This window comes from Ipomoea nil, unplaced genomic scaffold (genome assembly GCF_001879475.1).
Source record: "Ipomoea nil cultivar Tokyo-kokei standard unplaced genomic scaffold, Asagao_1.1 scaffold1952, whole genome shotgun sequence".
Taxonomy (NCBI): Eukaryota; Viridiplantae; Streptophyta; class Magnoliopsida; order Solanales; family Convolvulaceae; genus Ipomoea; species Ipomoea nil.
This window is the reverse complement of record NW_017618380.1, coordinates 1,013,371-1,085,459: the sequence shown is the minus strand read 5'-3', so window position 1 is coordinate 1,085,459 and position 72,089 is coordinate 1,013,371. Positions and strand designations below refer to the sequence as shown.

General features: G+C 41.1%; 2 protein-coding genes across 3 annotated transcripts; both read right to left on the bottom strand.

The window, feature by feature from the left end:
* Window positions 1-43,472: 43,472 nt before the first annotated feature.
* On the bottom strand, window positions 43,473-48,316 carry LOC109146910 (probable polygalacturonase At1g80170). Of its 2 annotated transcripts, XM_019294561.1 has the most exons (9): window positions 48,033-48,316; window positions 46,577-46,705; window positions 46,282-46,452; window positions 46,169-46,189; window positions 45,862-46,069; window positions 44,719-44,800; window positions 44,530-44,638; window positions 44,111-44,227; window positions 43,473-43,963 (listed from the first exon to the last, which is right to left on the bottom strand). In XM_019294561.1, exons 1-9 carry the CDS (start codon window positions 48,258-48,260, stop codon window positions 43,685-43,687), a joined length of 1,344 nt encoding a protein of 447 aa, XP_019150106.1. In that variant the 5' UTR covers window positions 48,261-48,316; the 3' UTR covers window positions 43,473-43,684. The 2 variants fall into 2 exon arrangements, with proteins under 2 accessions (XP_019150106.1, XP_019150108.1); XM_019294563.1 differs by lacking the exon at window positions 46,282-46,452.
* A 16,568-nt stretch (window positions 48,317-64,884) lies between these two features.
* On the bottom strand, window positions 64,885-66,174 carry LOC109146933. Its single transcript, XM_019294584.1, has one exon. The coding sequence runs from the start codon at window positions 66,172-66,174 to the stop codon at window positions 64,885-64,887; it is 1,290 nt and encodes a 429-aa protein (XP_019150129.1).
* Window positions 66,175-72,089: the final 5,915 nt, after the last annotated feature.

The window sequence follows — 72,089 nt, the reverse complement described above, 5'->3', positions numbered from 1 at the left end:
AAGGGGAGAGTTAGACCCCACAACTCGGGGTAAAGAATTATACTACCATCATCATTCATAGGTGGAGCTAGGTATATGATTTAGAACTATTAAGATGCAATGGCAATATGCAGGCACATCGGTTATCCACACCTACTCATTGCATTCACCTGCAACCCGAAGTGGCCTGAGATCGAGCGGTATGTTGCCCTCTGTGGCCTTAAAGAAAATGATAGACCCGACATCGTTTGTCGCGTCTTTAAGATGAAACTTGATGCTATGATTGAAGACATCAAAATATAAAAGTTGTTTGGCGACATATGTGGAGGTATTTGAATATCATACATATTTGAATTTGCCATAATCAAATCCAATTTCCATGTATTAACTTCAATTGTTCATTATTTTATTTTCTTTTCAATTATCGACACGATTGAATTTCAAAAAAGATGACTCCCTCACACGCACATATTGCTATTTGCCAAAAAAATAAACATGGCAAATTCTGCAGTCGAAATTGATGCCCTGATTTCTGCTGAAATTCCCGACCTAGATGCTGACACTGAGTACCATGATGCAGTCTGCGAATTCATGTTGCACGGACCATGCAGATAACTCCGGAAGAATTTGATGTGCATGGTAGTAAATAAATGTTCAAAGTATTTTCCAAAAAAAAACATGTTACTCATACAATTGTGGATAAAGATGGTTAGCCGATCTACAGAAGGCGTGAGATTGGGTGCATAATTAGTAGGAAATAGGAATGGGATCGAACTTGATAACCGTTACGTTGTCACACAGAATAAACACATAATCCTAAATTATCGCACACATATTAACGTTGAATGGTGCGGCCAGCCAATATCTATTAAATTTTTATTCAAATACATGAACAAAGGAAATGATCAAGTCATGACAGAGTTCATGAGTAGTTCCACAAATGCACTCAATGGTGATGTGGTCGATGAGATTAACATGTACTACGATTGGCGCTATACATGATACATTATCGGACGCCACTTGTGGGGTGCAGTGGTTAAATTTCCACTTAGAACATCAGCAGAATGTTGTCTATGGTGAAGATCATACCCTCGACGAGAATGTGGAGAACCAAATGGTTAAGCAGAGCTAGTTCAATGCTTGGTTTGAGGCGAACAAAAAAAATGAAGAGGCCCGGTCGTTCACTTATACAGAGTTTTGATGTAAGTTTGCTAGGAGACAAGATCTGCGTGAATGGCATCCAAGGAAGAAAGGATTCTCCATAGGACAATTGTTTCTATGTTCCTCCAGGATGTGGAGAATTATACTATCTAAGATGCCTTTTAAATTTGATATGTGGACCTTCTAGCCACGAGGATATTCGCACTGTTGCGGAGGTCATTCACAAATCATATAGGGATGCGTGTTATGATTATGGATTATTAGATGATGACAAGGAGTACATCGACGACATTACTGACTTGAGTTACTGGCATCCGCGTACGCTTTGCGAATGTTGTTTGCTACACTGTTGACTTCAAGTTCAATCAGTAGGCCAGAGGTGGTGTGGAATGTCGTTTGGGAATTCCTTGCAGAGGATGCACAGTTTCAACGTCGACGTCTCATGCACAATCCAGGTATATCGGCCTCCAATCTATTTATTTGACTTTGTTATTTGCTTATCATTATTTATAAATAAACACATTTGTTGATTTTTATTTTGTTTCTTTTTTAGACTATGAAGAGTTGGTGTTATCAGATACGAAACAATTCGCTCTAGTGGAGTTGGAGAAATTGCTATCTTTGTGGGGGAAGAGCCTGAGGGACTTTCTAGAAATGCCAATTCCAGACGAAAGCAACATCGGTTTGATGGAAAACCTGTTGATAGCCGAAGAGTTGGCGTATGATAAGGAATCGTTGCAGACAGAGCATGAACGTTGGTAACACAATTGACGGACGAGCAAAAGAAAGTTTACGACTCTGTATGCTTACAGAGGAGCAGGAAAGACGTTCGTGTGGAGAACGTTATGCTCAAAGATAAAGAGCCGCGGAGATATTGTTCTCAATGTTCCTTCAAGTCGAATAGCATCTAGGGCTGGGAATTTCGGTTCGGGTTATCTGAGCCGAACCTAACCGGATCGGTTCGGTCTCGATCTTAAATCGAAGTACCAATCGGTACTCGGTTTAAGGAAACCGATCGGTTCGGTTCGGTTAAAACCCGAACCGAACTGATAAATCGATCGGTTTTTTTTAATAATAAATATATAATATAATGTACTAAATGTTCAAGGTGAGGTTTGAACCCTTAACCATTAATAATTTTTACTTTTCAAATATTAACTATGTAGATGGATGATTCTTCATCTTGTCATCAACAAAACACTTCAAGTGGCACTTCAAGTGAGCCAATTAAACAATCGGTTAGGCAAAAAATGAAACGCTCAAATAGTGGACTTCCACTAAAACTGAACCGAATACCGAACTGAAACCGAAACCGAATCGAACCGAACTCTATTGTTAAACCGAATGGTTTAATTTTTTTAAAACAAAAAAAAATCGAAACCGAACGAACCCAAAAAAAAATGAAGCGAAACCTGAAACGCCCACCCCTAATAACATCTTTGCTCTTGCCGGGAGGCAGGACAGTGCATTCTAGATTTGCTATACCACTCTCATTTAATGAAGATTCCACGTGCAATATATCGCAAGGTAATGACCTTATTGAGCTTATAATAAGGAGCAAATTGATAATAGGGACGAAGCACTGATGTGAGTCTAATTGTGCATATTTATAGTATTGGCTTGATTACATTTGTTAGGCTTGAGTTCATGATTTTTGTAATTTATTTGCATAATCCCTTGTTTTATCATTTAGTTATGGTTCTCACTTGTTTTGAATGTTTTACGATGTTTGTTAGTGTTTTGGAATCATTGTAGATCAAGTGCAAAAGCAAGGAATGTTCTAGGACGAATTTGGAGCAAAAACAAAGTCAAGGTGAAGCTAAGTAGGTGGCTAAAATGCTTCAAAGAGAGCCAAAGAGTGGTTCTTTCAATTGATTTGATCACAAGAACCGAACAAGGGAAAAGTGGAGTAAAAGAGCAAAGAGTTGTAATTCTCGCTGAATTCGGTGACAACTTAGTATTTTGATCATATCTCATGCTAGGAATGTCCGATTCAGGTGATTCTTACGCCATGGGAAAGAAGACTCGAAGGGCTACGATCTATGTTTCAGCAAAAAACTCGACGCATCGAAAATTTCCAGTGACGTTTCATCAGTAAAAATTCTCGCAGAGATTTGCGACAGCATGGTTTTTTGGTCATATCTCAGCCTAGGAATATCCAAATGAAGTTATTCTTGCTCCATTGGAAAGAAGACTCAAAGGACTAAAACTCTTATAAAGACATCAAAGTCAATATTAGAAGGGAAAAGGGTCAAAATAACCCTACAAACCGGACCTACGGCCCAGAAGCGATTTCGGCCCAGTTTTGCACGGAAAACTTCCTATTTCTATCGGGATTGGTTCTAGATTTGTACCTACTATAAAATTCCACCTTTTTCAACTCTAATATTCATTCAGAGATCTTTGGAGCCAAGAAAGAGAGAAATCAAGAGCCACAAGTTGTCTTGGGAAGCAAGAAGAAAGCTAAGGAGATTTAGGGGAATCGTCTCGTTCAATCTGGTACTCTTTTGATAATTTGTATTTTCTTTATTATCTTTAGCTATGTATAATTTAGCCATAATTGGCTAACTTCCATTAGAGATTCTTGGGTAAAAAGTGTTTATTAACCTATGTGTCTGTGCTCTTAGATTCTTTAATATATTATTATTTGGGTTTTAAACTTGTGTTGCAATTGTGTTTTATATTGTTGTTGCTAGTAGTTAACGGTCGTAATTACTTGTTTCTTTGCTTTCTTTGTGTCACAACGGGAGTTGGACATAACTTAGGGTACAGACAATTGCACTTAACTATTGCACCTTGGGAGAGGGCATATATGTTAGGGAGTTTGAATTCTTGATTATTGTATAACGGGGGATGGTAGTGGTTATGAATTATTTATGAATGTTTGTTCTTGTTCTTATTGCGTGTTTATATCATGAGAGTGGATATTCACTAGGGCTAGAGATTATAGGAGTAACTCTATACCATCTTTACATTCTCACACTTGTTTGAGCCCAGATTTAATATTACATTAGTTATGGGGAATATACCCTGGGTTCAGGCTCCCCGTACGCTCCGTGCTTCTGTTTGGGTCGGGGTCAAACGGTTCGGGTCAACCTTTGGGCCTATATAAGGGTCATTGACCCTCCTTTTTAGGGGGTCTACACTCTACACTCTACACTCTAGACCGGGACAGACCTGGGCTTACCATTTCAGATGTGCCATCAACTACGCAAGACCGGGACAGACCTGGGCTTACGATTTCAGATGTACCATCAACTACGCAAGACCGGGACAGACCTACACTCTACACTCTAGACCGGGACAGACCTAGGCTTACCATTTCAGATGTGCCATCAACTACGCAAGACCGGGACAGACCTGGGCTTACGATTTCAGATGTGCCATCAACTACGCAAGACCGGGACAGACCTACACTCTACACTCTAGACCGGGACAGACCTGGGCTTACCATTTCAGATGTGCCATCAACTACGCAAGACCGGGACAGACTTGGGCTTACGATTTCAGATGTGCCATCAACTACGCAAAACCGGGACAGACCTGGGCTTACGATTTCAGATCGCCGGTAGCCATTTCAGATGTGCCATCAACTACGCAAGACGTTTATCGCCGGTAGCCATTTCAGATGTGCCATCAACTACGCAAGACCGGGACAGACCTGGGCTTACGATTTCAGATCGCCGGTAGCCATTTCAGATGTGCCTTCAGATGGGCCATCAACTACGGGCTTACGTTTAGCGTCGACGGCCATTTCAAATGTGCCATCAACTACGCACGACCGGGACGGACCCGGGCTTACGTTTAGCACCGACGGCCATTTCAGATGTGCAGAAAACATTTTGGAGTTAGAAGGATTCGAACCCAGGTGCTTTGGCTACCAGTCCGATGCCCTGACCGCGGGACTACTCTGCTTGTTTCACTTTCTGTGTCTATTGCAGATGACTACTATTCAGTGGATCATATAGTTCTACTTAGCAATTTCCCAGATTTACTCCATGCTCATACACTTTTCTAGGCATACTAGAGTTTCATCATCTTCATCACCACTTCAAGAAATCATCTTTTTCCCCAATTTCTCCCAAATCCCTAAAATCCCACATTCTCTTTTCTTCTTCTCTTCTCTACCCGTGAGATCACCTAAACCCCATCCCCAACTCGTAGCTTCACCGCCACCACCACCTGCCCGTCGCCCCACCGTCGCTGAGCCACCGTCGAACCACCGCCGTCGCTGTTCGCCGTGAGCAGCCGCGAGAGAGAGAGAGAGAGAGAGAGAGAGAGAGAGGCAGCGTGAGTGTGAAGAAGAAGTTGTGGGCTTTGTTTGTTGAGCTTTGGTTAATCTTGCCATGCCTAGAAGATCAAGTTTGGCTAGGAAAGCGGAATGGGTGGATGCCCATTACCTCGTTCTTGAAGGTAAAGCTTTTGATTCGGAGTCTTTTCCTAATTCCTTGTTAGATATGCTTAGATTCAAAGGTTTGTTGGATGGGTTTCTCGCCATAAGGGCTGAGACTTACCCAAGTTTGGTTAAGGAATTCTATCGTCACATGGTTGTGACAAAGGAGGGTGATAAGTTTGAGATCACCTCTAAGGTGAGAGGTGTGAAGGTTGTGTTATCTGAAAAGAGGTTGGCTCAGTTATTGAGTTTGTCTGCTACCGGAGTGGCTCAGTACAGTGGTCATTCTTGGATTAGTACGGATACCATGGGGTACCGGGACTATTTGAGCTACCTGTTGGGCAGTACGAGTGGTTTCACTCAAGCCTCAAGGCCAGAGAAAAAGTGGTTGTCTGCGGAGCAAAGGATTTTGGTTATGTTGGTATCGGATTGTTTGTTGCCTAATAACAAACAAAAGCAGTTTGTTGGGAAAGTTGGAGTGCACCTTTGCCTTTTTGTGAGCATATAGCCATTAACGTGCAATCCAACTATCAGCTTAAGCTTTTAGTTGAGATGGAGCATATGCTTCAATTTGGTATCAAAGCCAGACCAAAGGTCATGGGTTCGAATCTCAACGCCACTTGTAAGCGACTACGGTTTACCGGTCCACGTGTTGGTTGGAATCCACCGTACACGTGAGGGGGCGTGTGAGCATATAGCCATTAACGTGCAATCCAACTATCAGCTTAAGCTTTTAGTTGAGATGGAGCACATGTTTCAATTCTTTTGCCTGGAGCACATGTTTCAATTCTTTTGCCTCAAGAACATGGTTAAGTTCAACTTGCCTGCTTTGATGTTACAACACATGGTGTTTTGCCTGGATCATAATCGGAAGAGCTTACCATACGGGATGGTGTTGAGTTGGATCTTGGTTAGGAAGGGTGTTAGTGTGGACGGTTGTCTTCCGAAGGCCGTGGGAAAGATGGTGTTGGATGCCACCAATCTTCAGAGTTGTAATCTGTTCTAGTTGGATGATGGTGAGTACATCACGCTTGAGGAGGTTGCAAGAAAAGCACCTGATGAACGGGCAGAGTTAGCAGCTGAGCTTGGAATCCATGCCGGGAAGTTGAGCCACGCAGTCCAGAGTTTGGGCGGTGACGAAGAAGTTGAGGAGGAAGCAGACCAAGAATAAGAAGTGGGAGCACCGAAGGCCGCTGAAGCTGAAGAAAGTGATTCGGACAGTGAGGAAAATCGGAGGAGGAAAGAAGCTCGCAAGAAGAGGGAGCATGACTTCATGGCGCATGAGGAGCGCGTTGTCACCTTGCTTCGTCAGCAGAACAGCATGATCGCAGAAGGCTTCGCGTTTATGAAGGCGCAGTTCGTCGCAGTGCATCAGAGGCTGGATCAGATTGAAGCCTGTTCGAGCTGCAGAGACGAAGACAAAGAGGAGTCTGAGGAGGCCGAGGAGTCGGAGAGTGAGGAGTTCTAGCTTGTGTTGTGGTAATCCCGTTCGTCTTTTTCCTTGTTGTTTTCTTCTTAGCCGTTGTTAGTTTGGTGGTAGGTTATTGCTTGCTTTGTGTGCTTGCTTGTTTTTGCTTGTTGCCTTGTTGTTTAGCTAGCTTGATAGTTGGTGTTTAGAGTTAGTTGTCTAGTTCTTGGTTGTTGTCTAGAAGTCGGTGGTTGTGTGACACCCCAAAAATCCACACTCCAAACCATGAATTAATTGAGTAATTAATTCTATTTCTTTTGAGGAATTGATTACTAAAATCCTGATTTTTGATACTCAAGGACTAGTATTTGACTAGTCAATCTTTAAGTGGTGTTGTACCTTGTGCTTTGAGAGGAGTTCCCTTGTTCCTTACACTTTCTAAGAGTTAGTAAGGGTATCCTTGTCTTTTCACCAAGAGCTAGTTTTGTAACCTAAACCTAGAAGACTTCTTCATTTCATTCCCTTACATTTCCTAGAAAATATCTCTACCTTCTCCCTAGAAAACAAGAGTAGCTTGTTCTTCAAGCCAAAAGAAGCCTTTGTCAAGATTCCAAATTTTGCTTTCAAGATTCAATCTTTCCTCTATTTTGGCATCTAGAAGGGTAAGATCTAAGCTTGTCTGGTCTTTTTGGTTCCATCTTAGTTGTCTTTTCTTAAAGGTTGGATCTTTATGATCTTTTGGTTTGATCTTGAAGTGGGTTTGGCTAGTGAACTTAGTGGAGAGCTTGTTCTGGTGTAAGAAGAGAGTCTTTTGGTCTTCAAGAGGTAACCCATGCTCTACAAAACCTATTTTGCTTACCTATATATGATTTCTTGGCTTCTATTTGTGTTTTGCTATGAAATGTGAGAGTTTATGCATTTATCTTGTGATATTGCATATCTAGAGCTTGTGTTTAGGTTTCCTTTGTGCCATTGCTTGGCATTTTCCTTGGTTCAAGTCATTTTGTTGTGCTTGGTGAGATTTGGCATGTTTTGGACTTGAATTTGTGCTTGGAGGAGAAAATCCCAGAAGGGATTTGTTGTGGTACAGGGACGTACCCGCGGGCGGAACGGCGGGCGGGGCACCACCCGTCGGCCTTCCCGCGGGAACGTATGCCTTGTGGGTGTTGTACCCGCGGGCGGGACCACGGGTGGGGCACTACCCGTGGGTCCACCCGCGGGGAACACGTTGGAGTTGAGATGGGATTTGTTCCCCGTGTTTTGTTTGTCTCAGTCTTTGATCTTTTGGCCTCCCGTTGTTCTTTTGTGGAACTATTTGAGCATTTTCTTGATGTTTCGTAGGTCTAGAGCTTTATGGTAGGTATCCATGTAGGATCTTTGGTGTTGTGTATCGTGCTAAGTGTTCAACATTGTGTTTCATTGAACCGTGTGGTGTCTTATGTGTTCCTCGGAACTATCTTGAGTTTCCTCGTTGTTGAGCTTGCTAGTTATTATCTTAATGCTAGCGTCGTTGTTCTCGATGGGTGGTGACCTGCCTCTTGATTGAGTATGTTTCATACCTTCTTTTGCAATCCGTTGCTTGTTTCGTGTGAGTGGTGATGCGTGTGTGGCTTTACCTGGATTGCACGATTAGTGGTATGGGACGCTAGTCACCAAGGTATTGCAGCGGTCCTCGTGGTGGCCGTGACGTGATTTCATGGAGTTGTGGCTGAGTCCACGTGTTTGGGGGATAACATTGTGTTATCTGGGCATGTGTTACCGTGAATTGGTGGGTTTTCGTTGGTGGTTATAGGTGGGGGACGACGGTTCCGGAGGAATAAGGTTGGACTTGGCTGTACAGGGGCTTTCTGGAGGTAATGGTTGGCACCGAAGGTACAAGGTTGGGGGTAGCCATAAGGTTGGAACAGGGCATAAGGAAGGCATATCAACTCGTGATGGGTGATGTCACGAAGGCTTGTGAAGCCGTTGTTGTGGTGAGTTCTCTTCTCTCGTGACGTGTGTAGTCACGGAGGCTTGTGGTGTTTTGAAATGTGTTGCCGTTGGGTGAGTCTTTATCCTTGTGTGTGGTTAATCTTTGTGGTTTGGGATGTGTTCCCGGTTTTGTCCTTGTGAGTGGTGAGTCTTGTGTTGTCTTTTGATCTTGGCTTTTGACTTATATATATGTATTCCGTTTCGAAAATGGTTTTCATATTATATATCTACCTAATTATGATACTTAACGGTATTGGTGGGTTACCAGCATCTTTCGCTGACCGGGCGTCGCCCCGATGTTTATCTTTGTACCTTTCAGGTGATGCGTAGTCGAGCGCGATGTCTAGAGCCGGTAGCTTAGCACCTGTGTCTTTAGACAGTGTTGTCGAGGCCTGTGTGCCAATGTCTTTAGATTGTTCTAGTTTGGTTGTTTTTGGGATAGTGTTACACTTGCAGATTGTCGCCGTAGCGTATACCTAGTGTGGTATACGTGGCATAACACCCCGTTTTGGATTCCTTCTATCCAGTTATCTTTTTATCTTCCGCTGTGCTAGTTTTGTGCTTGATCTGCAGGTGTTAAGACTCGTTTTAAGTAGTCTTGTTTTTTTGGGGGGTGTTACAGTTGGTATCAGAGCCTAGGTTTGAACTTTGGTTTAGAGCCTAGGAAGAGTTGAGTCTAGACTTTCTAAGTGTTTAAGTGCGTTTTTAGACCTCTAGGCGACCTTAAGGAGCTAAGTGTTAGGCTTAGGACTCTAGGTTGCGCGGTGAGATGTGTGTTGTTTTCTGCCTTGCTTGCTTGCTTTTTTGTGGTAACCTTGTTGTTATAGCAGAAGTGCGATGCCTCCTCGTCCTCGCGCCCGCTCCCCATAGACCTCGACCAACGAGCAGTTCGCCCAGAATCTCCATCAGTTGACGCAGACGATGTAGTCTCTCAGTGAAGCTCTGTTGAACAACAATCAAGCTGCGCCGCCTTCGCCTCCTGTTGGGCACCGTGATGTGGGTCGCCTTGTGTCTGGGCATCGGCCGCCTTCCTTTGCTGGTGAAGAAAACCCTGTAGTCCTTGAAGAGTGGCTACGGGTGTTTGATAAGATTTTTACCGTGGTGGGTTGTCCCGAAGAGAGGAAAGTAGAACTAGCAACGTTCTACTTCTGCCAAGAAGCTGATCTGTGGTGGGTTCACGAGAGTCCGGCCTTTCTTGAAGAGCCTGGGTTTGATTGGACCGTGCTCAAGGACAGAATGCGCGAAAGGTTCTACCCAGCGCATGTGCGAGCCGCCATGTTTAATGAGTTCCTTCATCTGCAGCAAGGACCCCTATCTGTGGTGGAGTACCACAAGAAGTTCCTAGAGTTGGCGCGCTTCGCGAGGGTGTTGGTGCCTACAGAGCTTGCCAAGGTTCAACGTTTCGTTGCCGGTCTGAATTATGAGGCACGAAAAGCGTTGACGGTGAGTAGACCCAGTTCCCTCAAGGATGCGTATCTCTGTGCCGCGGATCTGTTTCGTGTTCAGCAGCTTCAGAAGAGTTCGCTTGAGTTGGCTAGGAAGAGAGTTGAGAGTGGTGGTTCTTTTGCTTTCAAGAAGCCCCGACCGAGTTTTTCGGCTAGAGTTGTGCCATCTTCTTCTCAAGGACCAGTTAGGATGGAGCCTCCGGTTCAAGCTAAGTCGGTTGGTTGTCGCAAGTGTGGGAAGGTGCATCCGGGCCAAGTTTGTTATGTCCAGGCGTTTAAGTGTTTTCGCTGTGGGGTTGTTGGTCATAGAGTTGCGGAGTGTCCTCAGCTTGTTGGTCAGAGAGTGTTGCCGCCACCCCCGGGAGCCGGAGGAGCATCAGGAGTGAGTTCGAGTCGTGGAGCTGTTGGAGCTAGGCCGCCGGGGAGAGTTTTTGTGATGGCGCGTTCGCAGGCGGAGTCGGAGGGTCTGGTGGAGGAGGAGCTAGCAGGTAACCCTTGTTTTGAGCCTATCCTTGTGTCCCCGAGAGCTTTGTGTTCTTTGTTGCCTTCAGTGCTATCTTGTGTTTCGCAGTGTTATTTGTGTCCTTTGTTGCCTTGGGTGTTATCTTGTGTTTCGCAGTTGTCTTTGTTTGGCAATCCTTGGCTTGTTTCCCTTGCTTGTTTTTCGTTGAGGTGCTTAGTATAGACTCTTTTCTTGCTAAGTGTTCTCTTGTTTCCCTTTCTTGTTTTTTGTTGAGGTGCTTAATATAGACTCTTTTCTTGCTAAGTGTTCTCTTTAGTTGGCATCTTGTTTGTGGTAGCCATCTATCCTTGAGTTATCTTGTGCTTAGCCCAATTCTTTCACCTTTGGATTTGGTTGTTCTTACAACAATTCCTTGAGCTTTTCCCTAAATTTTCCAAGTATTCTTTGATTTGGAAAAATAGCCAATCCCTACCAAAATCTTTCCTTGTGTAGCCTAAAAGTTAAGCCTAATGTTTCTTTGTAACCTTTGAGTTTCAAACCTTAGCCAATTTCTTTTCTACCCAACCTCTAAACCACTTGAGCCAATTATCTTTCTTAAAACCTAACCCATTTTAATTCTTTCTAAACCTTAAATTCCACTTTGTTCAAAATTCCCAAATTTAATCATCTTTTTCCCAATCTCACCCAAATCCCTAATTTCTTTCCCCAAATTCTCTTCATCTTTTTCCTTCTCCCTACCCGTGAGCTACCCGAAGCCACCCCACCCCGTCGCCCAGCGCCACCTGCCCGTCGTCGTTCGCCACCGCCTCGCCGCCGGAGCTTCACCGTCCCGTCGCCGCCGCCGTCTGCTGTGCCGTGTCGCCGAGCAGCCGCGAGAGAGAGAGAGAGAGAGAGAGAGAGTCGCGAGAGAGAGAGAGAGCCGCGAGAGTGTGGTAGAAGAAGAAGAAGTTGTGGGCTTTGTTTGTTGAGCTTTGGATCATCTTTCACCATGCCTAGAAGGTCAAGCTTGGCTAGAAAAGCGGAATGGGTGGATGCCCACTACCTTGTGCTTGAAGGTAAAGCTTTTGATCCGGAATCTTTTTCAAGTTCCTTGTTGGATTTGCTTAAGTTTCAAGGTTTGTTAGATGGTTTTCTCGCCATAAGGGCCGAGACTTACCCGAGTTTGATGAAAGAGTTTTACCGTCACATGGTTGTGACGAAGGATGGTGAAAGGCTTGAGATCACCACTAAGTTGAGAGGTGTGAAGGTTGTGTTGTCTGAGAAGAGGTTAGCCCAGTTGTTGAGTTTGTCTGCTTCTGGAGTGGCTCAGTACAGTGGTCATTCTTGGATTAGTACGGATACCATGGCGTACCGTGACTATTTGAGTTATCTGTTTGGCCGTACGAGTGGTTTCACTCAAGCTTCAAGGCCGGAAAAGAAGTGGTTGTCTGCGGAACAAAGGATCTTGGTTATGTTGGTGTCAGATTGTTTGTTGCCTAACAACAACAAGAGCAGTTTATTGGGTAAGTTGGAATGTACCTTTGCTTTCTGTTTGAAGAATATGGTTAAGTTCAATCTGCCTGCTTTGATGATGCAACACATGGTGTTTTGCCGGGATCACAATCGGAAGAGTTTGCCGTATGGCATGGTGTTAAGTTGGATTTTGGTTAAGAAAGGTGTTAGTGTGGATGGTTGTCTCCCGAAGGCTGTGGGAAAGATGGTGTTGGATACCGCCAATCTCCGGAGTTGTAATCTTTTTCAGTTGGATAGTGGTGAGTACATCACGCTTGAAGAGGTTGCTAGGAAAGCACCTGTTGAGAGAGCAGAGTTAGCTGCTGAGCTTGAGATCCATGCCAGGAAGTTGAGCCTTGCAGTTCAGAGTTTGGGTGGTGACGAAGAAGTTGAGGAGGAAACAGATCAGGAAGAAGAAGAAAGAGCACCAGAGACCGCTGAAGTTGAAGTAAGTGAATTAGACGGTGAGGAACGCCGTAGAAGGGAAGAAGTTCGCACCAAGAGAGGGCAGGATGTCGCCTCTTTGCTTCGTCAGCAGAACAGTTTGATCGCCGAGGGTTTTGCGTTTGTGAGGTCGCAGTTTGCCGCAGTGCATCAGAGGCTTGATCGGTTTGAAGCTAGTTCTAGTCACAGAGTTGAAGCCGAAGAAGAAGAGTCTGAAGAGGTCGAAGAGTCGGAGAGTGAAGAGTTCTACTTGTGTTGTGGTAACCCCGTTCGTTTCTTTCTTTGTTGTTTCTTAGCCTTTGTAGCTTGGTTTTTGGTTGTTGTGTGCTTTGTGTGCTTGCTTGCTTTGTTTGTTGCCTTGTTGTTTAGCTAGTGTGTTAGTTGGTGTTTGGGTTAGTTGTTTAGTTCTTGGTTGTTGTCTAGAAGTTGGTTGTCGTGTTGAGGTTAGAGTTCTTGATGCCAATCTATCCGTTTGTTGACCTCTTGCCTATCCTTGAATTCGTAATGTCTTTCTCTTTTCCTTGGAACCTTGTGAGAACTTTTGGAGTTTTTGACCAAAAGGGATATTCTTGGACTTCTTGTCACAATTTTGTTTCCTTGTTACCTTTCGTTCTTAATTCGTTGTACCCAAGTTTCGGGGACGAAACTTCTTTGAAGGGGGAGAGGATGTGACACCCCAAAAATCCACACTCCAAACCATGAATTAATTGAGTAATTAATTCTATTTCTTTTGAGGAATTGATTCCTAAAATCTTGATTTTTGATACTCAAGGACTAGTATTTGACTAGTCAATCTTTAAGTGGTGTTGTACCTTGTGCTTTGAGAGGAGTTCCCTTGTTCCTTACACTTTCTAAGAGTTAGTAAGGGTATCCTTGTCTTTTCACCAAGAGCTAGTTTTGTAACCTAAACCTAGAAGACTTCTTCATTTCATTCCCTTACATTTCCTAGAAAATATCTCTACCTTCTCTCTAGAAAACAAGAGTAGCTTGTTCTTCAAGCCAAAAGAAGCCTTTGTCAAGATTCCAAGTTTTGCTTCCAAGATTCAATCTTTTCTCTATTTTGGCATCTAGAAGGGTAAGATCTAAGCTTGTCTAGTCTTTTTGGTTCCATCTTAGTTGTCTTTTCTTAAAGGTTGGATCTTTATGATCTTTTGGTTTGATCTTGAAGTGGGTTTGGCTAGTGAGCTTAGTGGAAAGCTTGTTGTGGTGTAAGAAGAGAGTCTTTTGGTCTTCAAGAGGTAACCCGTGCTCTACAAAACCTATTTTGCTTACCTACATATGATTCCTTGGCTTCTATTTGTGTTTTGCTATGAAATGTGAGAGTTTATGCATTTATCTTGTGATATTGCATATCTAGAGCTTGTGTTTAGGTTTCCTTTGTGCCATTGCTTGGCATTTTCCTTGGTTCAAGTCATTTTGTTGTGCTTGGTGAGATTTCGCATGTTTTGGACTTGAATTTGTGCTTGGAGGAGAAAATCCCCGAAGGGATTTGTTGTGGTACAGGGAAGTACCCGCGGGCGGAACAGCGGGCGGGGCACAACCCGCCGGCCTACCCGCGGGAACGTATGCCTTGTGGGTGTTGTACCCGCGGGCGGGACCACGGGTGGGGCACTACCCGTGGGTCCACCCGCGGGGAACACGTTGGAGTTGAGATGGGATTTGTTCCCCGTGTTTTGTTTTTCTCGGTCTTTGATCTTTTGGCCTCTCGTTGTTCTTTTGTGGAACTATTTGAGCGTCTTCTTGATGTTTCGTAGGTCTAGAGCTTTATGGTAGGTATCCATGTAGGATCTTTGGTGTTGTGTATCGTGCTAAGTGTTCAACATTGTGTTTCGTTGAACCGTGTGGTGTCTTGTGTGTTCCTCGGAACTATCTTGAGTTTCCTCGTTGTTGAGCTTGCTAGTTATTATCTTAATGCTAGCGTCGTTGTTGTCGATGGGTGGTGACCTGTCTCTTGATTGAGTATGTTTCATACCTACTTTTGCAATCCGTTGCTTGTTTCGTGTGAGTGGTGGTGCGTGTGTGGCTTTACCTGGATTGCACGATTAGTGGTATGGGACGCTAGTCACCAAGGTATTGCGGCGGTCCTCGTGGTGGCCGTGACGTGATTTCATGGAGTTGTGGCTGAGTCCACGTGTTTGGGGGATAACATTGTGTTATCTGGGCATGTGTTACCGTGAATTGGTGGGTTTTCGTTGGTGGTTATAGGTGGGGGACGACGGTCCCGGAGGAATAAGGTTGGACTTGGCTGTACAGGGGCTTTCTGGAGGTAATGGTTGGCACCGAAGGTACAAGGTTGGGGGTAGCCATAAGGTTGGAACAGGGCATAAGGAAGGCATATCAACTCGTGATGGGTGATGTCACGAGGGCTTGTGAAGCCGTTGTTGTGGTGAGTTCTCTTCTCTCGTGACGTGTGTAGTCACGGAGGCTTGTGGTGTTTTGACATATGTTGCCGTTGGGTGAGTCTTTATCCTTGTGTGTGGTTAATCTTTGTGGTTTGGGATGTGTTCCCGGTTTTGTCCTTGTGAGTGGTGAGTCTTGTGTTGTCTTTTGATCTTGGCTTTTGACTTATATATATGTATTTCGTTTCGAAAATGGTTTTCATATTATATATCTACCTATTTATGATACTTGACGGTATTGGTGGGTTACCAGCATCTTTCGCTGACCGGGCGTCGCCCCGATGTTTATCTTTGTATCTTTCAGGTGATGCGTAGTCGAGCGCGATGTCTAGAGCCGGTAGCTTAGCACCTGTGTCTTTAGACAGTGTTGTCGAGGCCTGTGTACCAATGTCTTTAGATTGTTCTAGTTTGGTTGTTTTTGGGATAGTGTTACACTTGCAGATTGTCGCCGTAGCATATACCTAGTGTGGTATACGTGGCATAACACCCCGTTTTGGATTCCTTCTATCCAGTTATCTTTTTATCTTTCGCTGTGCTTGTTTTGTGCTTGATCTGCAGGTGTTAAGACTCGTTTTAAGTAGTCTTGTTTTTGGGGGGTGTTACAGGTTGTGTTGAGGCTAGAGTTCTTGATGCCCAATCTATCCATTCGTTAAACTCTTGCTAATCCTTGAATTTAAAATGCCTTCTTTTTTGCCTTGGAATACTTCTTTGCTTTGGAATCCTTGTGAGTTCTTTTGGAGTCTTTGACCAAAAGAGTTTGTTCTTGAACCTCATGTCACAATGTTCTTTCTTTTCACCATTTGCTTTTAATTCGTCGTACCCAAGCTTCGGGGACGAAGCTTCTTTGAAGGGGGAGAGGATGTGACACCCCAAAAATCCACATTCAATCCATGGATTGATTGAGTAATTAATCCTGTTTTATTTGAAGAATTAATTCCTAAAATCCTGATTTTTAATACTCGAGGACTAGTATTTGACTAGTCAACTTCAAAGCTATGTTGTACCTTGAGCTTTGAGGGGAGTTCCCTTGTTCCTTACACTTTCTAAAGGTTAGTAAGGGTATCCTTGACTTTTCACCAAGAGTTAATATTGTAACCTAACCTAGAAGACTTCGTCATTTCATTCCTTACATTTCCTTGAAATTAGCTCTACCTTCTCTATAGAAAGGTGAGTAGCTTATTCTCCAAGCTAAGTTGAGACCCATGTCAAGATTCCAAGATTTGCTACCAAGATTTAACCTTTCACCTATTTGGGCATCTAGGAGGGTAAGATCTAAGTCCATCTTGTGTTTTTGGTTTCATCATAGTTGTCTTTAAGGTAGGATCTTTATGATCTTTTGGTTTGATCTTGAAGTGGGTTTGGAAAGTAAGCCTTGTGGGGAGCTTGTTGTGGTTTAAAGTAAAGTCTTTTGGTCTACAAGAGGTAACCCATGCTCTACAAAACCTATTTTGCTTACCTATATGTGATTTCTTGGATTCTACTTGTGTTTTGCTATGAAATGTGAGGGTTTATGCATTTGTCTTGTGATATTGCATATCTAGAGCTTGTGTTTAGGGTTCCTAAGTGCCATTGCTTGGCATTTTCCATGGTTCAAGTCATTTTGTTGTATTGGGTGAGATTTGGCATGTTTTGGACTTGAATTTGTGTTTAGAGAAGAAAATCCCCGAAGGGATTTGTTGTGCTACAAGTGTGTACCCGCGGGCGCAACGGCGGGCGGGGCACCACCCGCTGGCCTACCCGCGGGTACATGGCCTTGTGGGAAGGTGTTCCAGCGGGCGGAACCACGGGTGCGGCACAACCCGTGGGTCCACCCGCGGGTACATGGTTGGTGTTGTGATGGGATTTGTTCCCCGTGATTCTTTTGACTCGGTATATGATCTTTTGACTTCCCGATGTTCTTTTGTGGAACTATTTGAGTGTCTTCTTGATGTTTCGTATGTCTAGAACTATATGGTAGGAATCCATGTAGGACTTGGTGTCTTGAATCGTGCTAAATGTTCAACATTGTGTTTTGTTGAACCGTGAAGAGTCTTGTGTGTTCTTCGGAACTACCTTTGGTTTACCCGTTTGATAAGCATGCTAGTTCGGTGTTTAAATGCTAGCGTGTGTGTTGTTTGTACCTTCCGTTTGGTTGATGATAACTTGTGTTATTCATCGTTGTTGTTGGGGCTATGACCCATTCCTTGATTGAGTATGGTTTCATATCTTCGTTGTGATCCGTTGATTGATTCCTATTGTGGTGCGATGCGTATGTGGCTTTACCTGGATTGCACGATTAGTGGTATGGGACACTAGTCACCAAGGTATTGCAGCGGTCCTCGTGGTGGCCGTGACGTGATTATGGAGTTGTGGCCTTTGTGTAAGGTTCACGTTTTATGGGAGATAACATGTGTTATCCGGGCTTGTGTGCCATGTGTGTACGGTACCTTATGTACTATGAATTGGTGGTCTCGTTGGTAGTCGTTGGTGGGGGACGACGGTCCCGGGGGAATAAGGTTAGACTTGGTTGTACAGGGGTCCTGGAGGTAATGGTTAGAAGAAGATATAAGGTTGGGGGTAGCCATAAGGTTGGAACAGGGCATAAGGAAGGCATATCAACTCGTGATGGGTGATGTCACGAGGGCTTGTGTAGCCGTTATTGTGAGTTCTTTTTCTTGTGACGTGTGTAGTCACAAGGGCATGTGTTGCCATCGGTATTGTCTTTATCCTTTGTGTTGTGGTTATCCTTTGTGGTCTTGGGATGTGTTCCCGTGTTATCTTTGAGAGTGATGAGTCTTGAGTTGGTGTTTACTCTTGGTTTTACACTTATATATATGTATTCCGTTTCGAAAATGGTTTTACAATTTATACCTTACTTATGTATGTTATTTCACATGTATTGGTGGGTTACCAGCATTATTCGCTGACCGGGCGTCGTCCCATGTTTATCTTTGTGATCTTTCAGGTGATGTTTAGACGAGCGCGATGTTTAGTGCCTGGTTGTTTAGTGCCTTTCCCTTGTTTTTGGCCTGTGAGCCAATGTAGTGATAGACTTATGAATTTTGGGATAGTTGTGTACACAATGCATATTTGACCGCCGTAGCGTTTATCATTGTTGGTAAACGTGGCATAACACCCCTGTTTGGATTTGTTTTTAACTAGTTACCTTTTTATCTTCCGCTGTGCTAGTGTTTTGTTGTGTTATCTGCATGTGTTAAGGCTGTTGTTTTAGCTTGTTTTAGAGGGGTGTTACAGTTGGTATCAGAGCCTAGGTTTTGAGCTTAGGAAGAGTTAAGTCTAGACTTTCTAAGTGGTTAAGCGTGTTTTGAGACCTCTTTGCGACCTTAAGAAGCTAAGTGTTTGGCTTAGGACTCAAGGTTGCGCGGTGAGCTGTGTGTTGCTTTCTGTTCTTTGCTTGTTTGCTATCTTTTCGTAATCGTGTTGTTGTTGTAGAAATTTGTGATACCTCCTCGTCCCCGAGCTCGCACCCCGGAGACCCCGACGAACGAGCAGCTGGCTCAGAATCTCCATCAGCTGACGCAGACGCTCAGTGAAGCCTTGCTGAACAACAACCAAGCTGTGCCGCCTCCTCAACCTGCTGGGCACCACGATATGGGTCGCTTGGTGTCAGGACATAGGCTGCCAACCTTCGCGGGTGAGGAAGACCCGGTGGTTTTGGAAGAATGGATGAGGGTGTTCGACAAGATCTTCGCGGTTGTAGGTTGTCCCGATGAGAGAATTGTAGAACTGGCAACGTTCTACTTTTGCCAAGAAGCTGATCTGTGGTGGGTCCACGAAGGTCCGACCTTCCTTGAAGAGCCTGAGTCTGGTTGGTCCGCGCTTAAGGATAGGATGCGCGAGAGGTTCTACCTAGCGCATGTGCGAGCCGCCATGTTTGATGAGTTCCTTCGCCTGCAGCAAGGATCCCTGTCTGTGGTTGAGTACCACAAGAAGTTCTTGGAGTTGGCGCGCTTTGCTCGGATGCTTGTGCCTACGGAGCTTGCTAAGGTTGAGAGATTCGTTGCCGGTCTGAATTATGAGGCACGAAAAGCGTTGACGGTGAGTAGGCCAAGTTCCCTTAAGGATGCGTATCTGAGTGCCGCAGATCTGTATCGTGTTCAGCAACTTCAGAAAGGATCGTATGAGCTAGCTAGGAAGAGGGTTGAGAGCGGAGGTTCTTCCACCTTCAAGAAGCCCTGACCGAGTTTTCAAGCCAAATCAGTGTCATCCTCATCTCAAGGACCTAACCGGATGGAGCAAGGGAATCAAGCTAAGTCGGTTGTTTGCCGGAGATGTGGGAAGGAGCACGTAGGCCAAGATTGTCATGGCCAAGTGCTTCGGTGTTTCCGATGTGGAGATCGTGGTCACAAGGTCGCGGAGAGCCCCCAGATAGCCGGTCAGAGAGTGTTGCCGCCACCCCCGGGCGCCAGAGGAGCATCGGGAGGGAGTTCGGGTCGCGGAGCAGTCGGAGCTAGGCCACCTGGAAGGGTCTTTGTGATGGCGCGTTCACAGGCTGAGTCGGAGGGCTTGATGGAGGATGAGTTCGCAGGTAACCCCTTTCCTCTAGCCTATCCTTGTTTTTTCGAGATCATCGTGTTCGTTGTTGTCTTGAGTCTTATCTTGTATTTCGTAGTTGTCTTTTGCTTGGCAATCCTTGGCATGTTTTTCCTTGATAGCAATTCTTTTGGGGCTTAGTGTAAACTCTTCTTGCTAAGTGATTTCTTTAGTTTGGTATATAAGTTTCGTTGTGAAGTTATCAATCCATCCTTGTAATGTTTTGTGATTTGGGCCAATTCTACAATCTTTATACTTGGTTGTTCTTACAACAATTCCTTGTGAACTCCTAAGTTTTCCAAGTATTCTTTGAATTTGGAAATAGCAAAATTCATACCAAAAACCTTTCCTTGTGTAGCAAAAAAACCAAGCCTAATGTTTAATTGTAACCTTTAAGTTTCGAACCTGAACCTAATCATTGTCAACCCAACCTCTAAACCACATGAGCCAATTGTCTTTCTTGGAACCTATCCAATTTTAATCCCATCTAAACCACAAATTCCCACTTTACCCAAAATCCCCAAATTAAATCATCTTTTTCCCCAATTTCTCCCAAATCCCTAAAATCCCAAATTCTCTTTTCTTCTTCTCTTCTCTACCCGTGAGATCACCTAAACCCCACCCCTAACCCGTAGCTTCACCGCCACCACCACCTGCCCGTCGCCCCACCGTCGCCGAGCCACCGTCGAACCACCGCCGTCGCTGTTCACCGTGAGCAGCCGCGAGAGAGAGAGAGCTCGAGAGAGAGAGAGAGGCAGCGTGAGTGTAAAGAAGAAGTTGTGGGCTTTGTTTGTTGAGCTTTAGGTCATCTCTTGCCATGCCTAGAAGATCAAATTTGGCTAGGAAAGCGGAATGGGTGGATGCCCATTACCTCGTTCTTGAAGGTAAAGCTTTTGATCCGGAATCTTTTCCTAATTCCTTGTTGGATATGCTTAGATTCCAAGGTTTGTAGGATGGGTTTCTCGCCATAAGGGCCGAGACTTACCCAAGTTTGGTTAAGGAATTCTATCGTCACATGGTTGTGACAAAGGAGGGTGATAAGTTTGAGATCACCTCTAAGGTGAGAGGTGTGAAGGTTGTGTTATCTGAAAAGAGGTTGGCTCAGTTGTTGAGTTTTTCTGCTACCGGAATGGCTCAGTACAGTGGTCATTCTTGGATTAGTACGGATACCATGGGGTACCGAGACTATTTGAGCTACCTGTTGGGCCGTACGAGTGGTTTCACTCAAACCTCAGGGCCAGAGAAAAAGTGGTTGTCTGCGGAGCAAAGGATTTTGGTTATGTTGGTATCGGATAATTTGTTGCCTAATAACAACAAAAGCAGTTTGTTGGGAAAGTTGGAGTGCACCTTTGCCTTTTGCCTCAAGAACATGGTTAAGTTCAACTTGCCTGCTTTGATGTTGCAACACATGGTGTTTTGCCAGGATCACAATCGGAAGAGCTTACCATACGGGATGTTGTTGAGTTGGATCTTGGTTAGGAAGGGTGTTAGTGTGGACGGTTGTCTTCCAAAGGCCGTGGGAAAGATGGTGTTGGATGCCACCAATCTTCGGAGTTGTAATCTGTTCCAGTTGGATGATGGTAAGTACATCACGCTTGAGGAGGTTGCAAGAAAAGCACCTGATGAACGGGCGGAGTTAGCAGCTGAGCTTGGAATCCATACCGGGAAGTTGAGCCTCGTAGTCCAGAGTTTGGGCGGTGACGAAGAAGTTGAGGAGGAAGCAGACCAAGAAGAAGAAGTGGGAGCACCGGAGGCCGCCGAAGCTGAAGAAAGTGATTCGGACAGTGAGGAAAACCGGAGGAGGAAAGAAGATCACACGAAGAGGGAGCATGACTTCATGGCGCATGAGGAGCGCGTTGTCACCTTGCTTCGTCAGCAGAACAGCATGATCGCAGAAGGCTTTGCGTTTATGAAGGCGCAGTTCGTCGCAGTGCATCAGAGGCTGGATCAAATTGAAGCCAGTTCGAGCCGCAGAGACGAAGATGAAGAGGAGTCTGAGGAGGCCGAGGAGTCAGAGAGTGAGGAGTTCTAGCTTGTGTTGTGGTAATCCCGTTCGCCTTTTTCCTTGTTGTTTGCTTCTTAGCCGTTGTTAGTTTGGTGGTAGGTTGTTGCTTGCTTTGTGTGCTTGCTTGTTTTTGCTTGTTGCCTTGTTGTTTAGCTAACTTGATAGTTGGTGTTTGGAGTTAGTTGTCTAGTTCTTGGTATTTGTCTAGAAGTCGGTGGTTGTGTTGAGGCTAGAGTTCTTGATGCCCAATCTATCCGTTTGTTAAACTCTTGCAAATCCTTGAATTTAAAATGCCTTCTTTTTTGCCTTGGAATACTTCTTTGCTTTTTAATCCTTGTGAGTTCTTTTGGAGTCTTTGACCAAAAGAGTTTGTTCTTGAACCTCATGTCACAATGTTGTTTCTGTTCACCGTTTGCTTTTAATTCGTCGTACCCAAGCTTCGGGGACGAAGCTTCTTTGAAGGGGGAGAGGATGTGACACCCCAAAAATCCACATTCAATCAATGGATTAATTGAGTAATTAATCTTATTTTATTTGAAGAATTAATTCCTAAATTCCTGATTTTTAATACTCGAGGACTAGTATTTGACTAGTCAACTTCAAAGCTATGTTGTACCTTGAACTTTGAGGGGAGTTCCCTTGTTCCTTTCACTTTCTAAAGGTTAGTAAGGGTATCCTTGACTTTTCACCAAGAGTTAGTATTGTAACCTAACCTAGAAGACTTCTTCATTTCATTCCTTAGATTTCCTAGAAATTAGCTCTACCTTCTCTCTAGAAAGGTGAGTAGCTTATTCTCCAAGATAAGTTAAGACCCTTGTCAAGATTCCAAGATTTTCTACCAAGATTCAACCTTTCACCTATTTGGGCATCTAGGAAGGTAAGATCTAAGTCCATCTTGTGTTTTTGGTTTCATCATAGTTGTCTTTTTCTTAAAGGTAGGATCTTTATGATCTTTTGGTTTGATCTTGAAGTGGGTTTGGAAAGTAAGCCTTGTGGGGAGCTTATTGTGGTGTAAAGTGAAGTCTTTTGGTCTACAAGAGGTAACCCATGCTCTACAAAACCTATTTTGCTTACCTATATGTGATTTCTTGGATTCTACTTGTGTTTTGCTATGAAATGTGAGGGTTTATGCATTTGTCTTGTGATATTGCATATCTAGAGCTTGTGTTTAGGGTTCCTTAGTGCGATTGCTTGGCATTTTCCATGGTTCAAGTCATTTTGTTGTATTGGGTGAGATTTGGCATGTTTTGGACTTGAATTTGTGTTTGGAGAAGAAAATCCCCGAAGGGATTTGTTGTGGTATAGGTGTGTACCCGCGGGCGGAACGGCGGGCGGGGCACCACCCGCCGGCCTACCCGCGGATTCATGGCCTTGTGGGAAGGTGTTCCCCCGGGCGGAACCACGGGTGGGGCACTACCCGTGGGTCTACTCGCGAGTACATGGTTGGTGTTGTGATGGGATTTGTTCCCCGTGATTCTTTTGACTCGGTATATGATCTTTTGACTTCCCGATGTTCTTTTGTGGAACTATTTGAGTGTCTTCTTGATGTTTCGTATGTCCAGAACTATATGGTAGGAATCCATGTAGGACTTGGTGTCTTGAATCGTGCTAAGTGTTCAACATTGTGTTTCGTTGAACCGTGAAGAGTCTTGTGTGTTCTTCGGAACTACCTTTGGTTTACCCGTTTGATAAGCATGCTAGTTCGGTGTTTAAATGCTAGCGTATGTGTTGTTTGTACCTTCCGTTTGGTTGATGATAACTTGTGTTATTCATCGTTGTTGTTGGGGCTGTGACTCATTCCTTGATTGAGTATGGTTTCATATCTTCGTTGTGATCCGTTGATTGATTCCTGTTGTGGTGTGATCCGTTTGTGGCTTTACCTGGATTGCACGATTAGTGGTATGGGACACTAGTCACCAAGGTATTGCAGCGGTCCTCGTGGTGGCCGTGACGTGATTATGGAGTTGTGGCCTTTGTGTAAAGTTCACGTTTTATGGGGGATAACATGTGTTATCCGGGCATGTGTGCCATGTGTGTACGGTATCTTGTGTACTCTGAATTGGTGGTCTCGTTGGTGGGGGACGACGGTCCCGGGGGAATAAGGTTGGACTTGGTTGTACAGGGGTCCTGGAGGTATTGGTTGGAAGAAGATATAAAGTTGGGGGTAGCCATAAGGTTGGAACAGGGCATAAGGAAGGCATATCAACTCGTGATGGGTGATGTCACGAGGGCTTATGTAGCCGTTGTGGTGAGTTCTCTTTCTTGTGACGTGTGTAGTCACAAGGGCATGTGTTGTCATCGGTCTTGTCTTTATCCTTTGTGTTGTGGTTATCCTTTGTGGTCTTGGGATGTGTTCCCGTGTTATCTTTGAGAGTGATGAGTCTTGAGTTGGTGTTTATCCTTGGTTTTACACTTATATATATGTATTCCGTTTCGAAAATGGTTTTACAATTTATACCTTACTTATGTATGTTATTTCACATGTATTGGTGGGTTACCAGCATTATTCGCTGACCGGGCGTCGTCCCATGTTTATCTTTGTGATCTTTCAGGTGATGTTTAGACGAGCGCGATGTCTAGTGCCTGGTAGTTTAGTGCCTTTCCCTTGTTTTTGGCCTGTGAGCCGATGTAGTGATAGACTTATGAATTTTGGGATAGTTGTGTACACAATGCAGATTTGACCGTCGTAACGTTTATCATTGTTGGTAAACGTGGCATAACACCACTGTTTGGATTTACTTTTATCCAGTTACCTTTTTATCTTCCGCTATGCTAGTGTTTTGTTGTGTTATCTGCATGTGTTAAGGCTATTGTTTTAGCTTATTTTAGAGGGGTGTTACAGGTTGCGTAACCCCAAGATTCCAACGCGGTGACCTTTCAGGCCCCGATCTTCATCTCTTGGGTGTTTCTTCATTTGTTGGTGAAGAAAACCCAAGCTAAAGGTGGGGCGGAGGTGATAGTAACGAATGAAAAAGATAGAAGTTAATGAATGCATGTTTTTTGATTGGCGAGAGTGGCGGTGGTGGACTGAAAAAGGAAAAGAAAATTAAAAATTAGTTTTTGCATGTTTTTCTTTATTGGTCGAGAATGGCGGTGGCGTGAGGAAAACGAGGAAGTGGAGGTTGCAACCGACACTCTGGGATAGGGAAAAGTGTGTACGTGCACTTGCTGCCCGGTCTCTCCAGTTCAGTCCACTGCACTCCGGTTAGGCCCCGGATTACACACAACCGGCGAACCCAGCATCACCAAGTGAGCAACCAGAGGAGAAGGTGATCAGATTTCCTACATTGTTTCTCGGAGCTGATTTCCCGATCGGATTCCCCGATCACGTATGGCATTGATTGGTGGTTATCTAGTCTAGCTGATCAAGCGTTGCGCTGATTTTTCAATCGGGAACTTCGTCTTCCAAGCAGCACGGCAGCTTAGACGGTCTTCGTGCAAATATTTATGATGTAGATGGTGTGCCCACGTGGAGACATGCAACGCATGATTGAAGCATTCATCACCACATGTGAGAATCTTACAAACTTCGACTGAGCACGGCTGACCTTAGCATTCATCCGGCATCCTAAAGCTATTGTGATAGCATAACATTGACGGCTTCAACTTGGTTATGCCGACCACAACAAATCCGATCGGGTTTCTAGAAACCACCGCCCGGGCATGACTCCGGTCACAATGGTCATGTATTATGTTTCGCGAAACTCCCGAGCAACACGGTGACCAGCGTACCAATCGTTTGGCCTCCATCATCAATAATATGGCAGATCACAATGATCAAGGATTTACCCGATCGCAAAAATAGATGTTCTTCGTTTCTATTTTTGTGCTCTACTTTGTTTAAGCTTACTTGCCGGGCATGGGAGACGCAGGCCCCAATACCTTGATGACCGACCAGCTCACCGGTTGATTTTCCCGGCCTCCTCCAGGCAGGCGATCGGAATCCACGTGTCGTCTCCAGCAGGTCAAATGCATCTCCGACTCCCTCCGAGCTAATGGCTGACCTCAAGAGAGTGAGCGCATGTTCGCGCCTTTTCTAAGAACTGGGGTGGTCGTGATCGGTAATCCTACTTCCCGGGCAAATATCGCGTGGTTATCCCAAGATTCGAAGAAACATAGAGTAAAATATCATTGGGTATGCGATCGAGCATCTAGCGAGGATTTTAGTAGAGATACCCGAGTTCGTGCCACCGGGCTAGTGGCCGAAGTTGGGTTCTATTCTGCGCTGCTTCCAGGTCAACTGATTCCTAAGCTCTATAAACGCAATGTGTGATCCGCGCTGTTTCCCGGACAATCGGTCTGAACGGATGACCGGACTTGAACCCGCCCTCAGCTCGTGGCGCTTAAACAGTCAGATGGTTCGCCCGACCTCCTCCGAGTTGTCGAAATTAATCCCATCGCCGTGTCACTAGCATTGCATGATTTCTCAAAGCAAATGATCGAGTGTCATACACCGCTTGCCTAAGCGGATTCCACTACTGAGTATTTAGCATGCTATTTAAGTCTTAAATTAATAAGACTAGGAATGTAATATTCAAATTGTAAAACGTATAGGTTAGATTGTAATTTGTATAAGTTATGGACTTATACATAGAAAATTGTAATAGGCAAATATATCTATATTAAGCCCGTTAGGTTGGTATTTCCACCACCGACACCTAAAGCCCGGTTAGATCGGCCTTGTCATCACCGGCATAAGCCCGGGTCCGTCTCGGCATGGTCGGTAGACCAAGAAGCCCAACGAGGGTAGGCATAAGTCCGGGTCCGTCTCGGCACGATCGGTAGGCCAAGAAGGACTACAAGGGTAGGCATAAACCCGGGTCAGTCCCAGCACGGTCGGTAGACCAAGAAGCCCTACGAGGGTAGGCATAAGCCCGGGTCTGTCCTAGCATGGTCAGTAGACCAAGAAGCCCTACGAGGGTAGGCATAAGCCCAGGTCCGTCCCGGCACGGTCGGTAGACCAAGAAGCCCTATGAGGGTAGGCATAAGCCCGGGTCCGCCCCGGCACGGTCGGTAGACCACGAAGCCCTACGAGGGTAGGCATAAGCCCGGGTCCGTCCCGCCACGGTCGGTAGACCAAGAAGCCCTATGAGGGTAGGCATAAGCCCGGGTCCGTCCCGCCACGGTCGGTAGACCAAGAAGCCCTATGAGGGTAGGCATAAGCCCGGGTCCGACCCGACATGGTCGGTGGGACAAGAAGCCCTACGAACGTAGGCATAAGCCCGGGTCTGTCCTGGCACGGTCAATAGGTCACTTCGACCAAGCGAAGTACAATTTTTTTGAATTTGTAACTTACTAGTTTAAGTCACTTTGTAAATTGTACCGCGATCAGGTGTGTAAGTTGGTCGTGTGATAAGTCCAGTTAGGTCGGCATTGCCACCACTGGCGCTCTAAGCCTAGTTAGGTCGGCATTGCCACCACCGGCGCTCTAAGTCCGGTCCGGTCAGCATTGCCACCACCGGCGCTCTAAATCCGATCCGGTCGGCATTGCCACCACTGGCACTCTAAGTCATGTCTGGTCGGCATTGCCACCACCAGCGCTCTAAGCACAGTCCGGTCGGCATTGCCGCCACCAGCGCTCTAAGTCCGGTTAGGTCGGCATTGCCACCACCGGCGCTCTAAGTCCGGTTAGGGAGGCTATCATACCTACTCCCTTATGTTGACGATTCTCGCAACTAAGGGAGTGGGGGGCTACACTGATAGGGTTGTAGAGCATGCTCCCTCGGCCTATGGAACTTGAGCACTGAAGTGATTCCCGAGTAGATCGACATTCCTAGTCTCATTAGCGCCTTACGTTTCCCGATCAAAACGACCTATCCGGTCTTGCTATCGTTAGACCTTCGGGTCTCCTACCGCCTTGCGCTTCCCGATCAAAGCGACCTACCTGGTCTTGCTATCGTTAGACCTTCAGGTCTCTTAGCGCCTTGTGCTTCCCGATCAAAGCGACTTACCCAGTCTTGTTATCGTTAGACCTTCAGGTCTCTTAGCGCCTTGCGCTTCCTGATCAAAGCGACCTACCCAGTCTTTCTATCGTTAGACCTTCAGGTCTCCTACCGCCTTGCGCTTCCCAATCAAAGCGACCTACCCGGTCTTGCTATCGTTAAACCTTCGGGTCTCCAAGCGCCTTGCGCTTCCCGATCATTGCAACCTACCAGGTCTTGCTATCGTTAGAACATCGGGTCTCCTAGTGTACCCTCGCTTGGGACTCTCAGTTTGTAAACCGAGTGCAAAAAGGGGGAAATCACCCCTATCGCAATTAATCCGATCTCCCGATCATACCTAAATCCAATCACATTATTGGTAAAGTGAGATCTCCCGATTGCAATTAGCCCGACCTCCCGGTCGTACCTAAATCTAATCCCATGATTGGTAAAGTTAGATCTTCCGATCGTAGTTAATCCGACCTCCCGGTCATGCCTAACAATCCAGTCGCTAGATAGGTAAAGTAGACCTCCTGATCATAGCTAGTATCCCGATCTCCCGATCGTATCTAGCATCCCGATCGCCCGATCGTATCTAGCATCCCGATCGCCCGATCGTATCTAGCATCCCGATCGCCCGATCGTATCTAGCATCCCGATCGCCCGATCGTATCTAGCATCCCGATCGCCAGATCGGTAAACTTCGACCCCTCGAGTCATGTTGCAAATCCGACCCTCAAGTCAGCAAATAACGAACAACCCCTTTTAGTCCGCCTGACTGCGATTAAAGTTGTGCTCTTTTTTCCTTATCTAAACTTTTTCCCGCTGGGCTTTTATTAGCTTAATGTTTTTAACGAGGCAACTGGCGTAAGTCACGGACCATGTAATCTATTTTTCCAGCCCGAACCCTTCCTCATTAACTCATCATTAGGGCACGAACTGGGGGGGGGGGGGGGAGCTTCTTGATGGGGAATATACCACGAGTTCAGGCTCCCCGTATGCTCCGTGCTTTTGTTTGGGTCGGGGTCAAACAGTTCGGGTCAAAGTTAGCGGGTCAACCTTTGGGCCTATATAAGGGCCATTGACCCTCCTTTTTAGGGGGTCCTCCTCTTCCACTCTACACTCTCTCTCTTTAAAAGTGTATTACTCTCTAAACACTCTCCCCTCTCTCTACAAACACACAATTATGAATAAAAGATGATCCCTTGGAGCTATTTTCTTTGGCATATTCTCTACATTGTTCATACATATATACACTATAGTTTATACATACAGTATACACTCTGGGTAATTATCCGCATCAATTACGTTAGGCACTAGGTGATTAAACACTTGAATCCCAGGAATCTCATTCTCTCTTTATTGTTTTCAAAACTCTAAATCATTACTTTGCTTTATTTATTTATTTGCATCCTTCCATCATAGTCATTAGGATTAGCTTCACAAGAATAATTTAGTAGCTAGTGCTTAATACCTCACTTCCCTGTGGATCGATTACCCGATACTCTGGGTATTAATTATTTGTTTGAAAATATACTGCAACCAAGCACCGATGATTCACAAACACTGTTTTGAGGCTTTGGACAAAACCATGAGGGATTTATTGAGGTTCGCCATACCGGGTAGTGCTGAAAAGATATTTGGTGGAAAGACAATAGTTTTGGGCGGTGATTTTAAACAAATTCTTCCAATTATTTCGAAAGCAACGAGACCAATAGTTGTTGGAGAAACTATTAATTCTTCATACCTCAGGACAAATTGCAAGGTAATGAGGTTCACGAAGAACTTGAGACTATAGAGCTTAGCTTCAGAGGAAGATAGACAGACGGTTGATTGGTTTTCAAAATGGATTGCAGACATCCGAGATGGGATTACAAGCGTTGTAAACGACGGTTTGTCTGAGATCGATATTCTGGCACGATTTCTGTTGAAGTGTGGACCCGATCCCATAGCAACTATAGTGCGGGATATGGCATGTTTGGTGAGTCGCACCTAGAAGGCCAAGCGATCCTCTCACCGAATTTAGATGTCATTGATCAAATTAATTAGTACATGTGTGACATGAACACTGCAGAAGGCAAACATATTTAAGTTGTGACTCTTTGTGTAAGGCAGAATCAGATGGTGAAAATCTATCAGAAGTACACAGTCCTGAATTTTTAAATAGTTTGAGATTGTCTGGACTTCCTAATCATTCATTGACATTAAAGGTTGGTGCACTTGTTATGTTATTGCGGAACATAGACCACTTTCTTGGTCTTACAACGGTACGCGTCTCATCGTCACAAGATTAGCATATCACATTGTCGAAGTAAGAATAGTTCATGGACACATCAAGGAACCAAAGTTCTTATCTCCCGAATGTCTCTCACCCATTTTGATACGAGATTGCCCTTCAAGTTCCAGCATAAACAATTACCGTTGATGCTTGCATATGCCATGACTACCAACAAAGGTCAAGGCCAAACACTAACTCATGTTGGGTTATTGCTGAAAAAACTGGTCTTTAATCACAATCAATTGTACGTGGCTTTTTCCCGAATCACCCATCCTAATGGCCTGAAGGTTTTAGCTCTAGACGATGATGGACAAAATTCTGTTACTACTACCAATGTCGTCTACAAAGAGGTTTTCAATAATGTGTAATTCAAAGCAGTGATATTATATTTTCTTTTTATACAAAGATGACAAAATTGATATATATCAATATAGAAAATATATCTTCCGTACAAATAATTTCTATAACTGAGTTGCTAGACAACGAAATAATTAGTCCAATTAATACATACAAATCTTAAACACTGATATATAAAATCTCTAAAATTTCAGCACCGGATATATATATATATATATATATATATATATATATATATATATATATATATATATATATATATATATATATATATATATATATATATATACACGTTATTTATTAATTGGGAAATTATTTGCTCAAATTCAAGTAATGATAACATCAGAAAACATAACCGATCCAACTCAATTCTTCAATTGCACTATATAATATTCGATGTTATAATTTATACAATTGTATATCGATCTAAATATTTTTAAAATATTATAACAAATCCATTCCGTGCAGCGCATGGGTGAAAATAATAATAATAATAATAATAATAATAATAATAATAATAATAATAATAATAATAATAATAATAATAATAATAATAATAATAATAATAATAATAATATTATTATTATTATTATTATTATTATTATTATTATTATTATTATTATTATTATTATTATTATTATTATTATTATTATTATTATTATTATTATTATTATTATTATTATTAATCTAAAAACACTAATAAGTGTGAATGAATGTTATACCCTTTATTTTTGTCCGTTTTTTCCGTTAAGTTTTTTTATACATTATGTGTGAGCATATATCTATTAATGTGTATCCAACTATTAGCTTAAGCTTTTAGTTGAGTTGGAGCACATGCTTCAATTTGGTATCAGAGCCAGACTAGAGGTCATGGGTTTGAATCTCAGCGTCACTCATAAGCGACAGTCTACGTGTTGGTTGGAATCCATTGTACACGTGAGGGGGCGTGTGAGCATATAGCCATTAACGTGCAATCCAACTATCAGCTTAGGCTTTTAGTTGAGATGGAGCACATGCTTCAATTTGGTATTAGAGTCAGACCAAAGGTCATGGGTTCGAATCTCAACGCCACTCATAAGCGATTACGGTTTACCGGTCCACGTGTTGGTTGGAATCCACCGTACAAGTGAGGGGGCGGTCCACGTGTTGGTTGGAATCCACCGTACAAGTGAGGGGGCGTGTGAGCATATATCTATTAATGTGTATCCAAATGGAGCATATGCTATAAAAGTTGTACTTTACAATATTTTGGACAAACATACCCCTACCGTTATAACTTCCATTATCTTTTCCACAATTGTTACCATGCACATGCATCCCCCATATATTTTCTTATCTTTTTCAATAATAATAATATATACACATTATTGGGACTTGTATTAGGATTCTTATATTTTAGTCATGGTATGACTCCACTCCCTATTCTAGTCTTCCTATGATTCCTCTTGTATATATATTCTCCGTGTCTGTATAGTTGTAATTAAGTTCATTCAATACAATTTATACAGTTCTTGTGACAACCCAAAATTAATTTTATAAATTCGATTTTAAGAAATTCCAAAATAGCCATTTTTCACTCTACCAAAATTTTTGTGACGAAAACGGTGTTGAAATTAATTATTTTGAATTATATTTTAAATGAATTCAACACTGGGACTTATTTTAATTCTAAAATCCTAAATTCCCGGGTACATCGTGTACCATGATTTTTATCCAAAAGTCAATCTGAGTGAGACCGGGAGAAATCTGAGAAACCTAAACTAAGTGGTTGTCTAGAAAGTATTTTTATAAAAATGTATTTTGACCCCCAAACTATTTAAAACCATAATTCTAGACATTGGTCCATGATGCTTGGTGAACTACATTACTCCACCCTTTGTCTGATACTTTTAGAACACCAACCAAATTACCAATTTGCCCTCCACCAATCATTGTTGTTTCTCCTAGGGTTTTGCACCCTATAAAAACCACATTATTCACTCCCCATTCCCTGATCTCACTCCTTTCCTCTCCAAGCTTTGTCTGATAGAAGAAAATCAACACCTACAGTAAGTTCATCTCCACCATTCATCTTCTCCCTTTGCTTCTAGCTTTGTCTCTTTGGCCTCCATTCTCTGAGATTCTTAAGCCTAGTTTGTGTTGTTGTTTGGGATGTTTAGGTGGTGAAGGAAGTAGTGGAAGTTGAGTGGAGAGGAGGCTAAGATCCACACAAGAAGGAAGAACAAGAAGAGGTACAACCCATGGACTCCCAACTCTTTATTTATGACTCTGTGAAGTTAAAATATTAGTGAAAATGCTTAGAAATGCTAGATTATTGATGTTGTTGAGCTATTAGTGATCTATTGTTGATCTATCATTGTGTTGTTGAGGATTTGAGAGTGTTGGATTGCTCAAAAATAGTTGCAGATGGAGAAGAATTCTCTCTGGTGCACACTGTCTGTGCACTAGACTAGCTCACGGAGCTAGCTAACGGCCCTAGGCAGGGACCGTTGGCTAGTCCCGTGGAGGAACGACCCTTAGACATGGTTCTTAGCTAGAATCGTGGCCCAAGGTCGCTGCTTGGCGGAGCCAAGTGGCAGGGCTCCTCAAGCCCCGCCGCAAGCTCCGCCAGGCCAATCCAGTGTAGTGGTCGGGCCCTCTGTGGCTCAGCTACGTGTCGTTCGGTCCGGGACTCGCGGGCCCTGAGGCTCGGACACTCGGGTTCGTTACGATGCACTAGTAGAATTTGACTTCGTTGAATTTGGAGTTGAAATGAGTAATTTATAGGGTAGAAATTGTATTGAGAATTTCTTAGAAGTATACTATAATTGATTTACAGTGAAGAAGGATTTTGAAATGTTTGAGCTTAGCTATTTGATTGAAAAGAATGATCATTATTTGTTAAGTTTTGCTTGAATAGCATGTCTAAATATTCATTGTGAGTTATTGAGAATTTTGTCAAGTGTATGAGACATTTGGTTTGTGCAGCACATGAACTCATTTGATTATAGTGAAGTAATTTACTAAAGCATGAAGTTTATATTGAGATTAAAGAGCATGATCAATATTTGCTAAGCATTTGATAAGAAGTTTTGCTATCTATTAAGTGATAAGCATGAGTTAATACATTGTTTGCTAGACTTATAGTCAAAGAGAATTTGAGATATTCTTTATAGTAAAAGAGCATGTTTAGTATATCATGAACTAAATTGCATTAGCGGCTCTAAGTAAGCCTAAATATTCTTTCAAAAACCTATATCTATTTTGGAAAATCATCATCCAGTTGCATTGAGAAGTTGCATGATATTTGATTTCCAATTTGTGAGAAAAGAAAAGTTGAGAAGCTATGTGCATAAGTTTGCATAAGTAAAGTATTGCATGAGAATGGAGTGCATGAGTTATATTTATATGTATCTAGTGTGAGTAATCTGAGGTTTTGGAGGCCCGTTAGGACTATGTCCTTTCGGAAGAAAAGATAAAGTAAAGAAAGAAACGGACATTGCGATCCGATGTGAAGTAACGAGATCGATATTCCCGAGTTACTAGGTAGGATACTACCCGCCGGGCTTGGAATACCGGTCAAGGGGTGTGCACATTGACAAGTACGATACCTGATTCCACAGAGTTTGAGAAAAGAGGCAAGAGAATGGTTCTGTGGGTGAGAAGAGTATTAGGCCGGCTATATGCCAAGCCTAGATAGGTCCATTCACATTATGGTGAAGTTCCTACCTCACCCACGAGTAAAAGTAAAGGAAGAAAGAAAGAGAGTCATTGTGACTCTAGAGAAAGAAGAGAAAAGCGAGTCTGTGTGACTCAAGTGAAAGAAGAGAAAAGTGAGTCACTGTGACTCTAAGAAACCTCCTTCGAACAAGTGTTCCTTGTTACCAAAGAAAGAGTGTATATGTATATCTATCTATACTTACACTAAAGCATCATGTTCATTTTATTGCATGATTTACATGAAAGTATGAGAAGAAGCATGACCTTATATTGTTGTTTATTCATTACTTGATAGCATTAGATTGCTTATTGAGATATATGATAGCATGAGATTGCTTATTGAGATATATGATGGCATGAGATTGCTTATTGAGATATATGATAACATGAGATTGCTTATTGAGATATATGATATTATGAGATTGCTTGTTGAGTATTTAGTATCTCTTTACCCATCAATGAGCATGATTAGTGTATTTCTCCATGATAAGTTATATATGTGAAAGCATGAGATTGTTGATGAGTTAAATAATTGAGAAAGTATGCCTATTTGATAATTAGGTTGCAAGCATATAGAAATACTGTGGAGTATGTTTGAATGTTGTTTAAAGTGATTGAGAATACTTGATCTAAGTGTGTGAAACAATTGTTTTTCAAAAGTATATGTTATAGTACTTTACAGGGTTGAGTGGCATTATACTTAGCTTCGTGCTAATGAGTTGTTTTCTACTTGCTTGTTTGTTAACCCCTTTCATGTGGGCCCAGTTCTTGAGAGCGATCGAGTTAGACTAGATTAGCTTAGAGTGCTAATTGTAGTCTAAACTCTTTTTCAGTTATGTTTATTGAGATTTGGTTGTAGAACTGTTTAGTTGTTTTGTTGGTGTTGGACACCGGGGTTTGTTCCCCAAGATTGTTTAAAATTAGTTAAGCTTGATTTTGTTTAGATATTTTCCTTGCCTGTGCAATCACTGCGTGTGGTGATTGTGGCGGTGACACCTCTCAAAGTTTGATTAGTAAGTTATGCTTATTTAGTATCCCTTTCTAAGTTAAGTATTGTTAATAAGGTTTAAGAAAAGTGGGGTGTTACAGTTCTCATCCAGTATCAGTTAAGCTAGGGTTTTCTCTGTTTTCTCTGGCTCATTGGCTACCGAATCTGTTCAATCATCCGAACGCACCATCTCCAACGTCGCTGCTACATCTTCCGCTAGTGCTGTCGTGACTTCGCTTTCTACTGCTCATCACTTCATCAGTATTAAGCTTACACACAAAAATTATCTGTTTTGGAGAACTCAGGTCGTTCCGTTTCTTGATGGACATGGTCTCATGTCGTTCGTCGATGGAACCAACCCCAGTCCGCCACCTTATCTTCCCGTCGTCGAAGGTGGCTCGCCGGCACTCAATCCCGATTACGCAACATGGTTTCGTCATGATCGGGCTCTTATGTCCATGTTGATTTCTTCTCTCAGTGAAGAAGTTATGCACCTTGCCGTTGGTCGTCGTACATCACGGGAGGTTTGGGAGTCAATAGAACAGTCTTTGGCTTCCGCATCTCGCACCCGCTCGTTAAATCTCCTTGGCCAACTACAGTCCCTGAGCCAGGGAGATTCCATGGTTGCTGATTATATTGGACATGCCCGTGTTATTTTGGAGGATCTTGCTTTGGCCGGTAGACCGGTTGGGCTTAACGAGATGAATCTCTATGTGTTTCGTGGTTTACGACCGGAATTTCAAAATCTCACTACATCTCTCTCAGTTCGTGGTATTTTAACCCTAGGTGAGTCAGGCGATTTTCTTGGTGCCCAGGAGTTTATTCGAGGCGGTTCAACCGGCGGCGGTAACCATCGTCGCGGAGGGCGCAGCGGTAACAAGGTGTAGAGGAGGCGGTGGCCGAAGGCATTCTGGCAGAGGTGGCGGCCACCGCGGGCGTGGCGACAGTTGTGGTTCGGCAATTGTTTGTCAACTATGTGGTCATACGGGACACTAGACTATCAAATGCTACAATCGCTATGATCCTCCTCCACAAGAAAATTTGATGTATCAGAATACTGAGTCGCATCCTAATGACTCACAGACATGAATTCTTGATACAGGGGCCACCAATCATGTCACTCCGGATATTGCAGCCATATCTACATCCGAGGAATACACGGGTAATGACACATTGTGTGTGGATGATGGTAAGGCGCTCTCTATTAGTCGTGTAGGTCATGCATCTTTTAATACACCATCTCGTTCCTTCCAATTGTCTAATATCCTTCATGTTCCCAGTGTCTCAACTTCTTTATTATCTGTTCAGAAATTTGCGATAAATAATAAAGTGTTTTTTGAGTTTCACCCGTCTTTTTTTGTTGTGAATGATATCAACACCAAAGAAATTCTACTTAAAGGCAATAGTTATAGGGGTCTCTACAAGTTCCCAATTGCAACGCCATCTCCCTCAGTTTTTCTTACAGCTCGCACCTCTCCGTGAGTGTGGCATGATCGTTTAGGACTCCACATCATCGTGTTTTACTTCGTATTCTTCAGTCGTGTCCGGTTAGTGCGTCAAATAATTATATTCGATGTAATTCTAGTTTGTGTAATGCATGTCAAATGGGTAAATCCTTTCGATTCTCACTGGCACGTAGTGTTGAGACATCCAGTTCTAGTGTCCTTGATTTGATATACATAAATATTTGGCGTCCAGCTCCCCTTTTGTCAATTGATGGCTATCGTTATTTTGTTATTTTTATGGATGATTATACCCGTTACACTTGGTATTTTCCCATGAAATTAAAATCTGATCTGTATGCCATCTTTGATAAATTTCGTACAATGGTTGAACGATTTTTTAACACAAAAATTAAAGCCGTTCAATCATATCTAGGAGCTGAATACAAAAAATTGCATCATTCCTTTACTCAGTTAGGTATCCTTCATAGAAAATCCTGTGCCTACACTCATGAACAAAATGGTCGTGTCGAACGAAAATACAGACACATTGTTAAAACAGGTCTAACTCTTCTAGCCCGTGCCTCTGTCCCATATAAATTCTGGGATTTTACATTTGAAACTGCAGTTTATTTAATTAACAAAATGCCTTCTATTGTATTAAATAATCTCAGTCCACACTTTAAAGTGCATAATTCTAATCCCTCCTATTCTTTTCATCGTGTCTTTGGGTATTTGTGTTACCCATATCTCAGACCATATAATCATCATAAATTCCCGTTCTGGTCCACTCCATGTGTTTTCCTAGGTTATCCTGGGTCGTTTCAGGGGTATAGATGCATGAACTTACAGACTAACAAGATTTATGTGTGCAGACATGTAAGGTTTGATGAAACAGTTTATCCTTTTGCTACTAAAGTGCAACCATCTCCACCTGAGAAATTCTGTCCGTGGGCTGAGGCAGTTCTTCATCCCACTGTGATTTCGCAGTTGATTGGTCCTGTAGCCATCCCATCCAGCACCACCGGCAGTGATTCGGACTCCTCTCCACCACCGCCCACTGCTGCCGCCGGACTATCTGCCTCGCCGGACCGTGAGCTTCCTATTGACGCCGTCTAGCCCGTTAAACGCCCACATGGGCGTCCTCGTGGGAAAACGATCAAGTCCACGGTTCGGACCCATGAGATGCACACTCCGAGTCGGTCTCGGGCTCCACCTTCTATTTTAACGGTTCAGGTTTGTCCTTCGGATCCCACTTGTTACACACATGCTGTTAAACATTCAGAATGGCGAGAGGCTATCGATCAGGAATTTAATGCCTTACTACAAAACCAGACTTGGCAACTTGTGCCATCTCAGTCAGACATGAACATCATTGGGTGTAAATGGGTTTTTCGTACCAAACGAAAAGCTTATGGATCCATTGAAAGGCATAAGACAAGACTTGTAGCAAAGGGGTTTAATCAAGTGCCAGTTCAGGACTTCTTTGACACTTTAGTCCAGCAGTTAAACCAACCACAGTCAGGTTGCTTCTTTCTATTGCTTTATCTTCTGGGTGGACTATTAAGCAATTGGATGTTCATAATGCTTTCTTGAACGGTCATCTCTCTGAAACTGTGTATATGAAGCAACCGCCTGGATATATTGATGCTTCCTATTCAAATCATGTATGTTTGCTAAAAAGAACTCTTTATGGATTAAAACAGGCCCCGAGTTTGGTTTAATTGTTTGCACACATTTTTACTATCTATTGGGTTTCAGGCATCCAAAACAGATGTGTCTCTTTTTTATTACTCACAGGGATCTGATTGTGTATATCTACTTGTTTATGTGGATGACATTCTTATGACGGGAAGCGATACGAATCTAGTTCTTCAACTAGTTTCAAAACTCTCTACTGAATTTAAAATCAGGGATCTTGGTGAACCAGGTTTTTTTCTTGGAATTGAGGCAATTAAATACAATGATGGGATTTTCAAAAAAAAAAAAAATACAATGATGGGATTTTACTTTGCCAACAGAGATACATGCAGGATATTCTAAAACGTGCTGGAATGACAGACTACAAGTCCTTGTCCACCCCAATTCCCACGTCAAAATCCATCCCCATTGACGCAACTCCACATGATGATCCTACACAATACAAGAGTTTAGCAGGTGCATTACAGTATTTAACCATCACTCGTCTTGATCTATCCTTTGCAGTTAATCAGTTATGTCAACACATGCATGCACCTACAGCTACTCGCTGGGAACAACTAAAGAGAATATTAAGGTATGTCAAAGGAACTGTTAATTTCGGCCTACGAGTCAGGAAGTCATCCTCAACGGAAATTCATGCTTTCTCTAATTCTGACTGGGCCGGCTGTCCGAACGATAGAAAATCCACAAGTGGCTTTGTTGTTTTTCTTGGATCTAATCTAGTATCATGGGTCTGCAAGAAACAAAGAACTGTTGCTAGATCTTCTACTGAGGCTGAATATAAAGCTCTAGCAGATGTTTGTGCTGAAGTGATTTGGATCATGTCTCTTCTACGTGAAATCCGTGTTAAAGGGATCTCTGTTCCCAAATTATGGTGTGATAATCTTGGAGATGTGCCAATCCCATCTTCCATGCCCACACCAAACATGTAGAGATAGATTATCACTTTGTGCGAGATAAAGTTGCTACTGGAGAGATTCAAGAAAATTTCATCTCAATAAAAGATCAACTTGCAGATATATATTCACCAAAGCCTTGCCTGGTCCTAGATTTTCTTTTCTCAGAGACAAGTTACAAGTTACAAGTGTTACAAGTCTACCATGCGCTTGAGGGGGAGTATTAAGACTAGTATTAGAACTCTTGTATTTGAGTCATAGTATGACTCCCTATTCTAGTCTTCCTATGATTCATCTTGTATATATATTCCCGTGTATGTACAGTTGTAATTAAGTTCATTCAATACAATTCATACAGTTCTCATCCACATTATATATTGGAGTTTTATGTTAGTTATTTTCTAAAATATAAATATCAAATTTATAAAAATGTTTTACATTATTATTATTATTATTATTATTATTATTATTATTATTATTATTTATAATAATTTAAATATCTAAAATCTAAATAAATTTAAAATTTTAATATAAAGTACTAATATTGGACACCTATTTTTTGTGCATTGCGCATAAGGAAATACTAGTAATAATAATAAATGATAATTGCTTTTATTACAAAATAAACTATTCAATATTAAGAACACATAATTGAACGTAATAATCTTAAAATAAAATAAAGAAGTTCTCTCACACGCATATTCATAGGATTTTTATATGATATTCATTGCATCGGTGTTCATAATAAGGAATATAAGTATATTTAAATATAATAAGTATGATTATCACAAATTCATAATACTAGCTCATATATTACTGAGCGATGCCAATTCAAGAAACACCATAGGAAATACTTGTATATAAGTATGTATGAGCGTATATATCATGTTCCTCTCATAAGCATTTGTTCGTAGTTCTCAATGGACTCGAGCCTCTGAAGGAGCAGCTGATGCTTAAACTTTTGGATGAATGCTTCCGCACTTTGGTTTATATCTTCCGTCGTCGGCTTTCGTTCCAGCTTCTTTGCCGGTGGCGGCGCAACCGCAGCCTTCTTTGAGGCCACGGCGGTGCTTTTCCTCAGATCCATAACTGAACTCTCGCTTCTATCCTCTTCGATGCCGCCGGCCTTCTGGCTGCTGCGACTGCGATTGTATTGATGATCAGATCTCACGGACTTCTTCTCCATAACCGCTTAGCTTAGCTTCTTTTTTTTTTTTTTTTTTTTTTTGTTGTATGTGTTGAAATTGAAGTGAAGCCTCTATCTGAATTTATAGTGACGAAGGTTGAAGCCGTGACGCGTTGTAATTATTAATAATTTTGTTTTGGGTTAGTATGATTGACTGGAAGCTGGATGGCAATGTGTATGTGATCAGATTTTTGTATATTATATTTTGCATGGACACGCCAACACGTGGGGTAGGCTAATTGAGTCCATCTCAACGAAAAGTCAACACTTTTGAGCCATGGAATCCTCAAAATTAGGTCTGCACAAATAAAATTTTGAAGCGGAAAGGAAAATGTTAATCATTTTTCACTCTCTCTCTCTATCTCTGTAGAGTTTTGAATTTCCCACATTTCTTAAGAGATAATTTTTCTTAAGAGATAAGAGTACACAGTCACTCACATCAACCAAATTGATTAATAAAATATACATTTTAAACATTATAAATTAAAAAAAAAAAATGACAAAAGTAGATAAGATGCGATAATAATCCAACTCTGAAATGAATTAATATATCAAAAGAATTTTTATTTCGTTATAATCACCTGGCAGTTGCTATTCATGATCTATTAAACTGAAATTGAGATTGCTCTATTAAACTAAACACGTACATTTACATGGAAGCAAATAGGTGTGCAGATCCCTCTCATATTGAAAAACCAATTTGGTCATTCCTTAATTCGACTGAACGGATACAAATGAGAATTAGTCTGAGTCTTAAAGTGTCTCCTACAGTTAAGGTCTGTTCAAGACACTTAATGGTCTAACAAAAAAAATAATAAAAATAAGTGTACGGTACAAATTGGATGAACTCCCAACTTGGGTTGTATGTCTTTAATGAACCCCTGAAGGAATCCGTTCTCTATTGGTAATAATGGATGCAATAGGAATTGTTTAGCCTAAATTCATGTAGTTTAATTTTATTTCTTTTCTCTGTATTCTTTTTATGTGTATTTAAGTAAGACCAAAAATAGACGTAAAAAATAGGCAATATATCCACACGAATAATATAATGTGGCTTAGAGGCTTAGACCGTCACTTAAAAAACCTTGCGGCATAAGCTATGGTATTCCACCGAAAGCTTCTTCCTTTGTCTTCGCCATGTTTGTCGTTGGGAACATCAAATGGTTATATTTATTCAGAAAAAGTTTATTACTTTCAAAAGTTAATTATACTGTTATATCATTATTTTTATAATTTACTCATTATTTTTTTCTAGGTCACTACAAATTCACTCACTTTTAATAATAATACAAAAGACCGTAAATTTTTTTTTTTTTTGGGGGGTAATGGGGTGGGGGAGACTCAGCGAGGCTAGTCCCGGGTATCTAAGGTTACAAAACGCACCCGGTCCGTTTTCAAGAGATCTGTAATGCACTCAGGCGGCTTGTTGAGTTCAATCCAGTCACACTGATTCTTTGCACCATCTGACCAAATCCCCACAATTTCCTAGGGGTTCAGTCTCGCCCGTGAGCCATAGTACCATTTGTTGTGAATCCGTGAAGACTCTAATCTTCTTCTGACCAAGTTTCCAAGCCCATTTCAGGCCAAGGTATACTGCCCATAATTCACCTTCGGTCGCATTGCTTGCTCTTGTCGTGCAGCTGAAGCCTTTCATCCAGTCTCCATACTGGTTTCGCATGATGCCTCCACAGCCTGCTAGCTTCTGTTCTGAAACGAATGAGGTGTCTGTGTGTAGGATTGTCCAACCTTCCGCATTTTGTAGGACTCCTTCGAAAGACCGTAAATTTGGCTGCCAAAGTCACCCTTTATCAGATTTTTTTTTTTGAGTACTACCTAAGAATCGAACCCATGACTTTCTATATGTGACTTGTGCCACTAGATCACAAAGTTACGTTATTGGCCTTTTATCATATTAAAAGACTTGCAATTACACATAGTTTTTTTTTTTTTTTTGAAAGAATGGCATGGCAATACCAAGTCATATTGAAAATATCAAATTTGTAGAGAATAATGTTAGTCTAATAATTAAATACCTGTCATTGTAGGCACTTTGAGCTCTAATTAGTTTAGATTATGATAGGGATATTTGATAGCAACATAGTCTCAACTAACCAAGCAATTGGTGTGTTAGGCAAATCATTTAGTTGATTTTTGAATTGCAACTTGTGATATGATTGTTGTTAAAAAGAGTTAATTCCACCAGAGGTCCTTTATCTTTGGTGACAATTTTAAATTTAGTCCCAGATTATTATTTTTGTCATTTAACATCCCAGACTATTTTTTTGGATACTTTTAGTCCTTCTCATGACTTTTTTAATTTTTAGTAAGAACACTTTTGTTTCTTCATATTTTTTCTTTTGTTATTTTTCTTGTTTCAACCGGTTTAATTGGTTTAGAACTTTACTAAAAAACAGTTTGAAAAATATGGTTACTAAAAATCAGGGATGACCTAAAGTCCTAAACCCATTAAACCATTTGAAATCGAAAAAATAACAAAAGAAAATTTTGAAAAGACAAAAATACCCTTACTAAAAATAGGAAAAGTCATGAGAATGACTAAAAGTGTGCAAAAAATAATAATTCGGGATGTTAAATGACAAAAATGATAATCTTAGACTAAATTTGAAATTAGCACCAAAGACAAAGAACCTCTAATAGAATTAACTCTTGTTAAAAACTAGTGGCGGAGCGGTTATTATATTATATGTTGTGATAGGAATTACGTAATATTTGTAAAAAAAAAAAAAAAAAAAAAAAATAGAGAACATGAGAATAGTAAGAAAAATGAGTTGTGACCATTAATAGATGTGATAGCTTTAGAGAGTTTAAGTGAAGTGGGCATAATTTACACTACCGTTTAAAAAAAAAAAAAAAAAAAAAAAAACCGAGATTTCAACACCTAATGCCAATACCAAACATATCTTGTGTACTATTATCATACCCTAATAAGTTTAGAATCGAATTGTTATCCACAATAAAAGCTAATCTTTCTTTTTTTCCAACCAGATTACAATAAGACCTCACACATCAAGACTAATCTTGTTCGTGCCGGATATGCCAAGGACCCCACACACACCAAGACAAATGTTGTTTATACCCAAAACCTCTGGTTAAGCAGGAAGAGACCCGTGCCATCTCATCAACACCCCACATGTATAACAACTAATCTTTGACAATACTTATTGTTCTTTTATTATTGCCAACTAGATAAGCTTGCCAAGTGTGGGAAGTATTGAATAGCAGCATGGAGTCATGCAAATGTATACCTAACATTAGGTATGGGCACAGCACATCCACTGGACATGACCATCCTTTCAAATCCAACCATGTGAAAATATATTATTATTATACTTAAAAAGACAACTCACAGAATGTTACCTATACCATAACACAAAATCAAGAAGCTGATCAATGAATTAAAATGGCATCTCTACTTGGACTTGTTATCGGTTTTCTCATCCCTGTTACCATAATAATGTCTCAGACAATCAATCCATGTATTATAACAGAAACCACAAAGGTTGTCACATGGAAGTAAAGTTGCTGTGCTGGATCACAGGTTGAGTTATAGTTTTAGCAGAAGGAAAACAGGGAGGAGGGTAGACGTCCCCTGTGGTGGAGCCATAGGCCTCCCAACAGAAAGATGATGTACTTCCACCAGAGGGTGAAACGAGTTCAATATCCTGCAAATATAAGTTCCTACACGGGGAGCTATCGCTGCAGGCAAATCGTATTGCCTCTTTGGTAGCTGAAGTTCCTTTAATTCTTGCAAAAGACACTCTACTGATACCAACAGCTGAAGTCTGCAAATAAATGTTTACACCATTCGTTAACCCTTCTATGTTCTTGGAATTTAACGTTATGCATGCAGGCCATTATACTGAGAGATTTGTGAATTTGCACTTGGTGTTTGGGTCTAAGACAGAACGATTCTATGTAAAAGTGAATACCTGGTTTGAACATGGCTTCGTTGAGTCGCAGTAATACTGATCTATTATAATTGGATTTGAGACATTCTCCATCATTAGGTTCTCATAAATAATCTTCCTCACAAACCCGCTACCTCCCTGATAAAAATATAAAAACAAAACAAATTAAGAGAAATGAAGGTAATTTCCCCATATTAGCAAACTCGATCAGAATAATAAGTTTCGGTTTTGGTCCCTCGTGACAAATGTGGTCCTCAACTTCATTCTGAATTCAGGCTAGATGCGGAATGGTTTAGGGCTAATTGTGAAATGATTTTGCGAGTTGAGGATCAAATGTGTCACGAGGGACAAAAAATACATGAAATTTACTCGACTCAAAGTTAGCATCTTGCAGGAGCAGAAAAATGTCAAAAATGACAATTTACTCAACTAGAAATTACCTGCCATGTTTTAATCCTCGCCCCGTTCTCTGTATTCGAAAGAAATGCTCCTCTCACACTAACATCATGCACATTAGCCCATGAATTTGATTTTCCCAAGCTTCCAATACTGCCATATATGTGCACTGTTACCTTAAGGTTTGCATAGACATGCATTGGATGAGAGACAATGAGTCAAAAATATGATACCTTATACCATGGCCTGGACCACAAGTAATGTTTGTGATACGAATCCGTGAGGAGTTTCCAACTATGGATATGCAGTCATCTCCTGATTCAGTTTATCAAATCTTCATTACAGAAAGGAAACTACCTCACGCAAATTTTGAATGTGAATACAAAGTTCAGAGTATAGAAATAGCTCAAGCGCCATCAACAACAGAATACTCATTTATCTCTATACTCTCAGCTTCACAATGGTACATGGATTTTTGTGGGGCCGATCCACTCCACCCACCCAATGAGCACGTGCAATGCACCCGCCCACAGGGCAGGCAGTGTGTACCCCAAACACACATTCTTTTTTTACCCCCCTCCAAACATTGGTTCTTGCAGTAGAACCACCGATTTTTGGAGAATCTTGACACATTAATGGTGGTTTTTGAGTCAGCACAAAAGCCTCCATTAGCAGAACCAATGGTGAAAACCCCCATTTAGGTTCACAGTAAAATATAGAATCAGGAATTAAAGCCTCTGTTATAGCTCGAGAGAGGCTTTGGGTTCAGGCATGAAGCCTGTCAGCTCTGTTCAGTTCTTCATTAGCCAACTAATGTAAAAGAATATTAACTCTGCAAACTGTCTGGCATAATGTATTTAAAACAATGTCAAAGAAAATGAACATCTAGATACCAAAAATGAATTTCATACTCATCCTTAGACTTTTATGATTAATTATAGTTCGCATTAGCTAAAGCACAACCAGCAACAACTTCAGCAATACCAGGCAAGAGCACTATCACGTCATTCCAGAAGCAGGAGTTGTTGGCTTGGTTACCACAAGGTTACAAGTTCGACTCCCAGCGGGAGCGGCCTATTGGCTTTCTTGGTTTGAGTCAGTCAGCTATAGGCAACCTAGGCTGGTTTACCTCCTTGTGGTCCTTTATTGGCTAGGGTCACAAGGCGGGGTTTACCCAGTGTACATTCTCAAGTAGCGGCTGCGGGTTTCTCTCGTCACTTAAAAAGAAGAAAAAAGTGCATGAATGCAAGATAAAAACTGTTGTAAACACTAGGTTAATTTCTTAGTAACATGCTTAATTTGGTGGAGCTCATGCTGTTCACAAATTGAGTTTTCCATGTACACACACATGTTCTAACTTCTTATGTCCAACAAACCTGTGCCAATAGTGCACTCCTTGACAGTAACATGTGTAGATGCACTGATATGAATTCCATCAGTGTTAGGGCTACCGGAAGGTGCTAAGATCTTAAGACGGGAAACTGTGACCTTGACACAACTGGTAAACGCTAAGTGCATTTGTTGACTATTTAGCATCACGATGCCATTGACTCTCAAGTAATTACATCTGTGGAAGGTCATTGCCTGCACTGTTCAATTTAACAAAGTAAGGCTAGAGACACTGTTAAAAATAACACTCTTTCCTTCATTCAAAACCAAAACAGGGAAGCAGCACAGACTGACCTTTGGAGCATGTTGACAAGGCTGCCAAAAGAAAAGATGAAATTAGTTTGAAGACATTAACTTTGTTGAGGATGGATGGCATGTTGAAATGCTGAACGAGAGATGAGAATTACATTTGTTTTGTTGATCTTGCAAGACTCAGCCCACCATCTATGACCCATCCCATTTATTGTTCCTCCCCCTTCTACACTCAAGTGTTTCACTTTGACGAAATAGAGCCATTTATTTTTATCAAAACCATCCCAGACCTTAGGATCTTCTGGTGCAACAATACATCCCAAGACCTATGTTATCACAAGGTAAAACGTGAATAATGTATGATTTTGCTAAATATGCTGTTAGATACACCAAAATTTAACTGCATAATGAATCTTCAAAAGATGATGAACTATCTACATCACCACTCACCCTCAGAGTCACCTTTGATGTGCAAGGTCCAGTAAAATTAATTGGTCCAACAATGAACTGTCCATCAGGAACAACAATATTTGCTCGAGACCGTGAAGAACAGGCTATTTCCCAGGCATCCTGAAAAGCCTGATAACATGAAAAGCTCTTTAGCTGAAGCAACAAGTATAGCTGCACTCAACTCACATGGTATTCCAATAAATAACTTCTAAGGTTTCTCGTGACACAAGTTCATTTTAGATTGTTTATCAACTTTTTATAACTCCTGTTTGCTTATGAAACATCAGATAAATAAAAAGTAAATATGTGTCCAACCCAATAAAACCATTGCCAGAGAATGTAATTTGAGGCTTTGCACAAACCACAGTTTCTTTTGTCAGTCGACATTGGCCATCCAGACTCGGGGAACATTTTATGTATTTGATAAAAGTTGTGGTTGTATGAATATATGAGTGTAACCCAAGACATCCAATCTCTGAGAACAAAACTAAACACTTCTAAGTTTAATCTGATTTAAGGACGAGATATCAATCGATCATGAAACTTTTAACAACTTCAGTGGCCATACTGTTTTAACTATGAACACAGCAAACAATATGTATACTAAGGAATATACAAGGATTGGAATTTACATTCCACAGAAAAGGAATAAAGGAGGAATTCTTATTCCATTGTTTGACTGGCAAGAAAATACAAGGATTTCATAGGGAATTTTAAAAACCTAAGGTATCCAGAAGAATTTAAATTCTTCATATTCTAGGAATTGAAATTCCTAGGGAAAATTCCTCTTTACCAACCAAACATGTGAATTTTTCATCAGCTTCAAAAAATTGTTGAGGTAAATAATTTAAATTCCGGTGAACCAAATAAATGGACCGTAAAAGAATTATAAATGCCATTGCACTTGTAAAACTCTGAACCTCAATTATTTTTTGTTAAGAAGTAAGAACCCTTTAGTAGCAGTTCCATAAGTAGTTCCCTTTTTATTCCAACACATCCAATCTATCTGGATGACCTGATAAGATTTTCTCAGGGAAATTTATTTGTACTCTACCCTTCACTGACAATGAGGTTGGCATTCTCATATCAAGCGCTTACCACTATAACTAGTAGCGAAAACACAACTTCAACTTTATTTTCTTATATGTGCATAACAGCCAAAGCCACATATATATATATATATATATATATATATATATATATATATATATATATATTCAATGGAGGATGGAGGATGTTGGACTTGGCTCGCCACCATCCAAAAATTGCTCAAGAATCTGGAGCACATCTCCACACAAACACTCTACAATACTATTCTGGAAAATGCTAATCAAGCAACCTAAGAGTTACCAAAGCAAAAAGATGCTGCCTTTGAAGAATTATTGTCATCTTTTAACTATACAACTGCTGAAATGCAATTAATTAACCTTAAAAAAGAAGGAAGTTTAGGACTTACATTAGTGTCGTCAGTAATGCCATCCCCTACAGCTCCAAAATCAGTAACATTTACAATGAGAGGTCCAGATTTGTTGATAGAAAAGGACCCAGATGTTGGGAGCTGTATCAAACCTTCGAACCCATTTACATTCTCAATCGTCGCCAAGAGATATGCACCATACACAAACAAATTAACAACAGAGAAGATGGGTTTTGAAGAAAAAGAAGAATATTCGAAGAGCCTCATCTTCTTCAAGGCAGTATTAGTATATATATGTATAGATAGAGCTGGAGAGAAGTGAGGACAGAATATATACTTTGAACTGATGTCATTGTCAAGATTGCTTCTCCTTCATACAATAGGTAGCTTGGACAGACGTGTTTGCAGCGCTCAAGTATAACAACAACGAAAATTATTTAGTAGCGCGAGGTTCGAAAAGTTTCCACCTTGGGGAATCTGTTTGATAGTGTCACATCATTCTCTCAACTTTATTCGCAGAGTTGTTAAATGTTTCTTTTCTTTTCTTCTAAAATTTTATCCGGTAATAAGACGTTTGGTTGGAAGGAGAATTAAGTAGGAAAAGAATTGTAATTTTACAAGGTGTTTGGTTGGAGAGGGGGAATTACGTGGGAAAGGATTTGCAATTCCATGAGAGATGAATTACAGGGAATAAAGTGGGAATTTAAATTCCAATGTTTGGTTGACAGGAATAGTATAAAGTATAAAGTCCAAAATGTCCATTGTTGTGGTTTAGCATTAATTTTAGAGAAAATGACACTTCTTCCCCCTAAGTTATATACTTATAGCACTTTCTCCCCCTGAATTATTCAAGTGGCTGTTTTCCCCCTTGAAATGTTAAATGGACATATTTACCTTTAAAATAAATATTTCATTTATTTTCCTTCTCCAACAAATTATGACAATAATTTGGTTAAAACCAAACAAACACTATAGCAACCAAACCGAAATATTTCAATTACAATTTAGAATCAAAACTCGATATTTAGAATTTATTAAAATCGCGAACCGGAACGGACGATTCATGTACCGAACTGAAAAAATAAAATATATTTATTGTTGAATTTAGACTATTTAAAATAAAAAATAAAATTTTAAAATAAAGACGGTTCAAAATTGCGAACCGGATCCAGAACCGCCGATTCACGGTTCAAGATCCAATTCTTTTTATTCATAATTTTAATAAATTGAAATCCAAATATTAGGTTCTAGATCTGAATCATAACCGGAAACTTTTAATTCAGTTGCTATAATGTCCGGTTCAGTTTGATCTGAACCGTGGTCATCCCTACGTATACGCGATAATTTGTTGGAGAAGTAAAATAAATAAAATGTTTACTTTAAGGGTAGAAATGTCAATTTAATATATCAGGGGAAAAAAACACCACTTTTAGAATAATTGAGGGGGCTAATGTGCTTACCTAAATAATTGAGGGGGAAAAATGGCTATAAGTATATAACTTAGGGGAAAAAAGTGCTATTTTCCCTTAATTTTAAGTTAAAAAAGGGAGGGATAATTTTGACTCATCACTATCTTTTTTTCTTCCTAAAATTCCAGGAATTAAAATACCGGGGGGACATGGGATTTTAATTCCATGAAAATGGGGGAATTGCAATTCCATGGAATTGCAATTCCTTTCAACCAAACAAGAGAATTTTGTGGCCTTTGGAATTAGGTGGGAATTAAGTGGGAAGGAAATTTAAAATCCCTTCAACCAAACGTCCTGTTATAGGAGATGAATTACTGGGGATAAAGTGGGAATTTAAATTTCAGTGTTTGGTTTACATGAATAGAATTACTGAGAATTCCAATTTTAATGTTTGGTATCTATGGGAATTGAAAGAGAATAAGTAGTAAAAAGTCCAAAATGTCCATGGTTGTTGTCCAACATTAATTTTAGGTTAAAAAAAAAAGAGGGGTAATTTTGTCTCATCACTATCTTTTTTTTTCCAGGAATTAAAATCCAGGGGATATGAGATTTTAATTCCATTAAATGGGGGAATTGCAATTCCTTCCAACCAAACAAGGAAATTTTCTGGCATTTAGAATTAGATGGGAATTAAGTAGGAAGGGAATTTAAATTCCCTTCAACCAAACACCCTGTTAGTGAAAAGCATTGTTGCACGTCTGCACAAAAGTATGATGATTCTAAACAGAGCTTATTTAGGTGCGGATATTTTATTTTCTCCGATATTTCTGTTCATTCTTTTCCGCAATTCTTTAAAGTTCTAACTCCAATCGTCCCTTCATAAATAAATAACATTTTTTACTATTATCAATTAAAAAAAATTCTTTTATTTTAATTTAATATATATCTCATATATATTATAAAAACAAAAAAAAAATTATAAATTAAATATATCTCATATATTTAATAATATAAAAATAATATAATAATCACATTATTCAAATTTTATGAAAATGTCCTTTTTAGTCTTTTTACATTTATTAGCTTAAAAAAAAAAAAAAAAAAACTAATTTTACCAAATACTTTTAAGCATAATCAGCTAGTTAACAGCTCTTTAGTTTTCAAGTTTTAATTTATAGCTTTTCAGCTTTCAGCTACTTTTTCAGTTAGGTTTGCCTAGCCGATAAAAAATATTTGACCAACAAATTATATCAACCGTTTATAAAAAAAAGTATTTGATAAAATTAGATATTTAAATTAACGGTTAATATATAAAATGATCTATAAGAATACACATAAAGGTTTAACCGTTAACCGAACCGAACTTTATATTACCGAATTAACCGAACCGAAGTTTTTTTCGATTAATCGGTCAGTTAATCGAAATTTTTTATGCTAAAGTTGTAAATCTTTAAAATAACACTTAAAATAATATATTCAATTAAAATAATACCTATAATAATAAATCAATAAGAAAATATATAAACACAATACCATAACAACACCTACAAACATAAAAGCACAAATTACAAAGTCCAAACAGACATATATATTTAATTATTTATATCTATATTTAAAATTTTGGTTAACCGATAGTTTCGAACCGAGTTAACCTTTAACCAAAATTTTACAAATCATTTAAACCATTAACCGAACCAAAATTTTTTGGTTAAAGAACAATTAACCAAAATTCTTCGATTCAGTTGGTTAACCGAACTTTCACCGAATTTTGCAAACTCCTAGTTGGAATGGAGCATTAAGGCTTGCCTCAAGACTCCAAGATGCATTACCGCTCGCTGCTCATCCGAGCGAATGGGCAGCATTGAGGAGCTGAAAAAGACCCTCATTAAATTGAGCCATAAAGACTCTTTGAAAATATAAAATTTGTTGAATTGCAGGTTTGTTTGCAGGCCTTTAGCTCGTGAAGAACAGTAATAAAAAATTATAATAGCAGGAAGAAGAAGAATAAAGAACAGAGAAAAATACTTTCAAAAAAACGAAAATGCTCTCTAGAAACTCTCCGGAGGAAAACTAGCGAAGAAGCACTGCTGCGGCGGTGCGGACGGAGGAGGACCAAGACCTCCTCGAACGTAGCACAAAGAAATCTAAAACGTGTGGAGAAGAGATCCCAGTCGTGGTTGATAGCGTGGCCATGGAGGGTGTTGAGGTCCAAATGGAAATGCAACGAGAGCAGCCGGCCAACCCACCAGTGGAGAAGGCGAACCCGCAGCGTGCACCAGAGGTGGAACAGCCAAAGGTGGCGTCCTACAAGGACACGGTTATAGGAACAAATGGATACACAATAGACGATAAGGAAATGGAGGATCTGGTTTCAGATAATGATGAGGTTGATCCAGATGAGGACCCGGAATGCCCTGTCATGCCACTAACAAGGGAAGACAAGATCCGTATGAGAAAGCTATGGAAACAGGCTCTTATTGTAAAAGTTCTTGGAAGAAAGGTGGGCTACACATACCTAGTACGGAGAATGAACGCAATATGGAGGCCAAAATCAAAGATGGATGTTGTTTCCTTGGATGATGTCTATTTCATTGTCCGTTTCTGGTCGAAGGATGATTATGAGTTCGCTAAGTACAGTGGCCCTTGGACGGTGATGGAACATTACCTAATCGTCCAGGATTGGAAACCAAATTTTGATCCTAAGGCTGAGAAAACTGAACGAGTTCTTGTTTAGGTGAGGTTCCATGATCTGCCGGTTGAGTATTATGATCAACCGTACCTGATGAAGCTTGGCAGGAGAATAGGGGAACCCAAGTACATTGACCACGCTATAAGTATTGCATCGAAAGGAAAATTTGCACGAATGTGTGTGGAAGTGTATATCACAAAACCGCTTCTATCCAAATTCACGGCTCGCCTAAAGGTCCGAAAGATCGAGTACGAGGGAATTCACCAGATATGCTTCCAGTGTGGAGTTTATAGACACCAGGCGGACAAATGTGGCCTGAGTAACTCGGAGGAGGGGATCACTGGCGACATGCAGGACGACGGAGCTCAGGGAGGAACAAACAAGGAAAGTGGCATAAATTTAGCGATACGACCGGAGATCGTGGAAAGATATGGCGCATGGATGTTGGCACCTAAGCGCCAATACCGGCAATATACTACGCAAAAAGGGGGAAACAACCCTAAGGATGGCAGAGACATGCATGGTAACCAAAGCCATAACGGTACTATCAACGTTGAAAAAGGAAAACAAGCGGATATGAAAGAAAAGGCTGTAGAGAATCAAGGGATAGGATTAGCTTCCAAATTTGCTGTGCTGGCGGATGAGGTTTCGGGGGATGTTGTCGAGGATCATGCTGAGGATAGTAATGAGGTGTCCAGAGGTAAACAAGTGCAAGAGAAAGGAAATAAGGGTAACAAGCAAAAAAGAAAAGAATAGGAGACCTAATGTGCAAATCAATGAGAAACAAATTGTGAATGACATGTCTAAATCAAGTACCTCTGGAAGCAAGCAACCTATAAACCAGTTACAGCCCTCAACCGGGAAGGCAGATACGAGTTCATCTCGCCAAGGAACGAGAAAGAACCAGGCGGCGGCTGAGGAAACTCACACAGTAGCCCGGGGAAGTTTGAAGGACAAATCGTCGGTCAGCTCTATCCTTAATAATAATGTTGAAACTCCTCCCATGCAAAGCATTCTGGAGGAGTCTTCCCAGGAGCATCATGAGGATCCGCCTGACCTTAATGAGTTTTAGATGGATGATGATCCGTGGCACGATTGTGCTGGTGATGACAGTCGTGATGGAACCCCAGACGGGGCTGCTATCTAGGGTCCCTCTCGCCCTTGCCTTGCTGTTGTGCGTTGCTTTTCTTTGTGGTGTTTCTAATGAAGATCATTACATGGAATTGCCAAGGTGCAGCTTCTAAGAAGTTCCTTAGGGCTGCAATGACCATTATAAGGCAACATAAGCCTACGTGTTTTTGTGTTCTTGAGCCTAAGATTTCAGGTGTTGGTGCTGACGAGACGTGCATAAAGTTAGGTTTTGACCAATGACTGAGGGTTGAAGCAGTGGGTCTAAGCGACGGGAATTTGGGTCCTGTGGAACGATTCCTTCAATGTTAAGATCAACCGAACTAACCCTCAATTCATTACTATGGAAGTGACTGACAAAGAAGGTAAAATTTGGTACATAGCGGTCGTGTATGGTAGCCCCACACCCATGCTACGCCGAAGACTTTGGAATGAGCTTGGCAAATTAAAGTGTGACATGAAAGACGCATGGGTAGCTCTAGGCGACTTTAATGTTATCACGAGCAGCGAGGAAACATTAAACCCGAACAACTTTCATATCCGGAGAAGCAAAGAATTTGTTGAATGGATCGCCTATGAGAACCTCATAGACCTAGGCTTCACGGGATCCACGTTCACCTGGAGACGGGGGAATAGCGTGAATACCGTGAAGGCTGCACGTCTTGACAGGTGCCTTTGTACGGAAGATTGGATAGACTTGTTCCCTGCTGCGAGAGTCACCCACCTTCCATGTTTTAACTCCGACCACAATCCCATCATGCTAACCCTTGAGGACATGGTACACGAAAGATTTAGGCGTAGGTTTCAGTTCCAAGCAGTTTGGACCATGCATGCAGACTTCACAAGCGTTATTAAGGAAAGCTGGAATAATGTGCTAGGGAGAAGCTTCGACGTGAAGATGGCAGACATGCAGAACGATTTGAGAAACTGGAGCAAGAATGCGATTGGTGATCTAGAGAAGAGAAGGAAACGAACGATTGCTAGGTTAGATGGGATCCAACGTGCAAAAGACTATGGAAAAAGAGGTGGCCTCATTACACTAGAAAGGAAACTGTGCGAAGAGCTTGAGGACATCTTATACATGGAAGAGATAGCCTGGCATCAAAGGTCGCGTGAGGAATAGATCGTGTCAGGAGACAGGAACACGAAATATTACTATGCAATAACTAAAGTGAGGAAGACCAAGACCACGGTGGCTGGTCTCAGGAATAACGACGGGGAATGGACCTCGGAAGAAGCCGAGATCAAGAATTTAATACAAAATCACTTTCATAAATTCTTTACGGAGGAGCCTATTGAAAGTGATGGAAGGTGCGTACTATAATGATATCAGGATCAGTGATAATGAAATTTCCTCTCTATGGAGGTCGGTTGACATGGAAGAGATTAAGGTCGCCCTCTTCGAAATGGCCCCCTACAAGGCTCCAGGCCCGGATGGGTTTCATGCGGGTTTCTACCAAAAAACGTGGAGTGAAATCTGGGGAGAGCTCACAGGGAAGATTAAAGAGTTTTTCCAGACAGCTAGGATGTATGAACACTGGAACGAAACCTTGATTGCATTAATCCCTAAAGTCGCACATCCAGAGCTAATCACCCAATTTAGGCCAATTAGCCTTTGTAACGTGAAGTATAAGGTTATTACAAAAGTCATCACCAACCGGTTGAAGGAAATCATGGGTAAAGTGATTGGGGAAGAGCAAAGCAGCTTTGTTTCTCAAAGACAAATTATTGATAATATTGTGGTTTACCAGGAGCTACTTCATTCTATGAGAACGAAAAGGGGAGGCCTAAAAACTATGGTGTTAAAAATTGATCTCGAGAAGGCTTATGACAAAATCTCGTGGTCCTTCTTACGGGAAACCCTAACGGAGCTAGGCTTAAATCAACACTGGGTAAACATTATCATGGAGTGTGTATGCACTTCGAAGCTGGCTATTCTATGGAAAGGCGAACAGCTTGAATGGATGGCTCCCACGAGAGGCTTAAGACAAGGGGACCCCATATCCCCATACCTCTTTGTCCTTTGCATCGAAAGACTAAGCCGTATGATCAAGAATCTCGTCACAACCAGAAGATGGAAAGGAGTGAAACTCTCAAGGTATGGCCCTCAACTCTCACACATTCTTTTTGCTGACGATATGGTGTTAATTGCAGAAGCTACGCTCGATCAAATGAAAGTGATCAAGGAATGCTTAGAGAACTTTGAAATCATGTCCGGCCAGAGGGTGAGCTTACAGAAGTCAAATATTCACTTTTCGAAGAACATTGACCATGCACTGGCGCAAGAAGATCACTCGGGAAGCAGGTATAGCTAGCACGAATAACCTGGGCAGATATCTTGGTGTACCTTCGATCTATGGAAGGGTAACACAAAGCCTCTTCGCCCCGCTGATCGAAAAAGTAGAAGCTCGTCTACAAGGGTGGAAAGGGCGCAATCTAACCTTTGCCGGTAGAACAACGCTAGCCAAAGCGTCCTTAATGCAATACCGTACTACTCTATGCAATCCATGTTTCTGCCCAAATGAGTTTGTGAGTCAATAGAAAAGAAAATCTGCCAATTCGTGTGGGGGGATGGCATCCACCTGATTAACTGGAGCGCCATCACTAGACCGAAAGAGCATGGGGGATTAGGTCTTCGTCAAATGAGAGAAATGAACATTGCATTCCTCACCAAACTGGGATGGCGTCTGCTAAAAGAAAAAGACAGGCTATACCACATTATTCCTCTATTTCTTCAATACTTTATCTCTTGTTTTCATTATCTCGTAAGCACATCTTTTCGGTGGTGTTGGCCTGCCGAGCGGCCATCGAGGCTGCGAAAATCAACATTGGCGCCGTCTGTGGGGATCGAAACTAAAGGTCCCGTTTCTAAGCTCTATTGATGGCACGTATGAGACGCAGTAATCGCAAAACCGGTCCCAACGCCGCCGCCCCGCCAGCTAACAGGCAACCCGCCAGAGCTGCCCGCCAGCAGCCGCGCATCCGTTGGCGACCTGAGGGAACAGCTAAACTGTAACACCCCGAAATTTTTGAACTTTTAAAACTTATATAATAAAGGTAAATCCTCATTAAATCCCAGAATCAAACATAAGAGTATGGGGTGCTATGCCACACCTGAGCTAGAGAACTCAGGTGCACAGGCTAACTAACTAAAATCCACAAAGTAATGTCAATACATAAGCATGGCACGCAGGCCGAAAGGAGAACTAGCTACTCTACGCTTCGAATCTCTAGCGCGCTCCGTGGTCTACTCATCTGTGCCTGAAAGCCAAATATATCTATTCAGCGAGAGATGCTGGTAACCCACTCCAACGCGTTGAATTACAATATAGGTATATATATAGATATAGATATAGGAAAACCATTTTGAAGCAGGAAGATATATACTTAGGAGACTCTAGCTTTAAAACCGGGAATAGACTCAGCCAATAGGGACGAGCACATTAATCAATGATAAACAGTTAAGTAGAGATAACATCATAAGGAATACGCATCTAAGATCACAGATCACTTTTCAATTCAAACACATCATCATTCAATCATCATTCATATCACGTAATCGTTGATGGCGCCACGGGACCAATCGCATGCCCCGAACATGAGGGTTAATGCTTATAGCATTAACACGGCTCCGCAGCACCCTACCTCAGTACCGCGGTACGAGGGGAGTTGATCACAACCAACCCTTTGAGAACCGCTGACGAACTCAACGTCGGACCACGATCCGACACACCGCTGACGCGCCCAGTCGGTGGACCGCGATCCCCTTTACAAGGGGGGACTTACGACCCTACACACCGTTGATGCGCACAATCGATGGACCGTAGCGGATCAAGCCCGACACACCGCTGAGCTAAACTCAGTCGGTGGGCGAAGATCCTCGGAGACTACGGCCCTACATACCGATGTCCCATCACTCGGTGGATCGCAGCCAGCCGTAGCCCTACACACTGCCTGATTACTCAGGTCGGTAGACTACAGCCTTCCTCGGCTTGTTGGCCCTACACACCGCCTGGCGCGTCCAGGTCGGTGGGTCATATCACCGAGGCCCATGTGGACCTTCAGTCCTATATATAATCTTTATATACCTGACCGGTCTCTACCAGCCTGGTTAACAGTTGGGATGGTTCTCAGCCCATTCAACTGCCCGTATAGTGGACCTCAGTCCTATATAATATTTATATACCTGACCGATCTTAACCGGCCTGGTTAACAGTTGGGATGGTTCTCATCCCATTCAACTGCCCGTATAGCCCACTTGATCTTAACCAAGTTGGGCTCATGCATCACGTAACACACAATAGCACATAATAACACATAGTAGCACATAGGGAAGGGAGAGACATATAATTAAGCTTACGTGTGATCATTCACATACTAAGAATAGTCCTAAGGGGTTCATACGACTTTCACCTAGGTCGACGGGTTACCAATTCAACTAGCATGCAATTCCTGAGACTCTTTTATCCTACGAACAGCACCCGAAACATCAAACTAGACTCAAGCACAACAAGCGGGGTCCGTTGGGACGCCACGGGGAATGGGGAACATCAAACGGGGAAGCCGGGGACCCGGGGTGGGTAACGGACCAGCGGGTAGCCGGTGGGTGAGGGATCACCCGCCGGAGATCACTGCCCTGCAGCGGGTGGACGCCTGCCCGCTGCCCGGCGGTGATCTTCGGGCAGCGGGTAGGTGGCGGGTACCCCTACCCCCACCTACCCCCCACTGACTCATTCATCACAAATTCATCCCAGGATCCTTTGTGGAACCCGAAACCATGCTTAGACACTTTTAAACGCAATTAATGACACCACGTAGTCAATTAATGGATCAAAAGCAAGAATCACGTATAACTCATCCTATTATGACTCCTAAACATAAACAACGCCCGAACATGCGAATTCTCACCCAATTTATATCAAGAACATTATAACACAAATTCCCAATCCATCCTAGGGCTCTAATCCCTCCCAATTCATCAAAATCACAATTTATCTTTAACATCAAGAACTATCAAGATTTGTCAAGCATCATTACATCAATATCAAGAACTTCTTTTCATCATCAAGATCATCAAGATTATCGAGAATACACACAAATCATCTTATTAATCATCAAGGATATTTCACAAATAGCATAGAGGAATTAATCAAGACACAAGCATATAGAGGGAGGCCATGAAAAGAGATTATAGCGAAGAAAATAGGTTTTGTTGAGACATGGGTTACCTCTTAGCCTTAATTAATCATCCCTTGGCTATTAAGGTTCTTCCCTAAGATTTCCATCCGTTTTGATCTCCCTAGGCTTGGTGGTGGGGAGTCCCTTGGGAATTCTTGTGTGGTGTTATCTATTGTGGTGTGACTTCTAGGTGCCTCCTATGTTCTTATATATATATTTAGGAGTCCTAATTAGGGTCTGAATGGTATGGGTTTACTAATTCTATTCCTTATAGGACTAAGGACTTGTTTTAGGGATAAGGGTCCATGGTCCATGGTGGACCATATTAATTAATTAAAGAGAATCCTAACCATAATCTGAATAGTAAATGTATACTTTCTTTATTCCTAATAGATATGTAGGCCTAGGATTCCTAATTAGGATCTGATTAGTAAAATGTTGACTTTCTTTATTTCTAATAGGCTTATGACTCTAGTTTAGGCAAGGGTCCACGATCCGTGGTGGACCATATTAATTAATTAAAGGGATTTCTAATCAAATTAAATCCTTTTTAATTATTATTAATGAAATAAATTAAATAATTAATTTGGGATTAAAGGCCGTAACACGGGGTGTTACATAAACCGTCGCGCTTCCGGGGAGTAGTCGGCTACACGTACCGCGCTTACTGTCGCGCCGACTCCTATGCCATCGGGGGAAGACCCGCCAGCGCCTAATCAATTGACTTCTAAATAAATACCAAGTCAATTTTCAATAGGGGATTGTCCTAGTGCTGTTATATTCCAATTAGTGTTATGACTTGTCGCCTCCTGGGCAATGCTATGTCTAAAAATTGAAGCTATAATCTCTCTTAAAACGTAGGGTGTTAGTTATATCACAACATTCAGGCTCATATCATGTAATTGTTATAACAAGAACAAGTTAAGGTTTAGCAACAACAGGTGCAACCTAACAAAACCATGTTTCCAGCGGCCTATAAAAAATAATTAATTGCCCACAAGAGAGACAACAAATTCTCTTATATGAGCCTAATCAAGAGAGTATATGCTAAATTTTGTCAAATAAAGAGAAGCATATTCAATATGTGATATAATTGTCTCTTATGTCTTGGACACCAAAAACTCAATTGAGTCATGCACATCCATTTTAAATAAAGAGTATCATGTTTGGTACACACAAGGCATGACATGACAAGAGATATTCTAGTAATTCATAAACTAGAAAATAAAATGAGAGAAGTACCGTGTGCTGAAGGATAACGAGCACATGTTTGCTGCCGAGCTCATTCATTCCTATTTCGAGGAGTCAAAAACAATACTTTTCCAATCAAGCACTCATTTTTCACATAGTTTCATAAAGCATTAAAACAACACAAAATAATAAGATATACAAGCTAAATTAAAACTGGCAGAAAATTTCAGAATTTTGACCTGGATTGCAGAATTTTATGGGGAAAAATGGTAACTCATTTTGACACAAAATTTACGAGATAAGAAGTACATCGAGTCTAGATTGTGCACAAAAAATTTCAAGCCAATCCAAGGTCTAGAAGTATTTTTCTCGAAATTTTTCCCAACACTGCGCTAGACAGAAAAATAACTGGCAGCACACTACCAAAACTTTACAAAATTTTTCTGGAACAACCAAAGCATATTTTTAACAAAATCTTTTTACAGACATCAAATACCACAAGTCTAGGTTCTCCAGAAAAAATTTAATGCCAAAAGGAATTCAACAAGTATTTTTCATGAATTTTTACTTTCAAACTGCGCTGATCAAAATTTTCATATTACTATGTGTGAAGATCATTCTTTTTAAACACCATAAAATCACCATAATTCCATTATTTTAGGAACCACCACCAGGGACGGAGCCAAAGGGGGGCAGCTGCCCCCCCTCCCCCCCCCCCCCCCCCCTCCTCACCCCATATGTAGTCTTTGTATGTATATATGTATATATAGTACATGTTTTAGTATTAGTATAAAACAAATATAAAATATTAACAGGAGTGAGTTAGATTAAGTGGTAGAGTACATATTTGGTAAAAGTGAGGTCAAGGGTTCAAATCTTGGCATTAACATAATTTTACAATTCATTAATTATATTTCATGTTTTGTTATGAATATTTTTATAAAGTTTTGATGTGTTTTATTTTTTCGTCCATACCCAACAATATGTACAACTATATTTCTTAAGTAATTTATTTATTTATTTTTAAATTATCTCTTTTGTTTAATTTTTCGCCTTTATTGAAAAAATTTTCTGAATCCGTCTGTACTGTTTCGCCCCCTCCCCCCCTCAACCAAATTTCTGGTTCCGTCCCTGACCACCACGCGACTGCCTTCTCCGTCATTTGCACAAAATAATTGTTCCCAAAATTATCAGAAGCCGTATGGTCAATAATGATCATAATTATTACACACATATACATATGTAAACACAGTATACAGAATATCCAAATTAAAATCCAATTCACATAATTATTACATACATAATTCACATATGTTGGCGTGACTTTTAGCAATATCTATTCAAATTAATAAAATACATAACATATGCAATTATATTTACGAATCCACAAAAATATAACATATGCAAATCTACTTGATTCATTCGTACAGATTATAATTCCAGTCAAACATATATATATATATTCTAACAATTAAGCATATATTCTATGTGAAAAATTTCCAAATATATATATATATATATATATATATATATATATATATATATATATATATATATATATATATATATATATATATATCATGCGTATTAGTAGAGTTATTATTTGTCACATTATTATTGTATTCTATAGGTATTATTTGTGTGGTAGAGAGTTAGTCTACTTTGACTATCCTGATAGATAGGGATCTCTACGTTAGCTTTTCCTATTGTATTGTATTCAGATTATGATTGTTCAATTGAATTTGAATTAGCTTTCCTCATCTGGTATCAGTTAGCCAGCGATCCACTCTTCCTATTTTCCCTCAAACAACTTCCGATCGCCTCTCACCTCCGATCGACATGTCTACCAACTCCTCCGAGCGGACGGTAACTGCTTCTCCCGTCTCCGCTCCGGCCACCCAAAACACCCTGTCGAGTGCCCACCACTTCGTTTCCATTAAGCTAAACGCACGCAACTTTCTTTTCTGGCGAACCCAATTGGTTCCTTTTCTCCGAGGCCAAGGGCTTTTGGGCTATGTTGATGGCGGAACACCGTGCCCACCGGCCACCATTGACACGGCTCCAACCTCCGGTGACACAGCAGTCACGCCCGCGACTTCCGGTCCCAATCCGGCGCACCAAGCTTGGATGCAACAGGATCAATCAATCCTGTCGCTCCTCATCTCTTCGCTATCGGACGAAGTGATGTACCTAGCTGTTGGTCGGACAACTTCGAAGGCAGTATGGGACTCCATTACTGCTGCTCTTGGCTCGTCGACGCGCGCTCGGTGCTTAAACCTCATCGGCCAATTTCATTCGTTGCGGCAAGGAAACCAGTCTCCGGCGGAATACCTTGGGCGTGCACAACTCATCGTCGAAGCTCTGGCATTGGCCGGCCGGCTCTGGCATTTGTCACATTATTATTGTATTCTATAGGTATTATTTGTGTGGTAGAGAGTTAGTCTACTTTGACTATCCTGATAGATAGGGATCTCTACGTTAGCTTTTCCTATTGTATTGTATTCAGATTATGATTGTTCAATTGAATTTGAATTAGCTTTCCTCATCATGCGGTACAAGCAATTAGGCAGAGATAAATATAATTGAAAACTCATAAAATTTACCGTTCACCGGGGTTGAGCGTGCTGATAACGTATTGAATTGCAGGTTTGTCTGCAAGCCTTTAGCTCGTGAAGAACAGTAATAAAGAATAATAATAGCAGGAAGAAGAAAAATAAATAATAGAGAAAAGTAATTCTTATTATCATCATCACAGCATTACAATGGTACATATAATCTCTATCATAATAGCCTTTAGAACTCTTACAGCATTAGAAAGGACTCTTACAACATTAGGAATCCTACAGTATTAAAAGTCAGCCAGAATAATGTCCACATAAGATTTTACAACAAAATTCTTTTTTTTTTTTAAATAATATTTAGATGTTTCACAAAGCCAAATAGTTTTTTGTTAAGGCACACAACAATTAAGAATCATATCATCAATATAAAGCCAGAATAATGTCCACATAAGATTTTACAACAAAATAGCTTAAATAGCCAAATAGCTTTTTTTTTTTTAGGCACACAACGCTTAATAGTTATTTCGCACACAACGCTTAATAGTTATTTCAGAAGTATTTATATTAAGAGTTTGTAAGTCAATGTAGTATACACTGCCTCTACTAAAACTCAAACCCACAACTTATCATATGAGAATCCAACCTTAATGCCATTAGACCACAAGGTTTTAACAAATTTTGTAAGTTATATATACTTATTTATGTCTTTTTCTTGTAATAAAATGTGATTTAAGGAAAAGTTCATTTATTGTTAGCTGATCAGCTTAAATTAAGAAGGATAATAGATAATTCTTTGAGTTGAACTTGAGACTTTGTAAAATTGTAGACTTGTAATTATCATTTACCAAACTATTTCGGAATTACTTGTTCAACTGAATTGATCATTTCACACCAATCAAACTATTTATTATTTGTGTTTCTATTACATAAAAATAATTAAATATTTAAAATATATATTTGAAATAAAAATAAATAAATATAAACATTACGATAACCAATAAATATTATGAATAAAGTAAACTTTAAAAAAACAACATGTAATCAAATAATGCTAAATAACTATTTAGAGTAAAGTTTTCATTTTTAACTTATTGACATCAATAAGTTAAAAAAATTACTCTATATGAATTAAATATGTGTTTTAGTGTTTGACTTGATTAAACAACTAAAATTTGATTAGATAAATAAACTAAAAGTTAATTTATAAATGGAATAATGGTCAAATAGACCACTCAACTGCACACTAAAATGTAATTAGGTCATCAAACTAAAAGATAATGTAATTTTGTGTTTCATAGACTCAATTACATTTTTTTTTTGTTCAATGACCTAATTGCATTGGTGTGAATTAAGTGACCTATTTTACCTCAATTTATTTACAAACACTCTATATTTATATAAGAACTAGTTTTTTTTTTACGCTTGCGCGATTGGGATAATGCCCAATGTTTTTCTTAAATAAGTATTTTAAAGTATATCAAGGAAGATTATATTGGAATTGTTCATGCATAGATAATTGAATGTTGAATTTGCGTATTCAAATTGGTAATTCTAAGTTTACAAACGCAAGATAATATAGTCAAGATTGATTATAATTGTCAATAAAATAATTGTATGGGTATGGTTGAAACCAAATACGGGATATAAGGGAGAGCAAATAAAAATTAAAGCATAAAATATTAAATATATACTAATATTGTTTGAGGAGATTCTGACAGTAGGAGCGTTATGCTGTGGGCACGGTTTCATATCCGTAATTTATATACTGTAGATTCGTAATTTCTATAGTTTAGATCCATAATTTCTATACTTTAGATTCATAATTTCTAAACCGTAGATTCATAATTTAAATACAGTAGATTCATAATTTCTATACTGCAGATTCATAATATCTGTACTGTAGATTCATAATTTCTGTACTGTAAATTCATAATTTCTAAACTGTATAGTTATCAATTATGAACATGTAGTTTTGTGATTTGTGAAAACAGAGTTCAACAATTGGAATCTAAAGTATAAATTTTATGAATCTACAGTGTAGAAATTATGGATCTACAGTATAGAAATTATAAATCTACAGTATAGAAATTATAGATATGGAACCGTGCCCACCTTGCAAGGTGGGCACGTGCTCACAGCATAATTTGCCGGATTTGTGGTTAGAGTTCTATTAAGACTTTAAAATTAGAATTAGATTAATGTTGTAGTTTAATTCTATATTAGACTTTAATATTAGAATTAGACTAACGGTGAATTAACGGTACTAATAGAAAAGTTAATGGATCGAATAATCATATAATTAAGGATAAATTAGGAAATCTCAAGGAAAAACAAAAATCTGAACAATCTGAACTATTCGTTTGATTTAATAATTTGACGGTTATTTTTTCTACTCAATGTTTATAATTAAATAAATATTTGAAAGTATATTAATGCAAGATTATATATGAGAAGTTCAACATAAGTAATTTAATGTCTAATTTATTTATTTAAATATGTAATTCATAGTATATGAATACAATGTAATATAGGAGATTCATTATAATTATTACTAATTTTTTTTTAAATAGTAACCAAGTATTTTAGTTGCAAATGGTTCTAATATATTTAATGAATGCGCATATATACAAGATCAATGAATGACTCAACGATACCAGTCCTTTAGTTGTTTTGCTCCGTGTTCATTTTTTTTTGAAAACCAAGTGAAATCAGATTGCATTAGCCAAAATCGGCTCCTAAAAAGACGGAGGACCATCCCTCCAGACTGAACATACGGCTGGCGCATTTTCGTGCTTAGCCAACATATGAGCCGCTTTATTAGCGTCTCGTCTAACAAACGTAACTATAGTGCCAGGCATAGTAGAAATTAAACGAATACACGCGTCCAAAACAAAACCAATATATGAACGAAATGAACGAGTATTACTAAGACTTGTAACTAGAACTGCACAATCCGTGAATAGTGAGGCCGCCGCATAACCATTATTCTTAAGCCAAGATAGCGCCTCAGTCACCGCCATCGCCTCCGCCATTAGGGGATCATACGGACATTCCATAGGACCATTAGCCGCTGCAACGTAGCTCCCATCCGCCTCCATCACCAAAAAACCGTAAGTGGCATTTTGATGGCTATTATGAAATGCCGCATCTACATAGCAACGTACACCATTCTGCCTTTGGCCTTCATGCACAAAACTGGTGTTTAAATGCGCTTGTGGGACCTTGGGACGTGCGCCGTACTCCTGCCACGCAACCCAACTAGAAGACAGCCGGTTACACAAGGCAGTTGGAGTTGGCAGATTTCCGTTCCAAACTACCGAGTTCCTAGCTGACCAAATACCATGCAACACACCACATATTCTCCCTCTAACATCACACCCCAGCGTCGATGCGTCTCCCAGCCACAACTCTGCCCAAAACAGAAAACTGTTACCATTAAAAGGGGGTATTGGCAACTGCAAGAGATTCCATACAAGAGAGGCATAAGTACACGAACAAAGCACATGCATAACATTCTCCTCTACTAAACCACAAGCCGGGCATACATTGACCAGCTCCACTCTCTTTTTAATCAAATTATCAAGAGTTGGCAAAATGTTAGAAAGGGCTCTCCACATAAAATTCTTCCGATTTGGAGGGATTTTCAACTTCCATATGCTACTCCAAACGTACGAATTAGGCGCCAAAACATCCCCTAGCCGCCTATAGCCACTTCTTACCGAATAATTCCCCGTTATATCTCCTTCCCAGTACCACAAATCATCATAAGTGTCATTCAAAGGTAGTTTGTTAATCAAGGAGGCATCTCGTGCATTAAAAATTTGCTGGATCAAATTAGTATTCCATGTTCCCGTGACATCATCAACTAAATCGGCAACCATCATGCCTTGGTTAATAGCCAGTTGGTCAGTTGACACGAAAGGATCCTGTGAATTAGGCAACCATGGATGAGCCCAAACCTGCGTAGTCCGCCCACCACCAATCCTCCGTCTGCACCCCATTTTGACAAGTCCCTGACTAGCCATTACACTTCTCCATACATAACTCGGGTTTCCCCCTAGTGCCGCGTCAAAAAAAAAGTAGTAGAAGGATAGTACCTTGCCTTTAAAACTCGGGCCATTAGAGAATTTGGAGCCGTGAGGAGGCGCCAACCCTGCTTTGCAAGCAAAGCCAAGTTGAATGTAACCGTTTAAAGCCCAGACCACCAAACTTCTTAGGGGTGCACATTCTGTCCCATGCCATCCAATGGATACCATCATCCCTATCATTCCGGCCCCACCAATATCTGTTCATTAATTGCTCCAGAGAAGCACACAACGTTGTGGGGATTAAAAAGATACTCATAGTGTATGTTGGCATGGCCTGTGCCACACTCTTCAACAGAACCTCCTTACCAGCTCTGGACAGAAGCCGCTTATTCCATGACCCAAATCTCTGCTTCAGCTTCTGCTCAATATAAGCAAAAACCAACTTCTTATTCCTGCCAATCACAGAAGGGAGTCCCAGATACTTACCAAAATCATCAGCCTGAGAAACCCCCAAGGCCCTAGCTACGTGGTCATTCATATCATCCAACGTGTTGCGGCTGAAAGAAATACTAGATTTATTAAAATTGACCGCCTGTCCAGAATAAGCCTCATAAACTCCAAGACACCTCTTAACCTCCATAGCTTCCTGCAGATTAGCCTTAAAGAAGAGAAGACTATCATCCGCAAAAAACAAATGTGAGATAGCCGGTGTCCCCCTGGCCACCCTACATCCATGAATTAGCCCCTTGGCCTGAGAATCCTGCAGCAATAAAGATAACCCCTCTGCGCAGATAATAAAAAGGTAAGGAGATAAGGGATCACCTTGTCTTAGACCCCTCGTAGGAACAATCTCCTCAGAGGGCCTTCCATTCACCAGAACCTTATACCGCACAGAACGGACACACAACACAACTAGCTGCACCCACCTGTCATCAAACCCCAACCTCCTCAACATCTGTTCCACAAACGGCCACTCCATTCTATCATACGCCTTGGCCATATCCAGCTTTAGGGCTGCCCAGCCAACCTGCCCCAATTGCTTCCTCCTTAGATAGTGCCCTACCTCCGAAGCTATCACAATATTATCAGAAATTAATCTGCCCGGCAGAAAGGCACTCTGAGATTCAGAAATTATTCCCTCCAAAAGTGGTTTCATGCGGTTAGCAATCATTTTAGCCATGACCTTATAAAGCACATTACACAGAGCTATTGGCCTCAGATCAGAGATAGACACAGGGGCCTTCTTAGGGATCAAAACAATATTCGCATCATTTAAATTGGAGGGGGGGGGGGGGGGGGGGGAATAAGACTGGGAAAGACAATTAAGCACAAAATCTGTCACATCCTTACCTATCACACTCCAGAAAGACTGGTAGAAGGCAGAATTCATTCCATCGGGCCCCGGAGACTTGTCCTTCCCCATAGCAAACAAAGCACACCGCACCTCCTCCGGCTCAAAAGGACGTAAGAGCTCCACATTCTGCTCAATGGTAACTCGTGGCTGCAAAGTATCCACACTGAAAGAGCCCGGGGACCCTTGTGATGTAAAAATCTGTTTATAGTAAGAGACAACCAACGAGTCAAGCTCCCTACCCTCCTTCCATACACCCCCATCATCCTGCAGCTTCAAAATCATATTCTTCTTCCTACGATGGCCGACATATTTATGGAAGAACTTAGTGTTTCTGTCAGCCCCCTGCAACCAGTACTGCTTAGCACGCTGTATCCAGAAAGCCTCCTCCTGAGAAAGAACACAACTCAAGGTGACATCCAATTGTTTGAAACGAGCCAGTGAACCAGAATCAAAACAGCCCCGCAAAGCATTCATCTCCCTCCTGATCCCCTCTAGTCGCCTTCCAAACCTATGAAATCTCTCCCCACCCCACTTTTTCAAGCCCCGACCACACAAACCCAGCCTCGCCTGCAAATTCAACCCCGCATAATACGACCACTCCCTCTCCACCACCTCCCTACACCCATTGTCCAGCAGCCATGCATTCTCGAATCTGAAACCCCGGGCATGATAAACCGGTGCCTCCCCATATATATCCAGAAAGAGAGCCGTATGGTCAGACTCGTCCGTTTGGATATTAAACAGCCGAGCCCTCTCATAATCCTCCCTCCAACGCATGCACGTTACCACTCTATCCAGCCGCTCCTCCACCCAGTCCACTGTCCCCTTGCCACGCTCCCAAGTATAAGGATAACCTATCATGGGAAACGTTACCAATCCACAATCTTCCAACGCCTCCCCAAACCCCTCCAACAGCCCATTAGGATGTGGCAATCTTCCCCGCTTCTCAGTTTGCATTAATAAATCGTTAAAATCTCCTAAGACCACCCAAGGAAGGTCTGAAGCAGTCTTAAAAGATCTCAACAAATCCCACGCAGCCCTTCTCCTCGTCCTTTCCGAATAGCCATAATAACATGTCAACCTCCACGGATCCCTACCAGACAGAGACACCTGCAGATCAATATGATGATGAGAATAACTAATCAGCCTGGCATTATTGTTACGCAGCCACAAAAAGCATAGGCCACCCTTTGTCCCCACACTATCCACCTTGAAACAACCCTCAAAACCCAACTTCACCCTTAACCTCTCCGCGTGATCCCCACCCACCTTCGTCTCCATCAAGAACACAAACTCGGGCTTCTTCCTGGACACAAGGTCCACCACCTCATGAACTGTCCGTGGATTGCCCAAGCCACGGAAGTTCCAAAATAACGTACTCATTGAGAATGGCGGGCCTGATCCTCAGGCCTCGCCAAACACATAGCATTGGAATCAACATTCATACCCCTCCCCTCAACTACCACCATACCCTCACCCTCCTCCACCCTTCGCCTCTTAGGATCAACCCGTACCCCTACCTCCTCCACCCCACCACCCGTAGAACCTCCCCCATTACCCGACACCTCCGGCTCCATTCTTCCCACCCCCAAACCCGACTGCCCCATACCCGAAACCACACCGGCAGTGTCCCCGAACCCAATCGCACGCCTCCTCTCCTGCCCAAGTTGAAACCATTTATCCCCAAGTACCTTAGCCGGACTCGAACCCCCAGCCCGTAAACCCGGTCCATACAAATACTGCTCCGGCTGCAAACCCGCACGTCTTGCCTCTAGACAAAACTTGTCTGTATGCCCCATTCTTCCACAGAAAAAGCAAAACATGTGGAGCCTCTCATACTTAAAGTTTATCCATGTCCAAGAACCGTCCCGCAGAACCATCTTCATCCTCCGTTTTAGAGGATTAGTAACATCATGTGTGATCTGAACTCTATAATACGAAACCCACGGGCGTGTAAAATTGCGGTCATCCACCTGTAAAAACACCCCAGCAAAGTCCCCAATCTTCTCCAAGACCTTCACTGTACGATAGCCCGACGGTAAGTCAAAAACCTGCATCCATATATCCACTGTACTCAGCACCGTCTGCATAGGATCATCACCAACATTCAATGGCTGACATAAGAAAGTCGCATTCTCAAAAGCCCAGGGGCCATCCCTCAAAACTCGCTGCATATCCGCCTCATCAAAAAACGTAAACAGATAGAGGTTCGGTTGCACATCAGTGACTTCAATACCCATCAAAGGACGCCAAGCCGAAGCCATTACGCGTTTCATCATATCCTGCTTCAGCAATCGATCGGTCAAGAACTTACCAACCAGTGTCCAAGTCTGCCGTTCACATGCATGATCGGCAACCGTGACATCGTCGAACCGGACACCCAACTCTTCATCCTCTAACGAAATCTCCGTTGTGCTGGCAATCAACCCCTGGACATCCATCGCAAGTGCATCCGAGGACGACACACCCGTACGAGCAGCAGAAAATCACGTAGAAACCAAACCCTAGAATACAGGGAGAAACGTACGAAGAAACCCTAGAGAGAACAGGGAGAAAATAAAAGTAACCGCTCCATGTTCATTTAGTTCAACCATTATTGTCGAATAAATTATTATGGATAAAGAAGTTCCTAATTTAAGGAATTTAGATGTAGTAAAAATTTAAATTTTTTAATTATAATGTAATCCAAAGATATTGGACGATTGGTAAATATGATGTAACCCAAAGATCAAAATGCTAAAGAAAGTGTTTTGGTTATTCAACTGTTTGAAGCAATAATTTATTCCAAACCACTGAAAATACAAACATTGCAATTTATAATATTTCCACTTAGCGTTTTTGAGAATGAATTTCCCAAAACACATCTATATTTTTTAAAAAAATTATTATTAAAATTATTATTATTATTATTATTATTATTATTATTATTATTATTATTATTATTATTATTATTATTATTATTAGGTCATTTTAAATATTAATTTAAACAGTTAATTTTTTTAAATTTCTTTTTACCATCCGTTGATATAATTCCCTAGTTAAATTCGCTAACTGCTGATTGTCAAACAAAGACATTGCGAGGTAGTTTCTCACTTCAATTTGTTGTGTGATTTGAATACTCTCTTTGTCAACAAATCCCTCAAGTAGTTAATATGATTGACTTTATTAATTTAAATTTTAAAAAAATTTCATGGTATTAATAAAATACTTGGTAAATAAATATATAGCATTATTTTGTATTATAACGGTTGGTTTTTGGGTTTTTGGGCCCAGGGAGGTCCAACACAACATTGGTTGGTGGATTCACCTATCAACAAAGATTTAACGAAATGGAAAGGAATGAATAAAAGTGGAAAAGTGTTTCTCTATTCTCTGGGCCTCGACTCGCCTCCTTTCACACTCTCGGAGGGGTCTTTATATAGGTGCCCCCCTTTAATCTGACTTCAAGTACATTTAAGGGGTCTTAAGTGCTATTTACGCTACAGGGCTGTTGGGCTGCCGTTACTGGGCTTCCCAACGACTCCTTTGACCGAGCTCTTCAATGCCATCATAAATGCCGTGCAACGGCTCTTTACCGATCCGGCCGAGTCCCAGTCCTATCCTTAAGCTCGGGCCGACTCCTGGGCTCGGCCTTAGTCTCTTCCGGGCCTTGTTACTTATTCGGGTTCCCCACCTTGGGCCGTATGTTATTCTTCTTGGGCTTCTTCATCCTTCTTGGACTTCCCCCTCCCTCTTGGGCTTCTCCTTTTGTACTTCTTCTTGAGCCGGGGTCCACACCCCATCAATAACTTTGATATTTAATTAAAAAATAGTGCACAAAAAAGATAATAGACAATGTAGTGAATATAGTCAATTGATGAATTTGAATGTAAAGAATTTTTACATTGGAAAAAAATAAAGACAATATACTAATGAAATTATTTCTCTTAATTAATTTATTGATAATGAATAATTTTTTTTAATAAAGACATTGTAGGGACAATGTAACGAATATAATCAATTGATGAATTTGGATTTTGAATGTAAAGAATTTTTATATCGGAGAAAATGAATATTTTTTTTGAATAAAGGCATTGTAGACACATAATTCTAAATTAAAGAAATGCATATGTATTATTTTTTGTTGTAACTACTAAATTATTATAATTTAATAAGGGTAAAATAGAGTACAAATTATGTCAAACTTTGATTGGAATGAGGTTCGAATCTTAGATTTTTTTTTTTAATTGAAATCAATGAGTAAGTTAACGATGAACTAACAGGATAAATTTGAAAATCTCAAGAAAAAATTAAAATGATCAATCTGAGTCATTCATTTAATTAAAAAATTTGACCGCCCATTATCTAACAAACTTGGAAGAACAAATGAGGTACATCCCAATGTCCTCATTATTTGCATTTCGTCTGGGCTTGCACTCGCACTTCCCCGTCGACCAGCGGAAGCCGGCGGCCATCAGAGGACTGCAAATCTGCAATAAGTTATTAGCGGCAAAGGCTGCAATCTGCGGTGGTAGTTTGTTTCTCTCAATTACTGCATATTCTAAGATTTTTTATTTTT

Coding starts and splice junctions, on each gene's coding strand:
- LOC109146910 (XM_019294561.1), bottom strand. CDS start 48,260: ATGAGGCTCTTCGAATATTCTTCTTTTTCTTCAAAACCCATCTTCTCT. Junction 46,070..46,168: donor CTTGTCAACATGCTCCAAAG/GTCAGTCTGTGC, acceptor TGAACAGTGCAG/GCAATGACCTTCCACAGATG. Junction 43,964..44,110: donor CGAAGCCATGTTCAAACCAG/GTATTCACTTTT, acceptor ATTTATTTGCAG/ACTTCAGCTGTTGGTATCAG.
- LOC109146933 (XM_019294584.1), bottom strand. CDS start 66,174: ATGGCTAGTCAGGGACTTGTCAAAATGGGGTGCAGACGGAGGATTGGT.